At 44.0% G+C, this 64,650-nt stretch overlaps 2 protein-coding genes, 1 non-coding gene and 1 pseudogene across 4 annotated transcripts in view; all 4 read right to left on the bottom strand.

Moving 5' to 3' along the window:
- ETF1 (eukaryotic translation termination factor 1) overlaps positions 1 to 2,492 on the bottom strand; it is a 31,342-nt gene extending 28,850 nt beyond the window's left edge. The window contains exons 1-2 of one of the 2 annotated variants that reach the window (XM_081825725.1): positions 2,335 to 2,492; positions 2,071 to 2,174 (exon numbers count right to left, since the gene is read on the bottom strand). In XM_081825725.1, coding sequence (XP_081681851.1) covers positions 2,071 to 2,156 — 86 coding nt within the window. In that variant the 5' untranslated portion in view covers positions 2,157 to 2,174; positions 2,335 to 2,492. Of the gene's footprint in view, positions 1 to 2,070; positions 2,175 to 2,334 lie in introns of those variants that run through there. The other variant, XM_081825726.1, reaches the window with a different exon arrangement.
- Positions 2,493 to 6,674: 4,182 nt separating this feature from the next.
- On the bottom strand, positions 6,675 to 8,566 carry LOC102737093 (transcription factor BTF3 homolog 4 pseudogene; annotated as a pseudogene).
- A 7,479-nt stretch (positions 8,567 to 16,045) lies between these two features.
- Positions 16,046 to 32,352, bottom strand: HSPA9 (heat shock protein family A (Hsp70) member 9). The gene is made up of 17 exons (XM_006739856.3): positions 32,147 to 32,352; positions 30,775 to 30,833; positions 30,458 to 30,545; positions 29,519 to 29,700; positions 28,217 to 28,341; positions 27,577 to 27,650; positions 27,388 to 27,494; positions 26,773 to 26,935; positions 26,196 to 26,288; positions 22,984 to 23,193; positions 21,259 to 21,486; positions 20,279 to 20,383; positions 19,330 to 19,447; positions 18,810 to 18,904; positions 18,397 to 18,489; positions 17,761 to 17,901; positions 16,046 to 17,439 (listed from the first exon to the last, which is right to left on the bottom strand). The coding sequence occupies exons 1-17, from the start codon at positions 32,225 to 32,227 to the stop codon at positions 17,362 to 17,364; spliced, it is 2,040 nt and encodes a 679-aa protein (XP_006739919.1). The 5' UTR covers positions 32,228 to 32,352; the 3' UTR covers positions 16,046 to 17,361.
- LOC115943117 (small nucleolar RNA SNORD63) lies at positions 22,512 to 22,586 on the bottom strand. Its single transcript, XR_004077726.1, has one exon. It is a non-coding gene; the product is annotated as a small nucleolar RNA SNORD63 (small nucleolar RNA).
- Positions 32,353 to 64,650: the final 32,298 nt, after the last annotated feature.

The following is a 64,650-nucleotide window of genomic DNA, read 5'->3' as shown; positions in this document are numbered from 1 at the left end:
TTAGAAGAAAAGTTGTATATAAGAACCTCAATTTTAGTGTGCTTTAAACTTTACTGAACTTTGCTAATCAAAGGGATAAGGCCTCTAGAAGCTTGAAAGGGGAGCTTGAAAGTTTCAAGTAGCTAGGTAACACGGCTAGGAACAAATCTGAGAATAAGCTTCCTTCATCAAGCACTAGAAGGGAATGCTGTTACTACACGCAGTTATTTTTAACGTTACTACGCTCAGACAATAGGCAAATTATAGTTGTAAATTCACATTTTAGACTTTTTCAGAGTATATAATGTATGCAGATTCTAATGTGTGAAACTGCCCCCAAACTAAAGTGTTAAGAGAACAAATCTACAGATCACATCCAACTTTAAAACACTGCAACAACAATCCATAAAAGTCATACTCAATTGAAAGTAACACAACAGAATATCCTAGTGAAACAAATCTAATTCCTGGTAGTGCATCATACATAATGGGTCATGACCTGTACTACCCCTCCTGTATAATATGCTCACACTTGGGAGAATAATTATTCAATCTACCATGTGGCAAAAACCCATCTGTGTTCAAATTTCTATAAGATTATTAAATAGGTCTGAATATTTTATTAAATTCAAAGAAACAAACTTAAGAAATAAAAAATAAGCTGCCACCTTCAGTTTGTACTAGGGAAAGAGTTAGCAAAAGCCCAAGTCACTGAACTGAGAGTCAAACTTTCAGAAGCTTCATTTCAAGCAGAACTGTCACTAATTTAATAAGAACAAACAAAACACAACGACAAAACCAATCTACTAACTCTAGGCCTTCCATGTTAACTAAGCACACCTTATTTCATATAGTAACAATTAAAAGCCTGATTAATTCTATCACTGCAAATCAACCAATTAAGGACAAACCTGGGCTGGAAATCAGAATGTCCAATTCCTGTGTTGAAAACAAACTTTCAACATGGCCTGGAGCAAGGAACTCTGCTATTCTAAGAATGCTCAGACATACAAATATGTAATGTTCCAAACGCTTTTTTGGGGGGGGGGAGGGGGATCACTTCCTGTAAGCAAAAAGTTCCTGTAACTGGGAAAGGAACAAAACAAATAAACTAAGAAAATGGGAATACCTGTGACACACCTTCTCCAAACGAGTAATTCTTTTTTAACTTAAAAATAAAAAAGCATATACAGCCAGTTTCAATCTAACCTTCCCATAGTGCACATCCATAAAATTTACAAAAGGAGACGCAAAGCCCACCTAATTCAGTTCTAAATTTCAACAAGCATTAGTACATCAGGCACCTCATCCCTGAAAGTTCCAGAGAGATGCCGAAAAGGACCCCATAGTTAACAGTTCACATCAACGGCCCCATAACCCGGTTTCTCCTGTATATACAGATGCGGATTCGTCCACCAAAATCTCCTCTCTACCACACCCCGCACACGTTGGCATTTTCATTTCATAGGTGGATACCTCAACAGCTAACACCAGGAAGCTCCGGGGTAATTGGAGGACTTGGGGGAAGTCATCTCGGAAGAGGTGGAAGACCCAGAGATATCACGGAAAGTCAGAAAGAGGTTGTCCCTGACCACCTCTCCTTCGTGTCCCATCCAAACTTCACCGACCCGGGTCTCAGAAGACCGGGAGGGGGAGGCCATTTTAATGAGACCTGGCTGAGAAACATGAAAGAGAGGAAATCAGGGAAGGGCGTTCGGAAAGGAAGGCCGAGCCCTTTCCCCCAACAGCACCCGAGCAGGGTGGCAGCACCTGGAGCTCGAAGAGGGAGGTGCTGGATTCAAGGGCCTGGAAAGATTCAAAAGTAGCAATGGCCTTCCACGAGGGGGTCAACTGGTCCGAGCCCCGGGAGCGGGGCCCCTTACCCCGAAGCAGGGGAAGGACCCCTTCTCCGGCCAACCGCGCAGACCCTTGCCCCTGAGTCGGGGGCAACTACCCAGAGTTGCCCAGAGATCCAGAAGGCGGGAGTTGACTATTGCCTGGTTCTCCTCATCCGGCCATGCGGCGCGGGGGCGGCCATCCTGAGGGGTCCGGGAACCAAGAGGGCACGGGGGGGCCGGACGCGGCGCTCACCCGCGGGCCGCCTCCAAGCTCTTGATGAGCTTCTTGATCTTCCAGATCTCCACGTTCCTGTCGGCAGCACTGGGGTCGTCCGCCATCTTCTCGCCTCCTCCTCCCTAGAGCGGCCCGGCGGGGCCCGGAGACACCAAGACCACAGAGTTAGCGCCGCCGCTGGGGCAGAGCGGCCCCCTTCCTTGCCACCCCCAAGAGGCCCTCTTCTTCCCGCCCCGCGCGGCCCGCCGCGGCGGTCGCTGGCCTTTTCCTCCCTTGGCTTACCTAAGGGCCCAGTCCTGGGCGGCAGCGGCTGCTCCTCCCCGGCGGCGGCTCCGCGGCGGCGGCTCTGACGTAGGACACCGGTTCCCTCTCTCCAGGCAGCTGCATGTGTTGCAATCCGCTCACATGGGGCCTGTGACATCACTTCCTCCGCCAGAGGCTGAGTGGAAGTCGGCGGGCGGAAGGGAGGGGGCCTGTGCGGAAGAGAGGAAGCTCTGCGCGCGCCGCGACTTGCCATTGGCTGTCCGCGCCGCGGCCTACAATGAGCTCGCTGATTGGCCGCAGCTGGGGCCGCGCTGCCTTGTGAGGTAGGGCCCGGGGCGGGGAAGTACCGCCTTCCTTCCGGTCCGGCTAGCGGAGTGGAGGAAGCGGGCGGAAGCCGGTGGCTCTCGCGAGGATTTTTTCAGCGACCCGCTAGCCTCCCATGGGGGTGTTTTTTAAAGGGCGAGGCGCAGGGGTCGTCTCTTTTCCGTCCCTCTTTGGTGAATGGAATGGGCATCTGAAAATCTACGACTCGCGGCTAAACGATTGGGCCGGAACACACAATTTGAATTGCGCCTGAGGAGTCTTAAAGAAACGCCTGAAGCTTCGCGGCTTCCTACCGGCCAAAGTGCTCCGGCCGACGTGCGTCACTGTTGCGCGGACTAGTGTTCAGGCTCCTAGCCCGAAATTTTCTTCTGGTGGTCCGGGACCCCGCCACCCGCAAGGGCAAAAGAGGCGCGTTACGTCTCGCCTCCGCGCTCACATGGGTTCATTTTGGACCTGGAGTTTTGTGAGGACGGGAGGGGAAAGCAGGGGCTGCGGGAGATTGGAAACCTTGAGGTATTTGAGCCCACGAATGGTTTAGTCTGAGCTTTTGAGAGTGGAGGTGGGGAGAGTGTTGAAGCAAATGGGCAGCTATATAAGTTGGAACTTTATCTTTTTGAGTTAGAATTTTTAGTTGACTCTCTCTTCACCTCAGTTGGATTTGTTCAAATATTTGGGCCCAAACTGTGCTAGATTCGGTTTTCCCGAGGATGCTGAGGTGAACTGGATATAACAGTGCCTACTTAGTGGAGCTCTCAGTTTCGTTGGGTTTATAACCATTTGTGATTGTGTACTTTTGTATAATAATTGCATAAATACGTAGGTACTCTGGAATGCTGTGAGAGTGTAATAAAAGGGCCTAATTTTGGAATGAGACCCAAAGAATGAGTAGGGGTTTTGTCAGAAGAGAGCATAACACATTAAAAAAAAAAAAGTGTGTGCTTAAAAAGCCAGTATGCGGGAACAAGGTCAGGAATGGCTGAAGTAGCTTGAGGAGGAGACAGAGGACAGATCATTTAGAGCCTTGAAAGCCAGGTTTAGGAGTTTGGCTTCTTTTAAGAACAATGGACAGCTTAAAGGGCTTATAGAGGTAGGGAAATGACATGAATGTATTGTTATGTTTTTAAGGAGATGGTTCTGTTTGGATTGGAGAGAGCAAAAGTGGAAGCAGAGAGATCATTTTGGCTGCTGCAGTCATTCATGTGAGAGATAATTATAGCTTAGACTAGGGTGATGATAGTGCAGATGGAAGTCAGTGATATACAGGGGGTTAGAATGAATAGGACTGGATGATGGATTGGATGTGGAGAAAGCAAGAATGTTCCCAGAGCATGGAAATGGTTACATTTACTGAGATGGGAAAAATGAGGAGCAGGTTTTGAGGGATGATTGGAAATTTCCTCTTGGGCCTATTAAGTTTGAGACATGGAAGTGGTGATGTCAGACAGGCAGTTGCATTTACGTGCGCTTTGAGTCCTTTTTGCATGTTATCTCAACTTTGCTCACACCTTTGAGATGGGAGTATTATCCCCATTTCATAAGTAGGGAAACTGAGGCAAAGAAAGGTGAAAGGGACTTGCTCAGAGTCACACAGCTAGTTTATGGCTTCCAGACTCCATGTTCAGTGTCCAGTGCATTTTATCATGCAGCAACCCATTACCTCTGTTACCATAAGGTAAGGACACATTTCCTACAGGGTAAGTCTCTCCCCCAGCAAATGAATTCCCAGGGTGGAATCTCTTCTTTAGTTACCATTTTGTAATTCATGGGATGTGTTCATTCATTACACAGTACTTACTGTACTTCTTTGTGCCATTCACTGTGCTTAGCAATGGACCTTAAAGTAAATAATCATAAACACTTACTGGATGTGTACCATGTCCCAGGCTTTTCCCTACTTCATTTCTCTTGCCCCAATTCCTACTTTCTTTACTTGGTTGCCTTGATCTACATCTCTTCATTTTTATGTTTATAGCATTGCTTCAGGTCCATGTTTCATGGCTTTATAGGCTTTCTGGACCACCTCACAGGCTTGCTTTTATATGTGATTCATCCTGAAGTAAGATGGTGACATCTCAGAATTGCTGTTTGTCAGCATTTGAATCATTCAAACTTGGTAATTACTGAGAAATATAACTTGTTTCTTAGAACATTCTAATCCCAGATAGTTACACTGTAGCTCCCAAAGCTTACTTGCCTAGTTGCTGTAAATTCATCATCTCTTAGAATTGAAAACCAGTGTCTTACATGCAAATCCTGGCATTGATTTCTAGCAGAAGAGATTTGAAAGGAATAGAACAGGGAGATGCTATTTCCTTCAGCAAGGAGGAGGCTTTATAAATGCAACTATGACCGTCAGTTTCCAGGAAGAACCTCCTGTGACATAAGAGTGATACAGATTTTTTTCAAAATGACATATGATGAGTGTAGAATATATAACCTCTCTTGGCACAGCTTGCCCTTTTCTGAAAAATGAAGGATTTGTACTTGACTCAGAACTTCTCCAGGTCTAATGTTAGGTAATAAGGTTAAATATTGGGGGCGCCTGGGTGGCTCAGTCTTAAGTGTCTGCCTTCAGCTCAGGTCATGATCCCAGGGCCCTGGGATCGAGCCCCTCAAGCCCTGCATCAGGCTCCCTGCTCAGCGAGAAGCCTACTTCTTCCTCTCCCACTCCCCCTGCTTGTGTTCCCTCTCTCGCGGTGTTTCTGTCAAATAAATAAAACCTTCAAAACCAATAAAAATAAAGTTAAATATTGGGGTATAGATAACATCCCTAGTTAATGGGTGGAGGTGGGGGAGGGAAGGAGGATTGTTTTGATGTTGAAAATACCAATAGCAACTTGAGAACACAGTGCTGTTAGGTACAGAATGAAATTATTGGTTGCTGATGCGTGGGCCAGTTTTAAGAGTAGCCAAAGTAAAGAAAGCAGGGGAGGAATGGTTGTGGAAAGATTTCCTAAGGGCTGTACCCTTTGACTCTTTGGGAAGTCGATGGGGTTGTTAAAGGAAAGATCTCTGGAGCTAGGCAGCCTTAGGGTTGAACCGTGACTTTGCTCCTTACATTGGGTTGGGCAAGGCACTTAAATCTTGCAGAATTTGTGTTTTTATCATAAAATGGGGATACTGCCTATTTTGTGGGACTATTGTCAGATTAAATAAGTTGTGTAAAGTGCCTGGTACTATTTATAGCACCCATGTCAATAGTGAATGCTAATTCTCTTTTTAGTTTCTCCTAATTTGTTCTGTCCTCTTCCACTGTTTTCGGTACCCATCTGTTGACCTGCTACACTAGTTGTAGCAGAAAATTGAAGGTGAGAGCCTAAAGGTAGAGCAGATCCAAATTACAATTCCTAGGGATTTTTTTCCTGGTGGAAGGAGGGAGCCGGTAAAATGGTCTGTGGGACTTTTACCCTGTTTCAGTGGCTGGTGTGTTAATGTTAGAAATTTGGAACTTTTCACAGCTGGAGTTTAAGAGATTGGGTATTTATGTGGGGAGGGTTGTGTGGGTGCCAAGGAACAATTGTGGTTTAGGCCTAGAAATTGGGCCTTGGGCTGGTCAGCATCTAATAGTCATTGGATAACGCCTGCCTTTACTGTCACTGTGGCCATGAGATCAATTACAAGTGTCTTGTTGCTTGTGGCAGGATTTTTATGTGAATTGTTGTTTTGTTTTGTTTTTTTTTTTAATGTAAAGATTTGTTTTATTTTCTACTGGGGGTAGAAGGAGGATAAATACACTTGATCTTAGCCAAAAGGCCGAGGGGCAATTAGAAGGAAGATAAATAGAACTGTTTTCCAATTTGCTCTCCACTGTATACACACATACCCACACGCATACATACACATACACACACCAAAAATACCCCAACAAAAAAAAACAGAAAACTGAGACTCAAACACCAAAACACCCTCGAACTGCACCAATACTTCGTATTTTGACCAAAAGAATAGATCCTGGGAGGAAGTGCAAAATGCAAAATCAAATGACCGAGAAATGCTGAACAAACAGCATTATTTTTTTTTTAAAGATTTTATTTATTTATTTGAGAGAGAGAGAATGAGAGAGAAAGCACATGAGAGGGGGGAGGGTCAGAGGGAGAAGCAGACTCCCTGCCAAGCAGGGAGCCCGATGCGGGACTTGATCCAGGGACTCCAGGATCATGACCTGAGCTGAAGGCAGCCGCTCAACCAACTGAGCCACCCAGGCGCCCAACAGCATTATTAATAAACAAAATATTTATATTACTGAACTAGTAACAGTTGATGTTCTCCATGTCTGTAAAGCTTTGGAACCACATAGCTGATTTGTTAAATCTAGTCCATGCCAGCTTCCAAACTCCAGAAAAAATTTTAGTTAGCTTCATTCTTTGATACTTCATCAAAATTTTCTACGAGATATGGAACATCATCATCCTCTTCATCAGTGTCTTCTGGTTTTGGTGCTTTGCTCTCCAACACTTGCCGGGGGAACGGTTCAGCTAACTTCCTAAGACTTGTTAAGCTGTCAGCACCAAGCTCACTTAATATTCAAGGAAGCGTTTCTGTGATTAGTTTGGCTTCTGCATGACCAGTAATTGCAAAGGTGTTAGCAGAAAGGGAAGCTTGGACTTTGGGATTGTTGAAATGAATAACTGTTCCATCATCTTTAATCATGTTCACATCTTCAATACCAGCTATATTATTCACAGCCATTTTTTTTAGAGAATTCTGAAGTTTTTTGTCATCAGCTATAGCTGTTCTGTGTACTACCACTTTCTTTCTGCGAGCTGTGCCCTTGCCCCCATCTGGACCTGAGCCTGAAGTTTGGCTAACTTTTCTTGATTCATGCTGTTGGTAAATCTGAAGCAGGGAGGGTCCTCCAACAACAGCATTCGGCAAGAGCAAGATTGTGATTTTTTTTAAATGGAAACTATTCCTGGGCTGCAGTAAACTTTTTGAAGTCTCACCATTGTGTTTGTATTAGCTATCACAAGGGTCTCCAACTAGATACACTTATTCCTCTTTGTTCCTTCTCCCCGTTAGCATTCAACATTCTTGTCAATTTGCCCAGCTTGGAGTTGCCTATTATATACTAGGGTCCCATGGTTATAGATAGAAAAGCAGGAATCTCCTGATGATGTTTAATAGCTTTTTTTTTTTTAAGATTTTATTTATTTTTTGACAGAGACACAGCGAGAGAGGGAATACAAGCGGGGAAGTGGGAGAGGGAGAAGCAGGCTTCCCACTGAGCAGGGAGCCCAATGTGGGGCTCGATCCCAGGACCCTGGGTTCATGATCCAAGCTGAAGGCAGACGCCCAGCGACTGAGCCACCCAGGTGCCCCATGATGTTTAATAGCTTAAGGAGAAGGCCTTTTTTGCTACTGTCTAGGTAGGCAGTCTGGGCATCATTTCTGTGTTTGTGGGTATCCTGGTCAGGTAAGATTGGGACTTAGGTATGATTCCCTTTGGGATATCCTTAATGTATATTAGCTTCTAACTGGTGTTGTAAACGCAATACTAGAATTTGGAGATCTCAGTTCTGTGTTCATGGCTTTTTATTTACCCTAATAAACTTCCTAATAAATCCTTGCCAGACTTAAAAAAAATTATTTATATACACTATATTAGTATAATAAATGATTTTTTTCCTAGGTATCTTAATAGTTGTATGTTTTTCCTGTCTCTGATCCATAAGAGTTCCATATAAGATTTTATTAAAAAAAAACAAAAACCAATGTGCCTAAAAACAGTTACAAATAATCCCTGGGTTAGACTATCTGTGAAGTGGGGCATCTGGGTGGCTCAGTCGGGGTTAAGCATCTGACTCTTGATTTCAGCTCAGGTCGTGATCTCAGGGTTGTGAGATTGAGCCCCACATTGGGCTCCATGCTTAGCATCGAGTCTCCCTTTGCTCCTCCCTCCCCCATTTGCATGCGTGCTCGCTCTCTCCACCCCCCCAAATAAATAAATGTTAAAAAAAAAAAACTGAAGTGCCAATCATTTCATGAAGTAGGTGAAGATCAATAACGGAATGTCTGGTCTGCCCTCAAGTTCCTGGATGTACTTAAGCATAATGAATTTGAAGAATGAAGTTCCATAGATTTCATCCTTAAATACATGAAGAAATCTTACAATAAGTAAAAGCCAATGAAGAAGACCTAAGCTATAGTGGTGTAGTGTAAAACTCAAAAGATTTGTGTAAATTAACATAAGACAGCGTTGCTTAACTGGAGTACAATGTGTGAGAGTGACTTGAAATGGTCAGAGTAAAGTACCATTTACTCCCCTGTAGACACAGGGAGTATAATACAACCCTTTAATGGGAGGGGGGACTACAACTAAGGAATTACAGCAGTTTCTTCTCTAAATGACCAAATATCTGTACATGAATTTGTAATCTTGTTAAATTAAGCAAATATTGACCATTATATGCTTTACCCTATAATGATTTCCAACTGTAAAAAGAAATGCACATAGAGAACACTCATTCTCTTCTAGAATTTTCTTTTTTTTTAGAATCCCTGTTACAAGGAGCGCTCACCAGCTGATGTACATCTTCCCGTAACAAGAAAGAATAATTAGCAAGGTGAGCTTGAGCCATGCCCTTGGATCATTTGGTAAGTGCTTAATGTTCCCAGTGGTGCCTTTTTTTGACTCAGTAGACAATTGTAGAATAGTGAGACAGATGATAATCTTTTAGTTCAATTTCATACATACATACTGGAGACCAGTTTTCTAATACTGGGATATGTGCTGAAACACTTTAGATATAGTGCAGTTCTTAAATTTACAGTTGTTTTTTTTTTTAAGATTTTATTTATTTGACAGAGAGAGAGACACAGAGAGGGAACACAAGCAGGGGGAGTGGGAGAGGGAAAAGCAGGTTTCCTGATGAGCAGGGAGCCCGACGCGGGGCTGGAGCCCGACGCGGGGCTCGATCCCAGGACCCTGGGATCCTGACTTGAGCCGAAGGCAGATGCTTAACGACTGAGCCACCCAGGTGCCCCAAATTTACAGTCTCTTTTAAGGGGAAAAAGAACAAAGGAATGTTAAATACATAACCATATAAAAAGAGAAGTAGCTGTTTATAGGACTGAGGCAGATATGAACAAGATGAACCTGGAACACCTTTTTATATGAGTAAGAAAGGAAATTAACAAAAACTACTGGGGTCTTTTTTTTTCTTGTATAAGTACTTGTAACATCCTAATAGACTTTTCTTTATTGAGGTATAATTGACATATAACATTTTATTTTCAGATGTATAACATAATGATTGAATATTTTTATATATTGTGAAATGATCACCAGAGTAAGTCTAGTTAACATCTGTCAATGTATGTAGTTTCCAGTTTTTTTTCCTTGTGATGAGAACTTTAAGATTTACTCTTAGCAACTTTCAAATATGCAATAATTATTGATTATAGCCACCATGCTGTACATTTCATCCCTAATAGTTACTTTATAATTGGAAGCTTATAAAACTTTTGACCTCCATCACCTATTTCATCCACCCCCATCCTCCCCATCCCCCCATTTCCTCCCCTGCCTCTGGCAACCAACAGGTTGTCCTCTCTATGTATGAGCTTGGGATTTTTGGGGGGTTTTTGTTGTTTTTTAAAATATTTTATTTTTCAGAGAGAGCACAAGCAGGGGGAGCGGCAGACAGAGGGAGAAGGATGTGGGACTTGATCCCAGGACCCTGGGATCATGATCTGAGCTGAAGGCGGACATTTAACCAACTGAGCCACCCAGGCGTCCCTGTTTTTTTAAAGATTTCATATATAAGTGAGATCATACGGTATTTGCCTTTCTCTGACTTATTTCACTTAGCATAATGCCTTCAGGGTCATCCATGTTATCACAAATGGCAAGATTTCATTCTTTTCTATGACCTTTGAGTATTTTTTTATTTATTGGGGTGCCTGGGTGGCTCAGTCATTAAGCGTCTGCCTTCGGCTCAGGTCATGATCCCAGGATCCTGGGATCGAGCCCCGCGTCGGGCTCCCTGCTCACCAGGAAACCTGCTTCTCCCTCTCCCATTCCCCCTGCTTGTGTTCCCTCTCTGTCTTTATTTATTTGATAGAACAAGCAGGCAGAGTGGCAGGCAGAGGGAGAGAGAGAAGCAGGCTCCCCGCTGAGCAGGGAGCCTGAAGCGGGACTCAATCCCAGGATTCTGGGATCGTGACCTGAGCCAAAGGCAGACACTTGAACCAACTGAGCCACCCAGGTGCCCCTGGAGTATTCTGTGTGTGTGTGTGTGTGTGTGTGTACATGCTCATGTATCACATATCTGTTCATCCATCCGTGGACACCTAGGTTGTTTCCATATCTTGGCTATTGTAAACAATGCTGCAGTGAATATGGGGATGCACATACCTTTTTTTTTTTTTTTTTAAGAGTGCATACGCTGGGTGGGGGCTGGGGACAGGGGCAGAGGGAAGGAGAGAGAATGCTTAAGCAGGCTCCTCACCCGTAATGAAGCCTGATACAGGGCTCCATCTTAGAACCCTGAGATCATGACCTGAGTGGAAATCAAGAGTCCGATGCTTAACTGACTGAGCCACGCAGGCATCCCTCTTGTTCTTTTGATATTAGCCATTCTGACAAGTATGAGGTTAATAGCCCATTGTTTTTGATTTGCATTTCCCTGATGAGTGATATTGAACACCTTTTTGTGTACCTGTTGGCCATCTCTTTGTCATTGGAAAAATATTCAGATCCTCTGCCCATTTTTGGATTGGATTGGATTGTGTTTTTTTGCTATTGAGTTTTATGAATTAATATATTTTGGTGGTTGCGCCTGGGTGGCTCAGTCGTTAAGTGTCTGCCTTCGGCTCGGGTCATGATCCCAGAGTCCTGGGATCGAGTCCCACATCGGGCTCCCTGCTCCGTGGGGGGCCTGCTTCTCCCTCTCCCACTCCCCCTGCCTGTGTTCCCTCTCTCGCTGTGTGTCTCTCTCTCAAACAAAATCTTTAAAAATATATATATATATATTTTGGTGGTTTTTTTGAATATATTTTGAATATTAAACCCTTTTCAAATATATTATTTATAAATATTTTATATCATTCAATAGGTTGCCTTTTCATTAGCTTTCCAGTTTAATATAGTTCCACTTGGTTTGTTTTTTGTTGTTGTTGTTGACTTTGTTTTTGGTGTCAAATCCAAAGATCATCACCAAGACAGATGTCAAGGAGCTTATGGCCTTTATTTTCTTTTGGGAATTTTACAGTTTCACGCCTTACATACAAGCTTTTAATCCATTTGGTGTTGATTTTTGTGTATGGTGTAAGATAGTGGCACAGTTTCATTCTTTTGCATTTGGCTGTCCAGTTTTCCCAATACCATTAATTGACGACTGTTCTCGACTACTGGGGTCTTATCAAAAGAACTTAAGAGCCAATAGGAAGAGTTTCCACAGGCCAAAAATAGAACAATTTGAGCATCATTAAGAACTACAGTGAATTGAAACACAAAATTAGTTAAAATCTCTGAGCTCACAGCAACACCTAAGAAACCTCATTGGTCTCATCTTTGAGTACTACAACAAAACCAACTCATTCTTAAAACCAGTACATAATCCTTTTCTGTATGAACTGTACCTCAGGGTAACTAGGTACTTATGAGGGGAAGTTTCTCACTACAGAGGTATTCCAACTAAAAAGTGAAGATAGGATAGTATTACTTTTTATTTTTAAAGATTTTATTAGAAGAGAGAGCCCCTGCATGAGAGCCGGGGGAGGGGCAAGGGAAAGGGAGAGAATCCCAAGCTGACTCGCTAACCATGGAGCCCGATGCAGGGCTTGATCCCATGACCCCAAGATCATGACCTGAGCCAAAACCAAGTTGTACACTTAACTGACTGAGCCACCCAGGTGCTCCAGGATAGTATTACTTTTGATGAAGTCAGAGATCAGGTAATGATCTCATCAGTGGCTGCTAATATCACCTAAGAGCCAACCAGAATTATGTGCCCTCTGATGGAAGTACACACCATCCATTCTTGTCAAGAAACTGAACTTGAATCAGATCAGTTGGGGATGGAAGAATGTGTTAAATGACATCACAGGAATGCAATCAGTGAAATATAGTATGTAGGATATTATAGGATTGGTGGCCCAGTTTCTTTAACAAATAAATTGCAGGGCGCCTGGATGGCTCAGTTGGTTAAGCGTCCGACTGTTGAATGTGGCTCAGGTCATGATTTTGGGGTCATAGGATTGAGCTCTGCATTGCCTCTGTGTTCAGTGGGGAGGCTGCTTGAGATTCCCTCTCCCTCTGCCCCTCTCCCCAACATTCTAAAATATCTTTATAAATAGAAAGCAAAGCAGGGAAATGTATAGTCTGACTCTTAGAGAACATACCAACCAATATAGGATGTGGCCTTTATTTGGTTTCTGGCTCTTTAACATTTGAAAAAGTTGTGAAACGGGTGCTTGACTGGTTTAGTCGGTAGAGCTTCCGAGACTTGATCTCGGGCTTGTAAGTTCAAGCCCCACATTGGGTATAGAGGTTACTTAAATAAGATCTTAAAGTTGTGAAATGGGAAAATTTGGACATTTGTTTGCTATTAAGGAGTTGCTCATGTTTATGTGATCATGATAGTTATATTTTATAGAATAATCCTTTTAGAAATATAGAAATGTTATAGTAAAATAAGAATGAGTGAAACAGGGGCGCCTGGGTGGCTCAGTTGGTTAAGCGACTGCCTTCGGCTCAGGTCATGATCCTGGAGTCCCGGGATCGAGTCCCGCATTGGGCTCCCTGCTTGGCGGGGAGTCTGCTTCTCCCTCTCATGCTGTCTCTCATTAAAAAAAAAAAAGAATGAGTGAAACAGCCAGTGTGGTTAAGGTTTCATGGAGAGTGTAGACCAAGGATGCTTAAGAAATACGAAGGTATGGGCGCCTGGGTGGCTCAGTTGGTTAAGCGACTGCCTTCGGCTCAGGTCATGATGCTGGAGTCCTGGGATCGAGTCCCACACCGGGCTCCCTGCTCAGCAGGGAGTCTGCTTCTCCCTCTGACCTTCCCCCCTCTCATGCTCTCTCTACCTCATTCTCTCTCGCAAATAAATAAAATTAAAAAAGAAAAAAAGAAATATGAAGGTAAAACTGAGCTGGCAAATGGCAAGGGGGACAGGGAGCAGGAGAGTATGACTTGAATTTAAGCTAGACCAATAGAGTGAGTTTCCATTTAGGAAAGCTATGGTCTTAACCCTTTTTTGGTCACAGATTCCTTGAAGAAATTAGTAAAAGTAGTGGACCATTTTTTCAGAAAAACTAATAACTGTCTTGCATTATCTAATTAGTGTTTTATGGACCTCCTGAAATCACTCATGTGGACTCGCTGTTATGTTACTCCAAATCTCCACCTGCTAGGTCAGGGGCTACAAGAACCTGTTTAAGTGCCTGTAATTTAGGTCAGACTTTTTTTTTTTTTTCGCTTTTAAGTAGGCCCTACACCCAGTGTGGGGCACAAACTCATGACCCCCAGATTGAGTTGCATGTTTTACCACTGAGCCAGCCCGATGCACCTAGGTAAAACACATTACTTTCCTTTTTCCTGATTGCAGACTTGAAGCTCAAAGTTATTAAAGGCTGATTCTGCTGCTGTGTTCTCTTCAGGGTCAAGATTTCTGCTCACTGGGGCACCTGGGTGGCCCAGTCCGTTAAAAGTATAACTGATTTTGGCTCAGGTCATGATCTCAGGATTGTGAGATCCAGCCCAGCGTTGGGCTTTGCGCTGGATGTGGAGCCTGCTTAAGATTCTCTCTCCCTCTGCTCCTCCCCCCAAGCTTCTGCTTCGTGACCTGCTGCAGCAGAAATGGGTTTGATGATGGTGCATTGTATTAGGTTTAACCATATCAAATTGCTGACATTGTTTTTAACCTACAGAAATGGCTGTTTCAATGGTTCTTTTTGTAATTGCTAAATTACTTCCATGCTGTACAGATTGAGTAATGTAGGTCACCCTGTAGTTCCTCTATCTAAAGCTTTTACCGATCTCATTGTTCCAATACTAGAGGAAAGGAGACATAGCTCTTAGAAAGCAGCCTTAGGACTGGAGAATGGAGTCACCGTGGTATCTGAAAATAGTGAAGGGCCTTTGCTTGAAGCAGTGCATTTTCAAGGTCAGGTTTGTCTCAACTTCTAATCTCATGTACCTTCTGTAAGAATTTGCTTTTAACTTTACGGTTTCTTCTTGCTATAGAATCTCTAATGTAAATGTTATACTTAAAATTAAGCCACCATAATAGATTACTTATGAAAAGTATCTTCAAAATGAAGTATGGAGCAGAGCATCTTATTCTCCCTGGTAATTGATACATTGATAGAACACCTATCTTGTATTTCTACCAGTAATATGTACCTAACTCTGAACTCAAGGAAATCAGGTGAATCCAAAGGGCCATTCTGTAAATGAAATGGCCTGTACTCTTCAAGAGAAGTCAGTGTCCTATGCCTGAGTCACTCACTCAGGTCATGATCCTAGTGTCTTGGGATCAAGTCCCACATTGGGCTCCTTGCTCAGCGGGGAGCCTGTTTCTCCCTCTGCCTGCTGCTTCTCGTGCTTGTGCTTGCTTTCTGACAAGATTAAAAAAAAAAACTATTCTTACCTAAAAGGACACAAATGCCACGTCATTTTTTTTTTTTAAAGATTTGAAAGGGGGTGTGCATGCCCAAGAGCAGGGGGTGAGTGGGCAGAGGGAAAGATCTCAGACTCCCCACTTAGTGCAGAGCCTGCCAGACTTGGGCCTTGATCCCACAACCCTGAAAGCATGACCTGAGCCTAAAATCAAGAGTCAGGATTCTTAACCGAGCCACCCAGGCACCCTGAAATGCCACATACAGTTTTTGATTGCGCACTACATCACCAGAATGGCAAGGGTGTGATTTTAAGTGGGGAAAACTACTTGGAAAAACCCAATGAGTAAATTATACTTGGTAGTAGGAGTGGAGAAGGTGGTTCTGGATGTACTTTGACAGTGGCTAAGATTTGTTGACTTTTTTTTGTTTAGGCAACTGTTAAGAAGTCTATTTACTCTTAACTGGAAAGACTACTTAGGAAGGGAAACCAGAAGTTCCTTTTGGGCCCTATGAAGCAGTTGTCCACAAAAGGAAGACTGTATCTGAAGAATAAAGAACCTTGTCTTTCAAGGTTCTTTGCACCATTTATCATTTTTACTGGTAGGTACCTTAAATGCTGCTCTGTGTTCACTACAGATGGGGTAGCGTGAGACAGTATCTCTCACTACCTTTCCAAGCAGCTCTTTAACCTGATGCCAACTTTGATAAAAAGCTACTAGTTCTTAATGGGGTGCTTTAGAAGTCCTTGAGGGGCTTATCAATGATTAGGAGACTCTTGAGGCATTCAGTGGGCAAGGGCTGACCAGAGATGCTAAGTACCACAAAATAATCTTTCACAAGATTTACTGCACATCCCACAAGGTTCTCAAGTATTCATGTAGCTGAAAACTTGAGCCTAGAATTTATTTTTCATATGAATCTCCAGAAGTGTTTACATGGGTGTTAAGGAACATTTAATTTTCCAGGAATGTAATTATTGTGTAAACAATCTCCTTCACATTAGAGCAATATATTGACTTAATTATACATCAGTTTCATTTCCAGATCTCACAAAATAAAGGAGGCATTACACTGATGGGGGTATGAGCCCATGTTCCTGACAGATTCCTTTGGGCATGGTATATGACAGTAATCCATGAAAGGGGTTTGGGAATCTATTGGAAAACTTCTGGGAAATAATTCTTCACACTTAATATAGGAAGATATTCACCCTTCTGCTTCTGAAGGTTTCAGCATTTAATTAGAACTACACCAGAGGATATAGGACAAGGCAACTCACTCAGGATTAAACAGGAGAAATGTAGAATCAATTCCTGATGGACTGTCCTTGGTAATGTTTTCATCATACCAGCCCTTAAAAATCCTGAATTTATATTTGAGCCAGTGTTAGAAAATCATGTATTCCACCTGAACAACTTTAGGTCAGGGAATGGGAAGTATGACTCATATCCTATTCCTGAAGCTAAATCTCAGAGCCTCACTCCTCAAAACAAGAGATCAAGATGCTTTTCGTATTTATTTAAAAAAGAAAAAACCCCAGAATGGATCCAAAAAAAAATAACAAGGACACAAGTGCCCCGACACAAGACAGAAGATAGCTAGAAAAATATGCCTTAGGAAAGTTAGGGAGCCCTATTACCTTATTTTAAAGCTGTACCTAACAGCTATTTTTCCATTGATCTAGCTACTCCTGCCCTACCTCCCAACATGGCACAGCAAGGCCTTAGTTGAAGAATCCCTTATACATACAGGCTGGTATAGTAGTTCTCAATTAACTAGAACAGGATCCCATCCCCATATGATCTCATTCCAGGTCTATGGCTGACTACCTTCATTATTATGTTTAGAGACGGTTTCAGCTCTTGAAAATATGGCTACTAAAGCACAAAACATTGTTTTAATAATGATGAATAAATCATCTCCCCCCCCCCCCGCCCTTTACATGCAGCTGAAAAATGACTGACAGAGTACTATGAACTTTGTATGGTTGAAATGCTCATTAAATGATCATTAGCTAACTGTCACTAAATTTACATATTAAAGAAATTATATATAGAATACTGCAAAAACACAGTAAAAGACTGAAATTTGCCCATTTCTGCTCAGGAAGTCCCTTCACTCCCAAGCATCATATTTCGACTCCAAAGTTTATTGTTACTACTGTTTTTCCTCCTTTTGATCTTCCTTTTGTTCCCCAGTGCCAGAACTTCCAGAGCCTTCTCGCTCAGATGCCATCTGTTAAGGAAATATTTGAAAGCAACTCATTTAATGTTAAGACTGACAGTTTGATAAACTATTGAGGAGGCATATCCAGCCTTTTCCACTCTCCCTCCCTCCTTGTACACTATTGGTGGCTTCTGTGCATCCCTCCCTTGACTGCTATCACCCTCCCTCCCAACGCGGAGTCAAGAAGGCAGGAAGAGTATTTCCAACTCCAATACCCCCAGTTCTATAAATGGCCATGTAGAGTGCCATCAGTGATGCAGTAATCAACAATTCTATTAAGATCAAGTTAGGGGTAAATTCATTGAGCAACATGCCCTTCAGCCCTTGTACCTTTTTGTATGCCATTTCGAAGAGCTTCAGTGATGCTTGCTGAAGGGAAGATGCTGCCTGCCTTATGTTTTCTCCTGTTTCACTGTCTTTGCGAGCCAGAAGTTCCCTCATTTTGGAAATCTCTTCTTTTAGCTTGTTGCACTTAAAAACAAAACCAAACTCTTTTTCTGGGTTTCTTATCCCTCATTTTGTGTAGCAGTAATACTCAGAAACATTAAGAAACAAATTCCTATCACTGGCAGAACTCATCAAATTTTATCTCTATTTCCTTATTTATAAAATGGCCCCAAATGAAAGTTTGTGTGAAAAATGGAAATAAAAAGCCTTTGTGAAAAAATACCACTGAATTCCTATCAAGACCCACACCTATCAAGAAAAACTTCAGGGGCACTTGGGTGGCTCAGTCGGTTAAGCATCTGCCTTTGGCTCAGGTTATGGTCCCAGGGTCCTGGGATTCAGCCACACATTGGGGGGGGGGGTCCCTGCTCAGCAGGGAGTCTGCTCCCTCTCCCTCTGATCTTCCCCGCTGCTTGTGCTCTCAAATAAATAAATAAAATCTTAGAAGGAAAAAAAAACCACTTCATTGACATTGGTGACAATGCCTAATTTCATTAACTATTTTAAAAGAGCACTCACCTCATCAGCAGGCAGTTGGTCCTTAAATTCTTCCATTTTTGTTTCTGTGTCATGAATGATTCCTTCAGCCATATTAACAGCTTCAACTCGTTCCTAAAAGAAATTAGTAATTTAGTATGAAGACTTCCCAATCAACCAGTTGGCTGAATGTCCCCATGGAGCTAGACAATATGCTAAGTGATGCATATAGTTAAAAGTTGAAACAAATTACTGTGGTCTGAAATAGTCTAGGAGGTCTATAAGGGATTTCAGCTGGATTGGAGCACGTAAGAATTCTGATATGGAAAGACTGAAAATAAAGGCATTCCACACAAAAGTTATGAGCAAAGAGAGAGGAAGGACGGATTCATGTGTCAATGATACATGTCCAAACTCCCATCACCTCCCAGATGCAAGAGGCAGAAAGTAGTTACCTTCTTTCTCCGGTCTTCTTCAGCATACTTTTCTGCATTTTTAACCATATTTTCAATATCATCTTTGCTTAACCCACCAGAAGACTGGATCACAACTACAGTGAGAAAAAAAGGCATCTTGTTACTGTTATTTGTTACTGTTATAAAATTACCTGCTTCTTATTCTATGGTATTAAGAAAAAGAATACACCTGTTCAGAGTAACCAATTTTGATATGTAATATACAGAAAAATACCCTGTTGTCCTAGAGTAAAAAGAAGGAAACCAAGGGTCTGAAATAACACAGACCAACTGACCTGCCTGTCTACCAAAACTTCAATAATCCAGAAGCCCAGTGCTTGCCCATTTGGGGTAATAAACACCACACCTGTTAATGTGAATCTGCCAACCAAGGAGAAAAGGGACAAAACTCATTCTCCACTAAGACTGGGGGTAACCTAGAAGGTCTACTTCTCAAACAGAGGAACTTCAATGAGGTCCCTCGCCTCACTCTTAAAGTCTGATAAATAAGAGCACTTACTCTGCTGCTCACGTCCTGTACCCTTATCTTTGGCTGAAACATGTACAATCCCATTGGCATCAATGTCAAATGTAACTTCAATCTGAGGGACTCCACGAGGGGCTGGAGGAATTCCAATCTAAAATAAATACACAGAGTTAAAGCTCCTCTCGTAAGAGGTCCAGTGTTCTATTCCAAACCTCTACAGTATTCTGGGTGAACAAGTAACTTGTTCCTGGGAGGAACAAAAAACAATTAAAAATGGGGCGCCTGGGTGGCTCAGTCGTTAAGCGTCTGCCTTTGGCTCAGGTCATGATCCCAGGGTCCTGGGATCGAGTCCCACATCGGGCTCCCTGCTCGGCAGGAAGCCTGCTTCTCCCTCTCCCACTCTCCCTGCCTGTGTTCCTGCTCTCACTATCTCGCTCTGTCAAATAAATAAAATCTTTAAAAAAAACCAAACAATTAAAATGTATAAAAACACAAATCACAAATTTATAGTAAGGGTAGTAATTTCATTGCTACCTGAAATAAAAAGGGCTCATGCCAGTAAAGGTTCACTACAGCAAGTAACCATAATGGCTGTACCTGAGGACCCATTGAATAAGTCTCCATCACTGTTCATCTCACCAAGAACCAATAAACAATGCTGAGTAGGAGCCAATATCAAAGGTCTTAAATAGTAATTGGGAATTTTTCTTAACATTCTTAACATTGTTATGAATTTTTTCCTGGCTCTTGTATTTATCAATTTCTTAATGAAATTCCTAAGGCATCAGGAACAAGCAAGACTTTCAGGTAAAAATTGAAGCCATGGGTATCCAGCTGCAGAATTTGTACACTGAACTAAGGTAACACAGACTAGGTCCCTGTGTTTTAGCAGTTTTTGGTAATATCATTAAGTATTAAAATATAGTCTAACTGCATATTAAAAGGAATGACAAGTACAATATCCAGAATTCCTGATACCTACCAAAGTAAACTGTCCAAGAAGTTTGTTGTCTCCAGCCATCTCTCTCTCACCCTGACACACTTTAATCTCCACTTGAGTCTGACCATCAGCAGCTGTAGAAAACACCTAGGGAGAAAGAAACTCCCCGGGTTGGCAGTCTGATTAGGCTACTTCCCTTTATACAAAGTGCAAGTCAAAGAAAGAAATTCCCATCTCAACACTTCAGAATCCCAACGCACATGGTGTTCAGAACAAAGGCTTATGTCTTTGCAGGGAACAAGAGTAGGATTAGCAGTCAAAGGGTATACAATAGCTATTGTTTCAGCTAAACAAATGCACTATACAAAGATGCAGCATTAGCAAATACAGTGTCAAAAGAAGGAGCTAAAAAACTGAGATCTTGAAACATGCTCATCTGAAGAAACAGGTCAGAGACATGTCATGGGAAGTCACCATAGTTCTCTTCAGAGCGATGTGTTGGCAATACATCACTGAAGAAACAGCAATATCCATTTGGTATTAACAGTTATTCAGAAAAACATCAAAATTGGGAAAGGCAGGAAGTAATTCTTAGACTGAGTGAGCCCCTGTCGAAGTAGCCCTGCTTGGTATCTAAGGAACCCCATCATTCACCCACAAAACAAGTACACTCTCCTAATCTTGGCCAGGTTCTTTTTACTGTCTTTCAGAACAAAAGAGTACAGGGAATTTAGTCCCAAATGATGAGGCTCCTTTTGCGAAGTTATTTTAACCCTGTGAAGGAGACTACTGATACCCTACCTCCAATCATCACTGCTGGGTGACAGGTAAAGAGAACTTTTTCAGGATCAGTAACAAAAAGAGAGAACAAAACACAAGATTCTTAGCACACACATTCAACTAGTATAGACTCCCAAGACAAAAAGCGAAGTTTTCCAGGAAAAGCTCACAAAAAGGGGTGCAATCATGTCCCTCACAGATCCTCGTATCTCTGTGACAACGGAAGAGTAGGTGATTCTTACCTGGCTTTTCTTGGTTGGAATAGTGGTGTTTCTGTTGATGAGTTTGGTAAAAACACCTCCCAGAGTCTCAATACCCAGAGACAGGGGAGTGACATCCAGGAGCAGCACATCTGTGACATCACCAGCTAACACACCTCCCTGAATGGCAGCTCCGATGGCCACAGCCTCATCAGGATTTACAGCTTTGCTTGGGGCTCGGCCAAAGAGATCCTGTACAGTCTGCTGAACCTGAACCATCAAAAAAAAAAGAGAGAGAACCTGTCATTATCTACTAAGGGAAACTACCCAAGAAGGGAAAAGTGTGTTCCAAAATCACAGCAAATCTCAGGACAAGCTGCTTCAGATCCAAGAATATTCAAATTACTATTTCATATCTGAGTTTTCCTTAATGACCTAAATGTGTCAAGTGGGTAATACTCACTTATCATTCATAGCCCCCCTTTTAAGATATGAGAAGAATCTGCCTAAGTTTTGTTACTGGGTTTCCCATACAACACATTAAACTGGAAATAGAGGATAAAGGGGTGCTTGGATGGCACAGTTGGTTGAGCGCCAAACTTCTGATTTCCTCAGACTCTTGGTTTCGGCTCAGGTCATGACCTTAGGGTTCTGGGCTCAGCTGCATTGGGCTCTACACTTGACACAGAGTCTGCTTGTCCCTCTCCCTCTGTTTCTCCCCCAGCTCACATGCTCACTCTCTCAAATAAACAAAATCTTATTTAAAAAAAAAGCAGTAGAGGGTGCATGGGGTGTTCGGGTGGCTCAGTTGGTTAAGCGCCTAACTCTTGATCTCAGCACAGGTCTTGAGCTCAGGATCATGAGTTCAAGCCCCATGCTGGGCTCCACGCTGAGCATGGAGTCTACTTAAAAAACAACCACCACCCCCCACCCAAAAAAAAGAAGAAACAGAGGATGTAAGACACGAGGATTTAAATATAGTCCAACTCCTTCTGATCAACTAAAAACCAACTTAAAAGCAGCAGTGCTTAATTCAATAATTCAACACTGGTGCTAATGTGAGGCATGTTCTTCCTGCTTATTTTACTAATAATGCTAGGAAAAAGTGCTAATTAAATAGCATCTGGGATAATTTGTTAGCCCAAAGATCTCTTCCTTGTCCAAAGCTGCTTTTTTCTCCACATTTATCTGTGCATATTCTCCTAAGCCCAGAAACCCCAAAGGAAAAATTACTATTAAAGCCCAAGAAAATTCTATTCAAGCTATACAACAAGAATTGCATCTTCAACAGGTTCTGTGCTCAGTCATTAGTTTTCCACACACCTGTCTTATCAGAATGATGTGTTGATAAATAAAATGCATCACTGCACAAATCTTTGTTGAAGAGATGCAGTTAGAATCCCCAAACACCATGGTGCAAAGACATTCTTATCCAAAATTGCCTCTAGAGCTAGACAATACCAAGGTTTTAAGCCATCTCTGATCTCAAACTGTTTCATTCCTAAAAATACTCCCAAAAATGAAGTACAGGATCCTTCATGCTACCACCCCAAAGACATTCTGCCCTTCCCAATCCTTTTCCTGATACCTCTTAATTTAAAAAAGGCTAAAAAAGAATTCTAGTGAGGGCACAAACTCATCCCCCTTTCAGGTCAATGTGGCAGGAACGCCACATATTCATGTCTCTACACAAACCATTTGTCCAGAGAAAACATTATGTGCTTGCCCTCTCTACTTTCCCATGCCAAGGATTCGATGGATCCATACCTTGGGCATCCTAGTCATGCCACCAACAAGAATCACTTCTCCTATGTCACTCTTGCTGACCTCTGCATCTTGCATGGCTTTTTGGCATGGGGCGATGGTTCTCCTGATTAGATCAGTGACAATCCCTTCAAACTGAGCCCGGGTCAGCTTCATATTCAAATGCTTGGGTCCAGAAGCATCCATCGTAAGATATGGCAAATTAATGTCAGTCTGCAAAGAAAGCAGGGAGAGCAATAGTGGTGAAGTTTCTTTATTATTTCAATTAAAATAAGACCATACTCCCACCATTAGGAAGACTTCCAAAGTTACAGGGAAAGTGAGACCCACTTTAAATGAACAGCCACCAAAGACCATTCAAGCTGTTCTCTTTCCAAAGGCAAAAAATTTAGAATGTGTTTGTTATTAACAATGAAGAATGTAGAGACGCCTAGGTGGCTCAGTCGGTTAAGTGCCTTTGGCTCAGGTCATGATCCCAGGGTCCTGGATAGAGTCCCGCATCAGGATCCCTGCTCAGCGGAGAGCCTGCTTCTCCCTCTCCCTCTGCTGCTCCCCCTGCTTGTGCTCTCTCACTTTCTCTGTCAAATAAATAAAAATCCTCACATGGACACTGTATTAATGTAATTCTCTATGCTATATGTAGTTAATGACAATTTGGACAACTCCAGGACTCTCAACCCTCTGAAACCAGTTTGTGACCAAGTTTTGTCCCTTCTCTCTCAAATTCAACACAGCACCTCACACTCTAGTCCAAGTCCACAATAGCTTCCCAAGGTTCTCCCACTTTCCACTCAAGCTGCCTCTGCCACAGGACCCCTCCTAACCCATTAATAAATCTCTATTCCACTTCTGACAGAGCACTTTTCATAAGCCCCATCTGACCATATTACTGCCCCTAAATTAAGTTTTCACCGGGGTGCCTGGCTGGCTCAGGAGGCAACATGTGTCTCTTGATCTCAGGGTCATGAGTTGGAGCCCCATGTTGGGTGTAGAGATTACTCATAAAAAGTTTTCATTGGTTTATACTCACACTTTTCAGGACAGACCCAAATCCCAAATCTTTAATGCTTCTATTCTCATATTCCACTTTCCCTGCATGTCTGCTCTCAAACACACCAGCCCTTTCTCAGATCTTCACCCCAGAGCCTTGTATTTACTGGACCCTTTATCTTTCTCTGATCAACTCCTCTTTCAGAAGCTCTCCTTGTTAGGTCAAACACCTTTATCAGTTTTCTCTTACAATTATAAATCTAACTTTGCTCTTTTACCACATTAACAACTTTATTTTTTTAAAGATTTTATTTGCACACACAAGCAGGGGAAAAGGGAGAAGCAGACTCCCCACTGAGCAGGGAGCCGGATGCGGGGCTCGATCCCAGGACCCTGGTTATCATGACCTAAGGCAAAGGCAGACAACCAACTGAGCCACCCATGCACCCCAATAACTTTAGAATACTATGTAAGACATATTCTAACCATGTATCAATTTAGGAATCTTCACAACTCTAAGGGAGAAAGCACTATTATCCTCATTTTAGAGCAACAAACAGAAATGTTAAATAATTTATTAAGGCCACACAGCTATTAAGTGATGAAAAAGGACTTGAATCCCAGCATTCTGTCTACAGGGCCACTCTTAACCTCTCACATTACTTCTGGCTTGACAATTATTAATATGATGTCCTAGTTAATATCTATCTCTTCGGGGTGCGTGGGTGGCTCAGTTGGTTGAGCATCCGACTCTTGATTTCGGCTCATGATCTTAGTCATGGAATGGAGCCCTGCACCGGGCTTTGCGCTCAGCGGGGAATCTGCTTGGGTGGGATTCTCTCTCCCTCTGCCCCTCCACCACGTGCTCTCTAAAATAAATAAATCTTAAAAAAAAAAAAACAAAAAACTCTAAACCACACTGTAAACCCCATGAAGGTGATGCTTCAAGGAATTTATTCTACAGATTTATTTTTTAAAGATTTTATTTATTTATGTGAAAGAGAGAGAGAGAGAGAGATGGTGAGAGAGGGAACAGAAGCAGGGAGATTAGGAGAGGGAGAAGCAGGCTTCCCGCTGAGCAGGGATCCCGATGCGGGGCTCGATCCCAGGACCCTGGGATCATGACCTGAGCCGAAGGCAGATGCGTAACGACTGAGCCACCCAGGCGCCCCTATTCTACAGATTTATAATTATACATGCACAAACATTAATGTGCAAGAATGCTCAACACTTTACCAGCAAAATGCCAGAAAACAATCCAAATGCCTATCAATAAGAACCACACTAAAAACAACCAACCTCACCTTCCAAAGCAGTGTCACGTATTCCAACTCTAATCCTAACCATCATATGTTGCAAAGTTCTGCCACTCTGTAATAGCAGGGACAAAGCAACACCATCATCATAGATGACTATATAACTTTGTCACAGCTACTTTAAAAAACTTTAAAATCCAGGTCTGGGGAAAAAAAAAAAAAAATCCAGGTATTCCCACACTGGATAACCCATTGTGTACGATCAAATTAACAACTAAAGTAGTCACAGGCTCTGGCTTTCCTGCTGCCACCTGAGATCCCAGAGACAGATCTCCGGCCTTCCATCTTGTTGCCTCTCTGACCCAGACTTAACATGCTTTATACAGTTCTATTCTTTGTGGTTAAGGCAAAGTGAAGCTTCACTTCTCGAGAAGAACTGGAACAACACAGGCTGAGCACTTCAACAGGTGCCAAGCAACTCTGATGCTAACAGAGAGAAATGTACACAAGTGTATATACCCCAGCCTTCAGCCAGGTTTCATGCTCACTTTCTGGACTGCTGATCCAAATAATTAAATGAGACAATATGAGACTCACCTGAAGGGCTGTCTGAAGTGAAGAGAGCAGCAGTTCTTAGAGGCTATTATTTCTAGGATAGTGATTCTAATTTTGTACGCTAGTTACTAGTCTAGATCTTAAAATCAGTACCTTTAAATTAAGGCAAATAAAATGTATTCAATGTCATTCAGATCTTATTTTTTGGCTCTGGTATGTAGAACCTCTTATTTGGGTGGTTAACAAATTCCAGCTCATCCTTAAAAAAGTAATGCTCCTTTGTTCATGGAAAGACTTTTACCCCAACCAACAAAGTATAAAAAGATTAGATGGATATCACACCAATTAGAGCATGCTATTCAAATAAACTAAGGCTGAAAACATCAAGGCTGTTGGGATTTGTCCACATCCTACCTGCACAGATGAGGAGAGTTCACACTTAGCCTTCTCAGCAGCTTCCCGAACTCTCTGAAGTGCCATGTTGTCTTTGGTTAAATCAACCCCCGTCTACAAAATGAAAACACACAATACCCACATTAGCAAGGTGATGAATACTATTTCAAAATACAGTGATGATGTTTAACCAACATAAAACAGATCCATACCTTTATAAACAAGCATGAATCACTTACTGCCCTTAAAAATCTGTAAGGAAAAGAAACCTTATTCTGTAAAAGCTAGCTGTGCCTGAAGTCAGAGGGCTGAACCCAATCAGTTCTTTCCAGTTACTGGGTTCTGACTCAAAACAGGAGTTCCCAGAATTCCTTTGCCAATATTATACAGAGTATCATATCCTTTTTAATCTGTTTATTCCCAAGCTGAAGCTACGATAACCAGAATATTTCAGTCCACCTGTGGAACTGAAATGCAATTATTTCAGTGTTCTAGTCAATGTTCTATTAAGGACAAAAAATCATAAAGCAAACAGCCATCTGAACAAAGACATTCTCAACATCCCAATGTCTACATATTAACTATACTGGTAACCAACCTCTCTCTTGAACTCCTTCACAATGTGTCGTAGCAAGGCCTGGTCAAAGTCCTCACCACCTAAGAACGTATCTCCATTGGTGGACTTCACCTCAAATACACCTTTCTGAATTTCCAGAATAGAAATATCAAAAGTTCCACCACCTAAATCATATACAGCAATGCTAGAAAGAAAGAAAAGAAGACCTTAAAGAGTAATACCTGCCGCAAAGGTATAAATTTTAATAACCAAACCAACATAAACTTATGATTCCCCTGAAGTATAAATAATGAAATTGGATCACTGCCTAAGTGGCAAGTGTGTTAATACATAGCCCTAATACTTGTAAATACAGAGTTGAAATACGTTTTTAAAAGCAAAATTGACAGGACTCAATCACTTTTTTTTAAGCAGTCTCCACGACCAACCTGGGCTTGAACTCACAATCCTGAGATCAAGAGTTGCATGGTCTACTGACTCGGCCAGCCAGATGCCCCCAACCACTCTTTTGAATAAATACTTGCCAATATGCATACCAAGGTTAAAAAAAAAAAAAAAAAGACCACAGCCCAGTACTTTCATGGTTCCATGAACTGAGTCTCACAAATCTGGGTGGAGTTTACTGCACAAACTTACATTTTGTCTTCTGATTTGTCTAGACCATAGGCCAGAGCAGCAGCTGTGGGTTCATTAATTACCCGAAGCACATTTAGTCCAGATATCTGGCCAGCATCCTTAGTGGCCTAAAAGAAAAGAAAAAAGCATTTTCCACCCTGTGTCCCAAGTACCATTAATTTCCTGAATGAGAACACCAACCGAACTCACCTGTCTCTGAGAGTCATTGAAATAAGCCGGAACAGTGATCACAGCATTTTTTGCTGTATGCCCCAAGTAATTTTCTAGAAAAGAATTAAAGAATGAAAAATAATCATGCCACTCTGTCAGATGAAATAATTAACAGAATTACTCACGTAGGCTAAGAACATGTGTCATCCTCTTAGAGTCACAGACAACACTCATCAGTTTCTTCGCATGTGACCTAACACAGAGAGACCTTGTAGAAAACACTCCAATTAAAGATAGTGGTTGAAAACCCAAGATCTCACGTTTAACATTATAGTGACGATGCACCAGGTATGACGACCTATTCTTAGACTTAAAACAGCCACTAGTTTCTCCAAATGGGAAGTTTTAAGTTTTACTTAACAGAGCCCAAAGATTAATATGTAGTCTTTCGGCTTCAGTATAGAATACCACCCCTCTATATTGGAAAAGATAAACCATCATTAGGAAAAGTATGAAGATAAATCATTATGTAGGGAATGTGTGAGGAGTAACAGTTTTGCCATTTCTAGGTTTTCTGTATAGGACCCACCACAGACTCATCCGAGGGACACCGGGGTATGTAAGTGAGGAACCATCCAGTTCTTCAAACTTTCCCAGATAGGAACTACAACTTTCTCACCTGCAGTCTCTTTCATCTTCATCAACACGAATGCTCCAATCTGACTTGGAGAATAGAGTTTTCCATGAGCTTCAACCCAGGCATCTCCATTAGAGGCACGGACAATTTTAAAGGGCACATTTTTACTGAAACACACAAAAATTATGTTTGAAAAAATGTGCCCGTGCAACCTACCATACACCACGAATGTCCATCCTCCATCCCAAGAGATACGTGGCCAACAAATGAAAACTTCAGGAATCCATTTAATGAAAAGCTTTAGAAACCGATCACTAACATGTAAAAACATCCTGGTGAAACCTGAACATTCTTTACTTCCTGAACAAAAGATTTATGCCCTTGCTTTGGCAATGCTTAGCAAGTTACCAATGACCTAGCAAGTCCATTACCGGAGAGAAATGAAAACATAGATCCTTATAAAAGCCTGTACACAAGTGTTTATGGCAGTATTCTTTCTTTCAGGTTTATTTTTAGTAATCTCTACACCCAACACAGAGTTTGAACCCAAGACCCTGAGAGATCAAGTCGTATGTTGTTTTGACTGAGCTAGCCAGGCACCCTATGGCAGTACTCTTAACAGCCCCCAGATGCCCATTAACTGACAAATGAATAAACAGAATGTAGTATATGGTTGACCCTAAACATGAGTTCTAAATGCACTGGTTCATTTATACGCAGATATTTTTGGGTAAATACAATGCTACAAAGATATTTCCTGTTCCTTATGACTTTATTGTTTTTACTCTAATGTACTTTATAACATACAAAATGGGTGTTAATTGACTGCATATGTCATCAGTAAGGTTTCTGGTCAACAGTAGGCTATCAGTAGCTAACTTTCTGGGTAGTCAAAATTTATACACAGGTGTTCAACTGAATGAAGCGAGGCTCGGCACCACAATCCCATGTTGTTTAAGGGTCAACAGCATATCCATACAATGAATGTTATCTGGCCATAAAAAGGAATGAAATACTGATAATGTTTTAACACGGACAAACTCTGAAAACCTAGCTGATCAGCACATGATGGGGCCTATGCCACCATCTACCTTGTAAGTTTAACACCAGTTTACATGGTCCATAAAAGACTAGCTAAATCTTCCCGTCATGTCAGTACATAGCAAAGACCTATTATGTGAAGACAGAAGAATGTTTTTTTGAAGGAAATACCCTTTTGGTAGGGGCAGGACATGCCCCCATGGACAACGTATAAAATTACTAAGGTAAGATGCTGTAAGAATCTTGCTGAAAAGATTCTTTTGCGTGGTCTCTGGAAGTAACTATGCTTTTCCTATTACTCACATATCTTTCTGTACTTCAGAGTCATCATATCGCCGGCCAATGAGACGCTTGGTGGCATAGAAGGTGTTGTTTGGGTTGGTGACAGCCTGTCGCTTGGCCGGCATGCCAACAAGTCGCTCACCATCTGCTGTAAAGGCCACAACTGAAGGGGTGGTTCTGGCACCTTCAGCATTCTCTAGCACCTAAAACTCCCAAAGTAAAACAGAGAATGAGGTTCCAGTCACCACCACCAGTCTTTTTTATCAATCATTTTAAGACACAAAACAGCCGCCGTTATCACAAAACAAATGCTCAAGAACAGTGCTAATGGGCATGCTTTTCTGCTCTGTGAATGCTGACATAGTAACTACTATTTGAGGTACACGTTTCAAGTATTTTTATTACTTTTTGAAAAAGATTTTATTTATTTGAGAGAGAGATACACACACACACAGCTGACGGCAGAACCGACGTGCGGCTCGATCTCACAACCCTGACACCATGACCTGAGCTGAAATCAAGAGTTGGACACTTAACCAACTGAGTCACCCAGGCGCCCCTAAAGTATTTTTAGTCCTTCACTTTGAAACAAGTTATAACTAAAAACAAAACAAAAAAATGGAAAAATAAATATAAATCCGATCTTTCATACTAAGATACTGGAACAAGGTACTCTTTCCACCGGAATGGGAAATTAAGTCTACTTCTAGGGGCACCTGGGTGGCTCAGTTGGTTAAGTGTCTGCCTTCTGCTCAGGTCATGATCCCAGGGTCCTGGGATTGAGTCCCGCATCGGGCTCCTTGCTCAGCGGGAGCCTGCTTATCCCCCTGCTGCTCCCCCTGCTTGTGCTCTAAAAAAAAAAAAAAAAAAAAAAAGTCCTTTATCTAAGCCAAAGGGCACAGAATTCCAGATTGGGTACTAACTACTACTATATGATCCAGAGCTTCCAAACACGCTCACCTTTGCTTGTTTACCTTCCATAACTGCCACACAGGAGTTCGTAGTACCCAAATCAATACCAACAACTGCTCCCTTGATTGCTTCTGAGCTGAAAGACATTTAAAATAATGCTATAGTTAATGTTACCTTAATGGTCTCCAGAACCGTTGCAGGAATACATAAGAATACTTATGCGTAAGTAGTTGTGCATTAAATAACCTATAAATTAAAAGAATGTGTCCCTTTCTCCTTCATGGAAGAGTTAATCACAAGTTTAGAGACCACTACTCTAGGGTTTAATATTTATTCTCTCTCAAAGGAAACGAAGTTACACTTACGCATAGTCCCGTCTTGAAACAATTCTAAAAGCCTCATGACTAAGGCCATTCCACCCATCCTAAAAAAAAAAAAAAAAAAAAAAGTGCATCAACAAACATGAAAACTTGAGCTCGTTCCCAGCATTCTTCTGAAGAACACAAAGTCTGAACTTTCATTCTGGTAACCATATACTGAAAAAATGGAAGTCTTATATATCAGACGTATTGTGGTACTTAAATAGAAGACAAATTTAACTGAATACGAATTTTCGAAAACGGAAAAAAAAACATTTAAAAGTGTCTTTGATTACATCATGACAGAGTTTCTCAACCTTAGCACTACTGATTTTTGAACCAAATCTTTGTTGTGGGAGACTGTTCTGAGCATTGCAGGATGTTTAACAGCGTCCTCAGCCTCCAGTGTCAGAAGCCAGTAGGCCCCCCAAATTGTAACAAATTATCTCCAGACATTACCAGATATCCCCCTGGGAGGCAAAATTGTTCCCAGTTGAGAATCACTGCCTTACAAAATACTACTTGGACACTTCTTAATTTCATACTCAGCAGCAGTGTACAGGTATCTAAACCTTACTAGGCTGTGCTCGCAGCTGCAAATCTAAATCGTTCAGAGACAATTCCCAACCTAGCCAAGCTAACACCTTAAGGGAACCAGGAATGGAAATCTTGGGCAGTTTAGAAAAAAAATTTTGGGAGTGGCCTCAAACCAGGACTAAACCTAATCTCAGAATACTTCCAAGCCTTCTTTTTAACCCCATGTTGAGTGCAGAGGGACACCAGGTTCTGTTCTCCAAAGACATGTTCGGTCTTACACGATAATGAGCAACTAACTCCATGGCCATTTTCTGATCTGCTTATTTTTTCTGAAATAACAAGAAAGGACAATCTTACGCGAAAGATTCCTGGGGAACTACAGACAAATGTTCTTGGCTTTCACTTTACGAAGATACTTTCCTTCTTTCTTTTCATCATAATAACGAGGTCTTCGCGCACCCACTATTTTAGAGGAGAACAATCGCCCTACGACTTGTAGATTTAAGTGAAACCTACAATAGCGGTTCCCTCCCAACTAAAACTGCGTTCCTCGCCCCCCAAGGCCAAAACCGTGCCATCAGCCACGGAACAGACTATCAGGACCACTATCCGCTACTTCCTAGAATAAAACTATACGCTCTTAAGAGGTGTGACTCAGCAGAGTCCGAGATATGGACGCAAAACCCTGAGTTAGGCCTTGCAACGGCAGCTCTGATTAATGAAGGCTAGTTATCCTCTTCCCATCCTGATCTGTGCCGGCGAATTCTGTGTCTGAAGGGCGAGGCCCGCCGCACGAGGTCAAGGCCGTGAGCCCCTCGGAAAAGACCCAGCCGTTCCTTACCTTGTGGCGGGCGGCTGTGGGGCCCCGGGAGGTTGCGGCGCCGACAAGACGAGCTGCCGCGGCTCGGCTAGCACTTATCATGGCGGTTAGATGGTAGAACTACGAAGCGGCAAACGCGCTCGGCGGCCAGGAGCTGCGCAGCGCGGCTGTAGTAGCGCTTCTGGAAACCTCCAACCACGTGGGGTGGCGGGCGGGGGTTAGTTGCTGCGACCTGGAGGACCACTCTTCCGCTGAGGCGCCGCCCGCGCTGCCTGACCAGAGACTACCTGACAGCCACTCCCGGAGTTAGGACATATAGCTAATAGGCATCGCAGCATGATGGCCGGAAAAAGCGTGTCCTTTCGTTCCGGCTGCAACAAGACTGGACTCAGTGAGTGGAGACGGGGCTAAGAGAGGTATAAAGGCATCACTTACGACAGCCCCGGTCCTCGGAGGCAGGAAAGACTCAAGGTCACACGGATAAATCACGAACCGATTACAGTGTCCTTGCGTCAGGTGCGTGAGAGGAGGGGCCTGCTGCGCCTGCGCAGCTGGCATCCTGTTGCGCGCCTAAGGCGCATGTGCGCAGGGAGCGGCGGAAACCGGGGGTGGACTCTAACTACAGCACTCATTGGATGCCCCAGCTCACGTGAGTTCGGCCCGTGTTGTAGCCCGGGGCGCGCCCCGGCGCGTGCACCATCCACGAGCGTTGACGTTTTCCTCGCTCCAATTTCTGGAGAAGGGCGCCATCTTACTCTGGGCCTTTGTTCAATGAAAATTCCTGGCTCAGAATGTTTGTTGCTCTGCTCTGTCTGTTGTTCGTCATTTGGTTGCCTTTTGCGGTAATTTGAACTGCACCTGGATGTGCAGACCTCAGACTAATTCATGCTGTTTACCACAGGGATCTCTGGGTTCTAACTACAAGAGCAGCCTTTCCTTCATACAGTGTGTTGGGTTGAGTTAGGCTAATTATCGTGCAGACCCTCAAGAGAAAGAGATACTTGAGGCTTTTAGCCACCCCCGCCGCCGCTGTGCTGGGCCTCACTGAAGCTCCTCCGGCCCATCTCAAACCTTGTGTCGCTTTCCGGGGGCGGAGGCTGTGTGACCACTTTCGGTTTTTCAAAGAGAATTTGCTGATGAAACAAATATGTACTGGAGTGCCTACCATGTGTCAGACACGATTTTAAGTGTTGGGAATATAGTGAAAGCAAAGCGTGAATTCACTGATGAGATGACAGTGAGATTGTGCTTGATTTTGAAGGTGAAGCAACTTGTCCTTAAAGTGCTGTTTTGAAAGAGATGCTCCCCTCTTCAGTGATCACGACTGTGTGAAGAATTCTGAAGGAAATGTCGGGGGAAGTTTGGGAGGGAAAGAAGGTAACTAAAGAGTTTACATTGTGAGGGGGATGGAAGTGGGAGTAAGAAAATAAACAAATGTTAAACATAACATTGGTTGTAGGTGAAACAGTCTAAAAAAATGTCACCCCACGCTCTTACCTAAGTAAGTCTTATCTCTTATGTTATTATTCTTACTAGTTTGCATAATACTCTTTCGTTTCTCTTGTTTTTTAATTCCCTCAGAGGTAGACTTTAATGAGGCCATCAAAGTTATAGGTTAATGACCCCTATTTGTAGAGATTTATATTTTAAAACAATATACTGATGGAAAAGAACACAGAGAGGAACGACAAATAGTATTAAACGTTGAAGCAAAATAGAAATGGATAATTTTACTTTTTTTTTTTGAGGAACGAGAATTTAATGTCGGGGAAGGAGGATGCCTAGGGTGCAGCCTCTGGCAGGGGGACCCCCTGGCCCTGGTCTTGGACCAGCAGACGCAGAAGCAGGGAGTGCAGGGCCCGACAGAAAGGTGTGTAGCCCAGGCGGCTCAGATGCAGGTAATCATACATGTCATGGTGACTTATGGTACCGTCTGAGTGCACAAAGCCGGGGTCGGCATCCAGGAAGTGGGCCCGTGAGTGGCCAGCCAGTGCTGTTCGGACCAGCTCGTTCACCCGTCGGTTTTTCTCACGAAGTGGGTTAGGGTGCTGGCCCCTCGGAAGCAGGCCCTTGTGTTGTGTATGACAGGGAGGGAGGAGTTGGAGTGGAATAATTGGTGTACCTATTGTCTCCTCAGTTCCTTCTTAACTGGTTCTCTTAAGAGGTTGGTTTTTTTTTTTCCTTGTTGTATACACCTGAAATCCACAAAGTATTAGTCAAAAGAAACCTGGAATCAAATCGTGTTAGCTACAGGGTGTCTGAGACCATTATTCTGTGGATGATAGAGGTTCCTGGTTGTTTTCCCCAAGAGCCTGGCAAATACTCGCCATGACCACAAGGGGGATGTGGTGAGCTCCAGATAATTCAAAGCTGGAGCCTGAGAATGGGGCTGTATTGTGTTTGCCAGTGTGAAGGACAGGTTTCTGGCTGCTTTGCAAATTAACATGGCCTACAGCCTGAAGGCTTGAAGAAATGAGCCTGAGTCTAAAAAGAAATAGGGTGCAAATGAATAAGAATGGACAGTTAGATCCACAGCCAGGTGGTTTGATTCTTCACCATACGGCACAGTACTGTATTTCATTTCTCTGTTGTCATCTCAGTATCACACTGGAAAGGAAAAGGAGCCGGTACATAATTTACATGTGGGTAAATGTTTACCAGACAGAATAGGCAGCTATCCAATATCTGTGCATACTATATCTTAAATTATATTCTAATTGGTATGTTAGTATATTTGAAGACTGGAAACTAGTTTCAATTTTTATTTATTTTTGTATTTTTAAATTTAAATTCAATTAACACATGATGTATTATTTATTTCAGGGGTACAGGTCTGTGACTAGTTTCAATTTTTAAATATTTAACTCCCAGCAATTAATAGGAATTGTTATCAGATAGTAATCACTAATGCTTGTTAAATGTTTACTTAAATGCCACATACTATCCTAAATGCTTTATATACATTGTGTAATGCACCCTTCCCACAGTGGTTTCAAGTAAAATACTATCAATATTCCCATTTTGCAGATGGGGAAACTGAGGTTTAGAGTGGCTGATGTGTTATATGGCTCACATAAAAATTGAATGGTAAAGCCAGAATTTGGAGCTTTGCTGTGAACCAGTAGGCCCAGCTGCCAAAATGGGTCTCATGTTTTACCTCCACGTGTATAGAGAAGTTGAGTTTTATAGTACTGGCCTAATTCATTATTAACAGCAGTTATTTTAAGCAGTGGAATAAAAGAGGAATACTTAAAGAAATTTTTATGTTTAGTTTGCAGTTTATTGATTGAACTATAAAGTTCAATCTGTAATAGAACTCATAGAAGCAAGTTTATATTTTAAAGCAAAGTGTCTTTAAACTGGTGACTCAGATGATGTTTTATTCACTTTTCCCAAAGATGAATATCCTGCTGTGACACCTTCCATCTTCATGAAATAAAAATGTGGCATACTTTTGTCACTTTTGTTCTCCTTGTCACTTTTGTCACTTTTGTTCTCCTTAGAATTTTTTGTTCACTTTTGTTCTCCTTAGAATTTTTTTTTCACTTTTGTTCTCCTTGGAATTTTTCATGTACCTGCAGATTTCAGGCGCCAGTTCCCACTTTTCCATGTTGGCATTAGCTACACTATTTTGGAGTATATTACATGTTGTCACTCCACTCAAGTTTGATTCAACAGAGCCTGCCCCAGTGAAGTGTAGGAAGTATTATGTCAGGTAATGTCTCTGTCCCCACGGGTGGTGACAATTCGTAGGTTTCGTTTTATTTCGAATGCCTGGGTAACCTACCAACCTGCCCTCCTTCCAAAAAGAGAAGAGAGAAACAGAGGATGACCCTGAAAGAAAAGTAAGGCAGCAGTAAATCAAAATCAGATGTACTTTCATTAGATAGGACATTTACATTCCATTGATACTGAAGTCTCATTGCACAGGGTAAAAATCAGTCAACCTCACTCTGGATTTTCATTCAGCTTTGGAAAACAGTTGGCTTTTGGATAGATGAAGGACCAATGTATGAAGTCCCTATCTGGGGTGGGGGTGGGGGAAAGAGCCAACAGAAGCAGAAATTTGCCCTTCATGAAGATCAATTTAATAGTTAATTTTTAAGGAAATAGGAGCCTTTTCTGAATTTTCTAGTTTAAAGGGCCAGAATTTTAATTTATTCTTAATTATCATGGTATAGTAGAAGGAACCCTGAGCTAGAAGTTGAATCTGAACATGGGTTCTAGAAACACAGAAAGGACCTTAAGATACCATTTAAAGTCTAACCTTTCATTTAATAGATGAAGAACAGAAAGAATAAGTGAGTTGCCTGAAATCACAGGGACAATGTTAGCTTTGGCTCTATAGCCTTCCTTTTTACTTGGTATGCTTTTTAGAAATCACCCACATGAAGGGCACCTAGGTGGCTCAGTCGGTTAAACATCTAGCTTTTGGTTTCAGCTCATATCATGATCTCATGGTTGTGAGATCCGACTCTGTGCTGGGCATGGAACCTGCTTAAGATTCTCTCTATCCCTCTGTCCCTCTCCCCCCACCAGTCACCCCTATGATTTCAAATTAAATGTTCAATCAGTACAGGCCCTTTTTCAAATGCTCGCAGACAACTCTGGCTCATACATTCTCATATCTCATCCTCAATTCCTTGAAGTACATAATTAGTGAAATTACGTCCACTATTTTTTCCTTTTGCCTGGATTACAGGCTCTCTATGTGAGGGGCTATTGGTTCCCTACCCCTGCTCCCCAGCCATCAGGAGACGAGGTGCTCAGGTTTCCTTAGGTGATGAAGGTTTCACTGAAAGCTAGTTGGGGGGAGTATAGGCATTGTTTCAATATCCATAGAGCCAGACTTCTGGAAGAACAAGGAGGGTGTCCTCCTTTGGTCAGGCCCCAGCAGGACCTAACCTATAGCAAACATTTATTGGTCTTCACTTCAGAAACGGGCTTCTGATGTTCCCATCTGCACTGATTCTGCCCTTTCCGTAGCTCAGCTTCTTTATGCCTGCTTTTTCCATTGTGCTAGTTCCCAAACTTCAGAAGGCATCAGACTGGGAAGCTGTAAGCATTCCACTCCTAGAGATTCAGGTCCTGTAGGTCTGAGGTAGCTCCTGGAATCTGCGTGTTTAGGTTCCACAGGAGATTCTGATGGCGGTAGGGTGGGGTTTAAGGACCACACCCCAGGCACCATGGTGTCCTCTGGTCTCCAAACTTTTGTGTCACACATTCCTATTAGAAAAATATTTGAGGGGCAACTGGGTGGCTCAGTCAGCTAAGCGTCTGCCCTTCGGCTCAGGTCGTGATCCCAGGGTTCTGCTCAGCGGGGAGCCTGCTTCTTCCTCTTCCTCTCCCTGCTGCTCCCCCTGCTTGTGCTCTGCCAGATTAACAAATAAAATCTTTAAAAAATATATTTGAGCACACGCTTCCATTATGTATATATTTATGTCTTTGTAAATGTACACGTCTATAATACTATTATGTTAAACATATATCAAATAGAAAATAAAAGTAGAAAAGAAAAAAAATATAAATACATGTGAATTTTTTCTTCCTGTACCCCAATGAATCCCTGGGGCTGCTTGCACCACCCCGGCTACCTTTCCACGTGGCTTGAACTACACCATTTGTAGAGAGTACCTTTGTTGTGCAAAGGCACGGAAAAGTGCCCAATTGTCTCAGGGGTCACTGGGTCTGTTCATAGACCTTTGATTTAGGTGCCAATTCTTTCTTTTATTTCATCAGCAGTTGAGGTGGGGTGGGGGTGGTGGATGTATGTGTGACATGATGTGAAACAAGCTGGTTTACCTGGGAGGAGCCCTGTGACCTTTCTTTGGGGGAAAGGGGAATCTGTGAACATGGTAGCTGCTATGAACTGTTTCTGAGCCTGGCAAAGTGCAAAGCTAACTTTCAGAGGCTGTGGATGCTGCTGCTGTGGGTATATGCTCTCTGCATCTTTGTGTGGCTTCCTAGAAGGAAGTTGGCTCTGCCCTGGGCTGTTGTGTATGTGTGTTTGTGTGTATGGTGCTTGCCCACTTCTCTCTTGTTCCATTTATAGCATGACTCCCTGGCTTGAGCTTGGGAGGTGGCTTTCAGGATTACAGGCAGCCACCAGAACACCAGTGCCTCAAGCTCTTGGAGAACGGCACCTGGGTTTGAGTAGTCAAGCATCTACAGGCAGCTTAATGAAGAGTATTAACTGAGTCTCTGAGCTCAAATGTAGTTGTTCGGTGTGCATCTCCTCTGCTCTTGGATACACTCCCAGTGGCCAAAGAGACTTTACTTTAATTGATATATTTATGGTTCTTTGATACTGATCTCTTACCCTAGGGCACCATTTTGTGTGAAGAGCATCATTTCCATGAGTTAGAACAACTGCATTGGGACGAACAGACATAAGGTGGTATTAGACCTGGACAAATCCAAAGTTAGAACTGGACAAATCCCAGACACATTTCAACAATGAAGTAGCTTAATAACTATTAAAGTTGGGGGCACCTGGGTGGCTTAGTGGTCAGGCATCTGCCTTTGGCTCAGGTCATGGTCCCAGGGTCCTGGGATCGAGCCCCACATCGGGCTCCCTGCTCCACGGGAAGCCTGCTTCTCCCTCTCCCACTCCCCCTGCTTGTGTTCCCTCTCTCGCTGGTCTCTCTCTGTCAAATAAATAAATAAAATCTTAAAAAAACCCCAAAAACTATTAAAGTTGGAAATGGGTTCCCCACATTCCTTTTTTCCAAGTAATTTTCTTACCCCTTCTTGGAGACTCTTCACGTTTTCAGCTTGCTTCTGTTGCCTCAGGGATTTGAGTGCTGGTGTTCTCTACTCTCAAGAGGCCAGGAAGGGTGGAACACTGTTGAGAGATCTCTGCAGAGGAGAGAGGGACGGGGTACTTCTTGCATTCAGGGCAGTTAGCAGCCATTTATATGTCTCTATTTCCCGCTGATGGGGATCTTTGTTTAGAATTTCATTGTTTTTCACTCACTTTATACTATAGAAAATCCTCAAGCTAGAAACACCATTTTCCCCTTCACTTTGCCTTTTTCCTGTCAGCATGTATGCTTACCATTTTTTTATTTTCTGCTCTTTTTGCTTATCTTGTCTAAAGATACCTGCTTGTCAACCTGGTCCCATATACTTGTCATTTTTAATGGGTATCTATATAATCTTATTCTTTCTTGAGATTCATAAGTTTATTCCACTGAATCCTTTGTGCTCCCACTTTTTTGCAGGGTGTGGGGGGAGATTTGCTACACTTCTAAAATACCTCTGAGAACAAGCTGCGTTTCAGAACCTGCACCAACATTTGCTTTTTTTCACTTTGAGAGTGCAGGCAGATAGCCACTGGGCACACCAAGGTGTTGAATTCTCTTCTCTGAAGTCCATGGCTGTAGGTCTGGCTGGGCTATTGAGACTTCTCACCAAATCTCAGCAAGTGATCTCAGACACCAAACTGGGGGAAAATTAGGCTGACAGACTGCTTGATATTTCCAAAGAGTCATTTAGGTTCTGTCTATTACTGCAGTGTTCAAAATGTAGACATAGTTCAGTGCTGTGATTAAAGTGACTTTCACCGTTAGCCTCTTTGTTCCTGTAAGATATAGTGGTGAGCTATGGCCAGTTCATCATTTGGGGGTGTGATGGTTAGCTAAAGCTATTTTTCTCCAAAGGGCTGGTTATTTTTTTTAGTTTCTCTTCAAAACTTCAGCTTTAGTAGGAAGGAGCCATAAATTCTGTGACATAGCTGCCTCCTTATCTGTCTTGGGAGTTATAGACTGCACACATAAGACAATTCATGTACCTCTGCATAATGAGGTAAGTTTTATAAATCATAAATCTTCACTTAACATGCAGGTGGTGTTGGGTGCCAGGTTTAGAAAAACTGATATAGTTGCCAAGTTCATGAATGTCCTAAATCATTCATGCTAAGGTAGCCCAGAATCATGCTGTTCTCTGAGGGAGACCAATTTCAAGGTGGTTGTTAAACACAAAAATGTGAGGCTCGACGATTGTATATTTCAAAATCAAATGCACTTTTTATTGGAAGGGTAAAACCAGATTACCTTTCTTTTTTTAGTTGAAGTCAGTTTTCTAAGATCCTCCCTTCACTCTCAAAAAATCTGTCAATAATAATATCTTTTCTTCCCTGATTCCTGAATTCTATCAGAAAAACATCGCAAAAACATTCCCTGTTGATTTGCAATCCAGATCTTTAATGTGCTGAAAATGAGATTCAGATGTTTCAATAAATCTTCAGACACATTATTAGGAACAAACTCTCTGAAGTTCTGTGGGGGTGTTTTCTTCTTGTGCTGTGTTTCACATGAAGTTACCATGGATGGTAGGCAAGCATAGCCCTCTTTCACACTGGCTTTGTCTTCAGGGCCAAAGATGGGGAAGGAGTAGGGCCTAAAGAGAGAGGAGCGCCTGGGTGGCTCAGCCGGTTAAGCGTCTCCCTTCGGCTCAGGTCATGATCCCAGCGTCCTGGGATCGAGCCCTGAGTCAAACTCCTTGCTCAGCGGGGAGTCTGCTTCTCCCTCTCCCTCTGCTGCTCCCCCTGGTTGTGCTCTTTCTCTCTCTCTCTGTCAAATAAATAAATGGAAACTTAAAAAAAAAAAGATGTCTTCAAAGAGAAAAATGAAGTTTGGTCTCAGGTTATAAGGTTCTCTACAGGTAGTTAAGTGTCCATATCCCTTTATGTCGTATCCAGCCCAGGGCCGTACACCAGATGATATGTGACTCTCTTTGGTGTATCTCACAAGTCTTTTGGGGATGAATATGTTAATAGTACCCCTCCTGTCCATCATGTGGGTCACCTGCCGTTGGTTAAAGATTGTAGGGTCCAGTTCCAGGCAGAACATCATTTTCACTTAATGCAATTGAATTTTCTTCTTTTGATGTAATAATCCCACTTGGCCTGTGAGTCTCAATTCTGAGGCTTAGAAATAGGTCCTAACCTAGCAATGAATTTTCAGAATCACGTATGTGATCTTTGTAATTGGATTAATCTTGTGAAAATACTGGGGGGCTTATTCTTCCGAGTTCTTTTTCATCCCCTTCTCACTGGCCCCCACTGCAAGCTCTCTCTTTATGCCTCCACGCCTTGTGTATACCTTTCTACTACCTGGAGTGCTTTTCTTTTCCTTATCAAAATGTTGAGCTCCTACTCATCCTGTAAAACCCACTTAAATCTCACCTCTCTGTAGAGCCTTCTCTGGCTTCCTGAAGCAGAGCTTGTCACTTAAGCCTTCTAGAACATTTAGCCAGTTCTCCTATGACATGCACAATGGGCAGCATGTCCATCTCTTATGCTAGATTGTGAGCATCTCAAAGACAGGAACAGAGTTATATTAATCTACATGTTGCTGGCACCCACCATATCTGACACAAAGTAGAAACTCAGTGACTAAATCTCATATTTTTTTTTTAAATATTTTATTTATTTGAGAGAGAGAATGAGATAGAGAGAGGGGGGAGGGTCAGAGGGAGAAGCAGACGCCCCGCCAAGCAGGGAGCCCAACGCGGGACTCGATCCCGGGACTCCAGGACCATGACCTGAGCCGAAGGCAGTCGCTCAACCAACTGAGCCCCAAATCTCATATTTTTTTTATTACCGGAGCTAACATACAGCCTTGGGAGAGCACAAAGCTTTTTTAAGTTGCATTTCATCATAATTTATGGATGCTAAGACTAACTCATAAAGCATTTACTTGAGTCCCCTATAGGAATGCCTAAGGGTAGAGAGTGACAGAGGCAAGGAGAAACTTCTTGCATTCTCAATGTGCCCTGGGATTTTCTGTAGATTCTAGGCAGATCAAGTCCTTTTCTTTATTCTTGCATAATTATCTCTAGGACTTTTATGTCTTTGTCTTTTCATTGCAATCATTCTATTCTAGGTGTCATCCCTTCACACTTGAACTGCAGCGCTTAGAGCAGGTATGACTCTCAGTTTACAAATTCATGTGTGGGGGAAGTATCACATTTATTTATAATCTTAAAAAAGGATACACTCCAATTATATGCTCCTATCCCATCTGACTGGTGGGAAATTTAATATCACCTATTTCTCGTCTTCACGTTTGAATTGTGGTTCCAGGATCTTATATTTTGCCATGAGATTAGAGAGGGCTTTGAGTTGCTGGTTACCGCTAGATACCCACTGTCCTGTCATTTGGAGTGTCCCTTCAGGTCCAGGGACTGTATCTGTTCTTCATGCTTGACTCACATGATTCTTGTGAGGCTCTGAATCCTGCAGCCTCGGGTCCTGTCTCCTAGTTGCATCCTGTGGCCAGTCTTCTCTAGGGTCGTTCCCTCCTCAGATGCTTCCAGGGAGGAAGGCTTAGGTCTCCTTGTTCCAGGTCCTACAAACCCATCTTCATCTGCAACCCAAGGGAATCTCTTTCTAGTCTGCCCAGAGTACTTCCCTGCATCACGCTGCTCTCTGGCCAGTCTCTTCAAGCTCTTGCTTTTATCTTACTGATATACGGTAATCTTAATGGTTTTATAAATCCCAAGTCCCTATCGCTGCAATCAAACTTTTATCTCTTTTTCTTTAAATTTCAATGAGAGGTTAAGGGAAATGTCTGTAATCCAGTTCTTTTAGGAAAAAAAAAATGGAGAGAAGAAAAACTAAAAGTTATCAAATCCTGCCATATGCTGATCTGAAACTGGCTTCCTTGCCTTCTTTTTCCTTTTCTCCATTCAAATTATTTTGCATATTCCAATCACAAGAGTTATTCTAAAGCTCTTGCCCAAAAACTCTCAGTGTCTTCCCACTATCTGCAGAATAAAATCAAAGCCTCAAGCTCTTTCTTCTACCATTAGGGCTTTCCATGATTTTCTTCACCTTTCAAATCTGACTTCCCATTACTCCTTTGTCAAAAGTCCCTGGCCTAACCCTGTCCTTCTAACCCCATGCCTCCCATCCCTCCCTCAACACACCACACACGCTTTCCCACCTCCTCACCACACCTGACTTTGATGTGACACCCAGATTGAGTGTCAGCTCCTTTTTTTTTTTTTAAAGATTTTATTTATTTATTTGACAGAGACACAGCGAGAGAGGGAACACAAGCAGGGGGAGTGGGAGTGGGAGAGGGAGAAGCAGGCTTCCCGCAGAGTGGGGAGCCTGATGCGGGGCTCGATCCCAGGATCCTGGGATCATAACCTGAGCCGAAGGCAGATGCTTAACGACTGAGCCACCCAGGCACCCCTAGTGTCAACTCCTTCAGAGGGCTTGGGGGTAAGCTCGTGATCGAGTTCCACAGTGATTCTGCAGTGATCTATTTTTCCATAATGCCTAGGTTTTTTTTCTGTCTATCCATTTGGTACCTGAGGTTATGGTTTATCTTCTGGGGCATGTTTTTACCTTCCTCATCTAGATTTATGAGCCTCTCAAGTACAGAAAGCTCCACTTTCCTATATCCTGAGCCACCACGGGGCTCTTCATAGTGTGGAGAGCTTACTAAATGCTGATTAGTGATGATGATGGCAAGGCACGGGACCCCTCCTGAGCACACCCAGCCCTGCCATATAGTGAGAAGCAGGAAAATGAAGGGAAAAGGGGGGGCCAAGTTTCACTCCTGCCATAGAAGCATGAAGGTTTCATTGCTTTGTACCACCTAGGAGAGCCTCCACGTCCTGCGTCTGGCACAAGAAGAATCATTCACGCTAACAGTGATGAACAAATTCCAGTATTAGAGTGAATGGGCCAGAGCTCCTCCGGGTGGTGGACACTCTGGCTTTGCCGTCCTTTGGCTTCTCTCCAGGCTGCCTTGCCTGGCCCTCCACAATAGGTTTCTCTGTCGTGAATGCAAACTAGCCAAACTCTCTTGAACAAACCAACCTCCCTGACACCTGCTCAAAGTAATTCTCCACCCACCAAGCTGTGGTTAATAAACATGAATGGTTGCCATCCGGTTCACTTTGGCTGATGCTGTGAGGGTGTCTTCACACAAATAGGCAGGCTGATGGACCTGGCAGCTCCACCTCATTCTTTGGGGACAGAGAAATGGAGCCAAGAACACTCCTGCCTTAACCCTTGGGGCTCCATGGGTATTTCACTCGCTCCCTTATATCAGTCTCCGGCAACCCCCATGCCAAGCCCTTTCTGGCCTCCATTCATTCATATTGATCCAGGGGTAGGGAAGGGGCAGACAGGATTCTAGCATCATCTGGTTGGTTAGACTAGATAACCTTTAAATTTCCTCCAATCCTCCAAATCTTTGATTCTATAATTCTCACTTGTTTTGTTCTGAATCAACATCTAAAATCCCCAGGTTCCTGCTCATCCCTTCAATCTCCTCACCTTGGCCTCTTCCCTGCTTCATAGATAGTCACTCTAGCCACACAGGCCTTCTTTCAGTTCCTTGGATGTATTGCTTCTGCCTTCCCATTTGCCCTTTCTTCTCACTAGGTTTTTCTTCTCCCCACCAGCCGTCTCTCTAACCCTACTTAGTTTTTTGAGCCCACTTGAAATGTTATTGGTGTAGGCAAGCTTCTCAAACCCCCACTAGATGAGGTTCCTAATGCCCAGACCTGTCCTGTGTATTATTATCTCCTTTTTAATAAGGACTTGTTTAGTGTTTATTTTCTCCGGCATTTTGAAAGCTCAGTGTGTGTGCAAGCAATGTGTCTTTTTTGTTCAAAATTTTATTACCAGAAGTTAGCCCAATGCCTGACATCTAGTAACTGTTCAGTAAACACTCATTGACTGGCCAGTTCTGCTTCCCATCTCAATCACGTATCTCCCCTGCTGTTCATTCATGTACTCGTTTCTGTTATTTACATATTTATGCTTGTCTTTTTTTTTTTTTAAAGAGTTTATTTATTTGACAGAGAGAGACACAGCGAGAGAGGGAACACAAGCAGGGAGAGGGGGAGAGGGAGAAGCAGGCTTCCTGTGGAGCAGAGAGCCCAATGCGGGGCTCGATCCCAGGACCCTGGGATCATGACCTGAGCCGAAGGCAGACGCTTAACGACTGAGCCACCCAGGCGCCCCGCTTGTCTGTTTAATGTTAGCTGTTTTAAGTTGTACTTTCCTGGAGGGCAGAGAATCCATGTATGTATAATTTTCTTTGTATGTGGGTGTATGTATCTCATCCACCTGGGACTCTAGGGGAAAATTGAGAAGATAAATGTTACCATGGAAGAGACTGTGAAACTGTCCAGATGACTTCTGACCCCCTGTATTATCCCTGAGGATGGGCAGGGTGTGGGGTGGGACTGCGGGACAGCACAGGAAATTTTAGGACACTGTTAAAAATAGTTTCCCTCAGGGGTGCCTGGCTGGCTCACTCAGGAGAGCATGTGACTCTTGATCTCAGGGCTGTGAGTTCAAGACCTTGTTAAAAACAAAACAAAGGAAAGTAGCTTCCCTCAGAACTGTGGTATATCCTGCAGGGTGGAGGAAAGGAATAGGGGATGCTTTGGGAAATTAGGAGGAAATGGAGAAGTGAGCAGAACTTGAACCCATAGGTCTCATTTTCCACAAGGACATTGGAGTGCCGTTAAGCCAAAGAGAACTATTAGTCCTGACAATAGCTCCTCTTGTTATGACCCCCTTGGTGGTGTTTTCATTACTTTTAAAAATAGAGGTTGAAGAACAACTTTTACAGTTGTGACTGGAACAATGACAAGCAGGACTCATGAGGTGTAATCATAAAAGAAACTTTGTTTTTGGCTCCCACTGTTACTTCAAATCTGCTCGATAGTGATGGTCCAAACTCTGCTCCTGGACAAATGCTTTTCTTGCAGGTTCAGGAAGACCTACAGTGATTTTATGTAGTAAAACATATCTCAGTTAGGTACTTAACATGTTCAGCTCAGGTATTATCCGTGTTTCCATATTTCTTGAAGATTAATCGATTTGTCCTTCCCTATCTGGGGCTTGCAGCAAGTGAAGAGAGGGGGTGTGGTCCTTGTTTCTTTCCGGAAATGTCTGACCCATCAGGACTAGAGCAAGGAAGTAAGAGGTGGCAGAAAATATTGTCCTTAGCTAATGTTGTGGAAGCGGGCTTTTTTTTAAAGCCAGGAGGAGCCGAGGTTTACATCTGGCTTTTTTTCTGGGGCATTCTTGTGGGTTCTTCAAAGATCTGAACTCCCCTCCATACACATGCACCCACACTTGACCTGGGCAAATACATTCTCCTCTGTCAGCTGCTTTCTTCCTCTAGAGCCTAATAATTCAACAGTGCATTTTCGGTTTCTCCATGAGAAATAGGTTCTTTGCTCACCCAAGCCCTGAGACTTTGGGCAGATCCCAACACTCCCGAGCAGCTTCTAGCATATACAGTGGTCCCTGTATTTCTTGGGCTGGAGTCAGAAATAAGTCCACTCTGCCCTTTTAACTGTAGAAGGCACCTATCACGTTCTCTGAGGGGTCTCCCCTTGAAGCCCTTCTCATTCAGCTTGTGGTGAAATGCAAGTACCCTCTTTCTTTGGAGGGGGTACCCACAGCACACCAAGACTTCACACCAAATAAATCCTTTTCAAAGACTCTATCTTGATATCCAACAACTTTTTTACTCAAAATAGGGGTGAAGGTTTTAGAGTTTCATAACTTTTTCAACTGTTTTCTGTGAACATTTTGCTGGCGCCTCACTTTCCTATGATGTGGATGCTACAAGTCTCTGTTGAAACTTCCAAATACATAACACCGTGTAGGCATTTCAAGAACCAAGTAATTAACTTCTGAGTAATGGTAGGTAATATCATTTTCTCTTTCTCTCTTCTATTGAGGAAGTTTAGTTGCCCCTCATCTATAAAATGGACCCCCATCTTTTCCCTGCCTCACAGTAAGGATAGATGAATTAGAAATTGTGAGGACAGAGGTGATTCTGGATGGACCACAGGCCATGGGGGATAGTCAAATAATCTGCAGAAGCAACATTTTTCATACACAAGGCAAGTAGAGATGAAGGGCTTGATGGAAAGAAGAAAAGAAAATGCCCAATTTCATCAGTGTTTTTCTAAACTCCATCCTAACCCCTCCCACCCCTGCCTTGGTTTGGAGCTGTCTTCTTGTTATATGCAGGTCCCTGTTACAGCCCCAAAGCAATGCTTGCTCCAAGCAGAGCCAGCTCCTGTTAGATCAGTAGTCCTTGGCTCTGTGTTTTCCAGCTGCATTTGTGTCTCTTTCTGTGGGTTTAAGTTTGGAAGGGTAGATGTCATCACTTTTGACAAAATGGCTGAATATCTTTACTCCATCATGATGAAAAGACATCTTGGTCTCCTGGTTCAGAGCCAGAGCCTGCCTTGCAGGAAATTCAAAGGCTGCAATCCAGAGCTGCTGTCAAGCCAGCAGATGGAGTTGCGGTCCTTTTCTGTGCGCCTCTGGGCCCCCCTGGGCTGGTATGCCCAGTGAGGCTGGACCCAGCTCTGTGGCCAGGAGGGACAGGGAAATGAACACAAATAATGGCACCCCATTGCCATAACTGTTTGTCTGCAGAGGAGTTTGGTAATATATGATCCTGGGAAAGTTGCTTTCATGCGCCTCTCTGGAATTACTGCAGAAGCAGTTGTAAGAAGTGAGTGCTTGTGTGCCTGAGATAACTGTAGGGCATAAGAGAAGGGAAGATGTAGAGATGTCGGAATGAAGTCCCTGGCAGTAGGAGAGTATGGCACAGTCCTCTCATCCTGGAACACCTTGGGGAGGAGCCATGAATACAACCAGTGGTTCTTGGTAGGAAAGGGCAGCCTTCAAAGGAGAGTTTAAACAATGAAGCTGAATTACTGTCTGCCAAACTCTTCTGTCTGAACCTCAAGCACTGGCGTCCGTCTTACTAGAATCTGCAGATTGCTAAAGGAATTTACTTTGGAGCCAGTAGTAGAATCTGAGCTTCCCTGAGATTAGTTTTTCCTATTTTCTAAGAACCCACCACACAGCTGTATGTATGGCAGCTCTTAATAAATAATGGAGGCATGAATGGCGTGCTCTCCTTGAGATCTCTTTTCTGCCCTCTAGGACTCCTTCTGTGAAATGGAGAGTCCTCCCCACCTCCTCCCATGAATGGAAAAGGGCTCCAAAATGGAAGATGGGCAGTGGATGGATTCCTGCTCTCCAGGGCAAGGCCTGGGATGCTCCCTGCTGACTTCCTCTATTTAAGTAATCCAAATCCAGAAGTAGGAGTGGATTGGGGAACTAAACAGGATAGCCTCCATAACCCAAGGCCTAATCGCTGCAGACTGCCCAGAGGAAAAGCAGCTTCCTAGCTGGTTCTTTGAGCAATCCTGAAGTGAGGGCAATCGGAGGTGCTTGGGTTCTTAGCCGTGGAGTAGGTGGCAGTCTGTTCTTCGTTGGGAATCCAGAGGTGTCTGGCAAGTTTCTTGGCCACAGACCTCCCTGGAGCCCAGAGCTCTTTGAAGGGAAGAAAAGGTTCTAGAAGAAGGAAGCTGATGCTCTTGATGAGAAAGTCAGAAGGGAAGAAAATGAGACTAAGGAGGGCTGAAGAGAACTGTCTGTGACTGAAGAGAATGTTAATGGCTCTGCTTGGAAGCTTCAAAGCCTAAACTGGATAGGATGGCACACAGATGCCTCTGCTGTCACCTACAGAATACTTACCAAGGACTGAGGCTTGCAAACAGCCACAGACTGACTTTCCCAGGACAGGAAGCAGCAGAGACCTAGAAAAGAAGCTGTTGGGAGATTAGCCCGTCAAGGCTCAGCCCATCAGGGTTTAACTTTTCTGCATCAGTCCATTGATTGATGGGGTTCTGGAAGAACTTGGGTACAAGGGAAATGGCTCTTCTGGAACAAATCTGGCTAACAGTTGTCTCTTTTCCCTGTTTACAAAGTGGTAGCTGCTATGGACTGAATTGTGTCCCCCTGAAATTCAGGTGATTAAAGCCCTAACCCCCAATGTGATGGCATTTGGAGAAGGGCCTGTGGGAGATATTTAGGTTTAGATGAGGTTACGAGTCTGGGACCCTCATAATGGAAATGGTGCCCTTATAAGAGGAGACATCAGAGGGCTTGCCTTGTGAGCACACAGCAAGAAGGTGGCCACGTGCAAGCTGGGAAGAAAGCCCTTGTAAGAACTCAGCCACTCTGGTACCCTGACCTCAGACTTCCAGCCTCCAGAACTGTGAGAAAATAAATTTAAGCCACCCAGTCCATGGTAATTTGTTATGTCAGCCAGAGCTGATTAATACAGTGGCCCTAGTGGGCTGTTGGTATCTTGCCCAAATCCCCTTTACCACGTCAATGTATCCATGTCTCCAACTGCTGTATTGGGTTCCAGTAGGTCACAGAAAATTGCTCTTGGTGGATGGGAGACCCCATCTGTACCCCCTCTAGCTTTCAGCCAAGGAGGTAGGAAGTCCAGCCCCTTTACCTCAAGGAAAGATCAATTCTTTGGTGCTATTCATGCTCCTGAGCTCCCCTGTGGGATCAGGCTGAGGCCAAACACAAAGCTGCAGCTACATTCTTCTTTCCTGCCATCTCCTGCTTCCTTCATTCTCTTTCTCCTGAGGGCACACCTCAATACATCATATGACCTGAATCCTGTCTCAGGCTCTGCTTCCAACTTAAGACAGCACCTCTCCCAAGTGGTGGAGTACTGAGTAACCCAAATGACTGTGAGGATAGTGATAATGATTAATGCCCCATGATTATGAGCACTGGGAACAACACCCCCTATTCCTCTGTCCAAAAAGTCTAGATGAATAAAGGTCCACGAGAGAGGATGAGGATGTGTTCTAGCAATCAATAGACAGCTTCTTCAACAGGCATCTGGCAGACGGTGGCACTTTCCTTGCCATCAAGGGTTTAAATAGCCTTGTTAACATACAACCACAGGCTGAGGTTTCATGGGTTTAACCAATTATGGAAGCATCTTGACTGCAGGAACCCTTGAGCCGTGACTAGACAGTGTGGTCAGTTGGGCAGGTCCGTGCTCTGTTTGGGAGCGAGCCCGCCTCCGCACCCCCCCGGGCAGGGTCCCAAGTTGTCTGAGAGGAGAAAGTCAGCACCTGCCCAGGGAACTGCCTACTGTGATGGGGGTGCTTCAGGCGCTCAGGTCCTGCTATGTTCTGCTCAATCTGCTGGCTTCTTCATGTTGCTGTTTTTGTGCTTGGGAGATTCTTTTTCACTCTTTTGATAATAGTTCTCTTTGGTTTCCCTCTTTCTTCCTTTTCTACTCCCTGCTTTCTTCTCTGAGTCCAGGTTTCATCATGGACTCAGAGATGTGGAACTGGCTCCATCTTGGGAGGATGAGGGTGGATTCTTACATTCTTCCAAGGAAGCCTCTGTGAGACAACTCCTTAACTGCTTTCGGTTACCTCTTAGAGCTTAACCTCCTTCACAGTGATGGTGAGGATAGAAAGGGACGGAGTAGGCAAAGGAGCAGAGAACTCTCTCTGACATGTCACTGGGTCCTGGCATGCCACTGACATATCTTGGCCCATCTATTTTGATAGTGGCCACAGGAAAATGTGAGAGCACAGTAAATCCTCCAGCTATTCTCAATGATTTAGGAACATGCCTCAAATACTTAGTTGACTCACTATTTTTATTTATTTTATTTATTTGACAGAGAGAGAGCACAAGCAGGGAGAGCAGCAGGCAGAGGGAGAGGGAGAAGCAGGCTCCCCGTGGAGCAGGGAGCCTGATGGGATCATGGGATCATGACCTGAGCCGAAGGCAGACGCTTAACTCACTGAGCCACCCAGGTGCCCCTTGACTCACTATTTTTAGAATGAGAGTGGTTCCTGGGGGCACCTGTGTGGCTCAGTCGGTGGGGCGGCTTTGACAGAGATGTCAAATAAATAAATAAACAAACAAAATCTTTAAAAAAACTTTTTTTTTAAAGATTTTGTTTGTTTATTTGTCAGAGAAAGAGAGCACAAGCAGGGGGAGTAGCAGGCAGAGGGAGAGGGAGAAGCAGGCTCCCCACTGAGCAAGGAGCCCAATGCGGGTCTCGATCCCAAGATCCTGGGATCATGACCTGAGCCAAAGGCAGACGCTTAACCAACTGAGCCACCCAGGTGTCCCCCCCAAAAAAACCTTTAAGATTCATTCATTTTTTTTAAAAGATTTTATTTATTTATTTGACAGAGAGAGACATAGCAAAAGAGGAAACACAAGCAGGGGGAGTGGGAGAGGGAGAAGCAGGCTTCCCGCGGAGCAGGGAGCCCGATGTGGGGCTCGATCCCAGAACTCTGGGATCATGACCTGAGCCGAAGGCAGACGCTTAATGACTGAGCCACCCAGGCGCCCCTTATTTATTTATTTTTGGGAGACAGCATGAGCACGTGCGTGTGTTTGGGCACAAGAAGAGGGGGTGGGGCGGCAGAGGGAGAAGCAGACTCCCCGCTGAGCAGGGAGCCAGAGATGTGGGACTCCATCCCAGGACTCTTGGTTATGACCTGAGCTGAAGACAGATGTTTAACCGAATGAGCCACCCAGGCTCCCAAAAAAAGAAAACAAAAACTTTAGAATGAGAGTGGTTCCTGATTCTTGTTCTCAAGAGATCTGGGATCTTGTGTTTAGATCTCGAGGTGAAAAGGGGAATTTTGGACAACTCTTACCCATTTCCATAACTTTTCTCCTGATGTATTTTGTGGGAGGTAGTTATAAAACTGAGGTAGTTTAAGGACCTTATATCAGACCACTGAAAGGCAACTGTTTTCTTCCCAAACATCTCCAGGGAAGAGTAGACTTGCTTCAGGAAAACTAAATCCATGAGTTCAAATGATGCATCAAGGTGTAGACTACTTCCTGGGGCGCCTGGGTGGCTCAGTTGGTTAAGCGTCTGCCTTCGGCTCAGGTCATGATCCCAGGGTCCTGGGATCGAGCCCCACGTCGGGCTCCCTGCTCAGCGGGGAGTCTGCTTCTCCTTCTCCTTCTGCCTGCCTCTCTGCCTACTTGTGCTCTATCTCTCTGTCAAATAAATAAAATATATATATATTTTAAAGATTTTATTTATTTATTTGAGAGAGAGAGAATGAAAGAGAGTGAGCATGAGAGGGGGGAGGGTCAGAGGGAGAAGCAGACTCCCTGCCGAGCAGGGAGCCCGACGCAGGACTCGATCCCGGGACTCCAGGATCACGACCTGAGCCGAAGGCAGTCGCTTAACCAACTGAGCCACCCAGGTGCCCTCAAATAAATAAAATATTAAAAAAAAAAAAAGGTGTAGACTACTTTCATCATTTAGCTTTGCTTGCTGCTGCATTGCTTCATTCTTAGGCAGGCTCTCTACACGTGGCAGCCAGATGGCCACCAATAGCCCCAAACCAGTAGAACCCACCATTCCAGAGGGAGAAAGCATGTATCTTTTCCCATTGCTCCTGCAAAAACACAGAGAAAACTGTGATTGGTATGGTTTGAGTCATATGTCCTTCTCTGAACCAGTTGCTGCAAAGTAATCTAATGGGCTATAAGTCTGGCTCGTGTCCTTACCTCTGAAGTTGTAGGGAGCATCTTGTCCCTCCAGAACCATGTGGTCTTAGAATAACTAGGGAATGGGAGAAACTGATTCCCTAAGGACGTGTCCATTATAGTGTGCATAGTCTATTCTCCTCTTTAACTTTAGAGTACATCTAGCTCATTCAAATGAAATTTCTTACAAAACACAGATTATAGGTTCAGCAGTTAATTGTGAATGGCACTTTCTAGACCCAGGTGTGAAGAAAGGCAAGCTCAGCTCAAGAAAGGCTCAAATCAGTCTAGCTGCTTTGAGGAGCCTCTGGTCACAGTGACCGGGGAATCAGGTGGGGATGTCAGAGAACCACAAGGAAGAGGCAGTCTTGCCATGAATCCAAGCGCTATGCCAGGAGGAGCAGCCTGGCACATGGTGGCACTGAGTTAATATTTGTGGAATGGATGCTCTGAGAATTGTAGGTCAAGGATAAAGCTGGGAGAAGCAGGAAGAACCAAGAGCTGAAGCAGACTCTTGTGGGAAGCAAGGGTTCGACCCTTGACCAAGTTGTGTTCCCATAATTTGCCAGATTGTACATAGCTGATATTCTAGGATTTTGCCCTACTCTAATTAAAGTTGTTTTGTTGTCTTTACTCTAAACAACTGATAAAATGTATGACTTTCTAATAACTGAAGATGGAGGACAAGGCAGGTACCAGGTAGCACTGACAGTGGGTGCTGGTCTCAGGTCCAAAGTCTTCAGAAACAGGCAGTGTTTTCTTGAGAGTGGCTTTTAGACTTTTCGACATTGTAGTAAATTGTCACAATTGTAGACAAATGTCAAAGAAAGTTTCCACAATTGGGGCTTTTTAAGCAACATTTTCTTGGATATGAGTGGACTTTGGGAGATGTGTGCTGACTTACCCCCTTCTCTCCGTCCTCCCTCCCACATCTCCATGCACTACTTGAGGAGCCTCTGGTCACAGTGTCCGGGGAATCAGGTGGGGATGCCAACTCCCGGTGGCTGGTAGACAGGAAGGCATCAGGGTATAGTCCAGGGAAATGTGTGGGCTCTCAGACCGGGAGTTGGCATTCAGTGACCTGGCTGAGGCACAATGTGGAAATTAAAAGATAAAAACCTGAGATATGTGATGGGGGCTATAGTTTGGAATAAATGTGTTCAGGCCCTCTGCCCAGTCAGCCTAACATTCTGGCAGCTGCTGCATTTAATAGACGACTCCATTACACCTCCTTGTATGGAGGGAGAGAGAGAGGGAGAGTTGAGTGTGAATGTGTGTTGGGAGAAATGTAAAAAGCTCGGAGCCTTCCTCCAGGTCCCTTGGGGGAACTTTGTATGGTTGCCTTAGTCTGTGTGCCATCATGGGCTTTGACAGCTGAGGTGGAGCTGGGAAGGGTAGTAATTGGGGTAGGGTAGAATGAGGGCTCACACTACTTACCTTCGCATCCCCACAGCACAGGGAGGATGAGAAGGAATATATCCTGCTCTCCCCCTACTGTAATGAAGAGGTCCTGGGATTAAGAGGATGGAAACATAAGGGATTTGGGGGTGGGTGCCCTCTGAGAGATTCTGTGATAAAGCTGGTAGATGAAGAAAAGTGAGGGCAGAGATGAAGTGAGTCCCAGGTTTCAGAAGCTGGTTCCTGAGTGAGAAGAAAATGGTTCCCACTATAGGAGGAGAGGAGGGACAGATCTAAAAAGGAAAACAAAGGAAGCAGAAAGCCGTCTTCTCCCTGACGGTGCTTAGGTTGGCCTCTCTGGAGGCTAGAGAAGGGTGATATGCCTCTTACCATGGCTAACGAATAAGACGCAGAATCTATCAGATAATCGAAGTGTCTGACTTCCTGAGTCCCTGGTATACAGAACACAAAGAGTAGTAACAAGAAACCATGTTTCCACGGAGGGATTTTCAGCCTTAGGATCTTGCTACTCCAGCCTTTTAGCTGCTGTCAGACCACATCAGGGCAGAATATTAAACCCAACCATATCACAGCTGCTGGAGAGTTCCCCAGAGGAGAGTGTGCGATAAGAGGGAGCAGAGCAGCTCTGATCCAAGACTCTACTTCTGGCATCCCTGAATGCCATCACCAGCTCACCTGCTCTCAAAAATCATTTCCAGAGCCAGAGCTAGGTATTTTGGGGTCCTGCCTACCCACAAATCCACAGAACCAAGTGTGACCTGCCCAGAGACAAATTCTCTGTCAGATCAAAGCCATGCTTCTTGAGTATGTGAGCCTGACCTTGAATCTTGGATTGGGGTGGAGGCCAGATTAGAGGGTATAGTGAACAGGCCCCTAGCTTAGAGGTCAAAAGTGCTGGGTACAGGGCCTGATTCTACTCCACATAGCTGTGTGAGCTTGGGCTATTATTTCACTTTTTTAAACTTTAGGGTTTTTTTGTAATCTCTAAAATGGGAATAGTAATACCTTCTTCAAAGGCTATTATCAAAATCAAGTAATGTGCATAAAAGCACTTTGTAAAATGCTGTGTTGGTGGAAGGAATTATTTCCCCATTCCTTCATTCTGCCTTCCAAATCCAAAGGCCTCTCCTTGGAATGTGTGAAAGCTTTTGAGTTCAAGGTAAGCCCTGGAAAGATATGTGTGTGGTGAGGACAAGGAGAGGTGAAGGGAGAGTAAAAGATGCAGTGGTGTCTCCTGAGTCACAGAGGATGTGACATGAGATTCTTACCCGTACAGTAAGAGTCTATAAACACCTATTGAGTTGGTACCTGGGGCATAATAAGAAATACGTATTTGATCGTTGTCCCCATTTCCTGACAAAAGCTCCTAAAACCCTTATAATTTCCTGACTGATGAGGGTTATGGCAGCATCTTTTGTTTCTGACAAAAGAGCTCCTAAATCCATTTGAATTTTCAGGGTGACCGGAGCCTCCTTTGTTCTAATGAGGCAATTCTTTTTTTTTTTTTAAAGATTTTATTTATTTATTTGACAGAGAAAGATACAGCGAGAGAGGGAACACAAACGGGGAGTGGGAGAGGGAGAAGCAGACTCCCTGCCGAGCAGGGAGCCCGATGCGGGACTCGATCCAGGGACTCCAGGATCATGACCTGAGCCGAAGGCAGTCGCTTAACCAACTGAGCCACCCAGGCGCCCCTAATGAGGTAATTCTTGGTGGGACTTTAGATAGCTTCAGGATGGCGCTGGTCACCAGAAGGACTAGGCCTTAATTAGAGGCCTAGAACTTTGTTTTTGTGGGGTTTTTTTTGTTTTTTAAGATTTTATTTTACTTATTTGAGAGAGAGCATGAGCATGGGGAGGGGCGGAGGTTGAGAGACAAGCAGGGTCCCCACTGAGCAGGGAGCCTGATGCAGGGCTCAATCCCAGGACCCCAGGATCATGACCTGAGCAGAAGGCAGACGCTTAACCGACTGAGCCACCCAGGTACCCAGAGGCCTAGAACTCTCATCCCACTCCACCCACCCTCTGAAGAGGGGAGAGAGACTGGAGATTGAGTAAATAATCGATCATGCCTATGTGGTGAGACCTCCATAAAAGTTCCTAAATGACAATGTTCAGAGAGCTTCCACTTCAGTGAATACATCCATGGTGCCAGGAGGGTGAGGTACCCCAAATCCATGGAGACAGAAGGTTCTATGCTCAGGACCCTTCTGGACCTCACCCTGTATACCTCTTCATTTGCCTATTCATTATATCCTTTATAATGTCCTTTATAAATAAACCAGTGAATGTAAGTAAAGTGTTTTCCTTAGTTCTGTGAGCTGTTCTAGCAAATTATTGCATCTGGAGTAGAAGTTGTAAGAACCCCTAACTTATAACTGGTTGGTCAGAAGTAGAGGTAGCCAGGGATTTGTGATTGGCATTTGAAGTGGGGGCAGTCTTAGGAGACTGAGCCCTTAACCTGTGAGATCTGAGGCTAACTCCAGGTAGTGTCAGAATTGAATGAAGTTGTAGGACACCAGCTGGTGTCCAAAGAGTTGGAGAACTGGTTGTTGCAAGGAAAAACCCTGCTCATTTGATGTTGGAAATTTTCCATAGGTAGAAACAGATCTTAGTAATAGTACTCCAGCCAGGAAGCCACTGGCTTGAAATACCTGAAGGCCCGATGCTTCTCTGATAAAGGAAGGGCACAAACAGGGACCCGGGAAGATGAGCATCTTGGCATGGAGAGGGAGGGGCAGATGGTGGACCGATCGCTTGCTGTGATCTTCAGGCCCAGCTACCTACCCTGGTTCTTCTATGATCTTGTCAGCTTTCACTCCCCTGTTCATCATATAGCCCCATGTTCCATTCCTGCGTTCCCAGAGAGAGAATTTGACCCCCTCACTTCTTTGTACCAGGCCTTGCTAGGTTGCCTCACTTCAGAGCTATGGTTGGAGGCTTGGGCTCTCATCATAGAATATTTGGCTGTGTAAGATTAAAAAAAAAAAAAAAAAGCACCGCACATGGAGGGATTACTCTCCATCAACCACAGTGCTACGTGCTCTTCAGGGCTTATCTCACTAATATAATCCTCCAAACACCCACTGAAGTTGGTTCTATTTTCCCCATTGTGTAGATAAGGAAACTGCAGCACAGAGAGGCTGGATAACTATTAAGCGGTAGAGCTAGTATTTGAATCCAGGCCGACTGGCCTCACAGCCAGGGCTTGTAAGCAGCTTCCTGCTTCCGAGGGGGGGCGGTAGGTGAAGTGTCTCCTCTCAGCAAGGGTGGTGGGCGTGCGGGCAGTGTGCTCCACATGTATAGTCCACAAGTGTCCTGCCGGAGGCAAGGCAAACAGATTTGATCCCAGAGTCTTCTGCGAGTGCTCCTTTAGGAGATGCGAATGGGTGCGGCATGAAGAGGACTCTATTGCCATTTAAGCTGATAAACACGGGGTGGAAGAGGAGGCATGTGGCTCCCTTGAGATACTACAGTAAAGAAACAGCTTTGCCCTTGGTTGAATCTGGAGTCTCCCGACATTATCTGAGCAGAGAACTCCATAGTTTCCTTTGCAGGATGCCTAGACTATGCGGTGGACCACTGTTCCAGGATTACTGGGTTAGAAAATGCTCTCCTGGACTTTGCCTCCCCCCCCACTACCACTGAGCCGCCTTGAAGTTACAGCAGCACTCAGGATGGCAGCTGAGATTTCTGCAGAGAGCTGAGTGCTCAGTGGCCAGTCTGTTCGGATGGCAACCACATGATGCCAATTAACCAAGGTCAGGCAGCTGCTGGCCTTCCCAGGCAGTGTGAAGAAGCCGTCCATTAGTGCTGGGAGGCCTATTTCTTGCTTGCATTTCCCCTGTCACTGCTCCTGTCTAGACCCTTCCCATGTCAGGTCTGGACTGTCAAAACAGCCTCCTGGCCAGTCTCCCTGCCAGCTGGCTCTCGCCTAAGGTCCACCCTGCACACCTGGCCAGATACGTCTTCCTAAAATGCTGCTTTGACCTTGCCCCTCTCCTTTCCCAAATGTTTAGTTCAGCTTTTGAGACTGTCCTGCATGGCCCTGGCCTGCCTGCCTTGTTCTCTTCTCATGCCCTACCTTCTAGAGGAAGCGAAATCATTCCTGAGCCCCTCTGTGCTCTGTGTGTCACCCGCCCACCTCCCCTGTTTGCTTTTGTCAGAATTTTGTGTTCGCAGTCATTCATTTTTCCATTCAAAAGGCACGTATTTTGAACCTCCTGCATGCCAGGCCCTATGCTAGAATAAGACACAGTCCTTGATCTCAAGGAGCTAATAATAACAACAGATAAATACATGCAGGGTAATGGGTGCTACGGTAGAGTGATGCTCTGGCTTTCATGGGCAGGGCCACCTATCCCTGCCTGGGGCACAGGAGGCAAGTCAAGGTAGGCTTCCTGGAGAAAGGGTGAAACGGTGTTAGTCACTTGAGGGCATGTGGTGTGTCAGGAACTGGCCAAAAAAGTGTTGAGTGCCTGGATCTCTGTGCAGGGCAAACCAGACATGTTCAAATGAACCTCCCTGTCCTCAGGGAGAATCTCAGGCTGATCCTGTTGACCTGGGGAAGACAGGTGCCGGGACAGCACTTGTACTCATCACGGCAGTGGGATCTGGGACTAGGAGGAGGAAAAGAGGACAGTGACTGGTATATTCTCTGCATCCTATGGGTTAGTGACCTCCTCCAGCTCCCAGGTCTCCTCTAAGAAATGAACGCCTCTGGAGCAGCTTGGTTGCCAGGAGCAACCCCGGAAGGCAGCCTCATTCCAAAGGCAGTCACTGAAGCCCCTTGCCCCAGGCCTCATAGCCTGACTCTGATAGACAACAGGTAGGTAGTTCATCTCAACCAGTGCCCTCTGGGAAGTGGTAGGAATAGGCTAAGTGCTCAGGTGGGGCTGAGCGAAGGGTGTGCAAGGTAGCCCTTCCAGCCACTCAGCAGGATCCTGAGAAAAGACTCACAAAACAGGACATGACATTTTAATCTGCACAAATACTTAATATGAGTAACATAACCTGTTTTTCTGAGACATGGCCTAATTTACTTCAGGCCTCGGGCTTAGTAACTTGCCATTGACAACCTGCAGGTCTGATGCATGTGTGTAGGTCTGCAGTGCTAACAAGATTGTAGAAGTGGTGAATTTCTTTTGCTCAGTGTTCCTACTCTGTTGAGGTTGTCCTCCAATAAGTCCTCCTTTTCCTGAGCTGGGACTTGTGATCTGGGAATAGGGGGCCTATCTAGGGGAGAAGGCAGAGCCTGTAGGCTCCTATGAAGAGAGTGCGTGCCCGCCGGCCTGGTACAACTGACACATAATGCAGTTTAGCTATGCTCCCTGCTTCTTTCTCTGGGTTCCTGCTGTTCTTCCTGCATGAATTTCCTGCTGCTCTTTCCACAATAAAGAGAGCCTGCGTTATTAAACTCAAAGCACCTTTCAGTTTCTGTTCTGTGACTTGGGCAGTGTATTTAATCATCCTGAGCCTCAGTTTCCTCAGCTGTAAAATGGAAACAGTAATACCTACCCTACCCATTCACAGTGTTATTGTAAATATTAAATGAAGTGATTTATTAGGAAGTGTTTTGTAAACTATAAGTAGCAATAATAAGAAAAGAGGAAAAGGAAGCTGCAACTGCTTCTAGTTATTGAGCATTACTATACCAATTGCTGGCTCTTTATTCACATTATCTTCTTTTAATCAAGATAGAATTATTTTTATTCATATCTTCTCTGTCCCTCCTTTTTAAAAATTTTATTTATTGACATAATCTCTAGACCCAATGTGGGGCTCGAACTCACGACCCCAAGATCAATCACAGGCTCTTCCACCTAAACGAGCCAGGCACCCCATATCCTCTCTGTCCTTTAAGACTCAGCTCTCAATTCATCTTCCCGTAAGTTTCTTTGACAGCTCTTGTTCACGTTGGTTTCTAGCTTCTCTGAACTAGTAAGCACCATCTAGGTTAACCTACCATTATTTCTCAAGTTTAAGTTCTCTTTTCCCAGCTGGATTATAAACTCCTTCAGCATAGGGACTAGCTGCTCTACCTCACTTGCTTTTCCTAAGATACCAAAACACATGGCAGGTGCTCTAGAAAACCTGAGGTTGAAACTTTATAGCCATGTAACTGTTGCATAAGTTGAGAATTCCGTACATTTTGCAAAGCAAAGCTTTGGGTGGAAAGTTATTACTCTCTGTCTTTGCCACCAGGAAAGGACCCATCTGCTCAATTCAGATTGATAATCATCATCTTTACAAAACCTTACCAAGCTCCTGGACTGAGAATTCTGATGGCAGGACCTGCTTTTAGAGACACTAATCATGGTAGCCCCCACACCCCTTTCCATACCCTTGTCCTGCTCCATACCTTTCTCCATGCTCATATAAATGTATGCAGCAGATACAGATGAATTCTATTATTAAAAGACAGAGTGCCCCCTTTTAAGACTCAAGAGGATGCAAAGAAGGCTAGAGTTAGATGTTAGGAGTGACTTCCCTCTCACCCCATTGTGGAAACTCAGGAGCAGGGGTATAAGGACACTAAAGAGTCCTTAGAAGGAGAATCTTCCTGCTTCCTAATTTCTCTCCAACTTATCTCCAGTCACTGCCCTCTGGCCCAGTGTGCCCCAGACACATTAGCCGCCTTTCTCACCGTCAGACCTGCCTGGTCCATTCTAGCATCAGGGCCTTTGTGTTAGCTATTCCAAAACCCTGGAAGCTGCTGTTCTGAGATCTTCGCCTGGCTGCCACCTTCATATCATTTGAGTCTTAGCCTAAATTATAAGTCTTTTCTGATCTCCCAATTTAAAATAGCTTCCTCGGGGTGAAAATATAGACTATACACATGTATTTGCTTTTTATATGAAAAATTCCTCTGGAAGGATGCACAAGAAATTAACATTTGTTGTTTATAGGGAGGGAAACTGGAGAGCTAGGAAACAGAGCTGGTGAAGAGGCTTCTCTGCATATCCTTTTCTATTTTTTCGTTTAAATTTAAACTCATTGAATACATTATTCAGAAATTAATTTAAAAATACAAAGAAAAAGAGAGAAAATAAAGTAGGTCCCTGCTGAGTGTTCTTTATTTACTTTATAAATTTTATTTACACAACTGGAAGTGGGCCATAGTTTGCTGATCCAATCCCTGCTCTATAATATCCTCTTATTTGATATTCATCCTAGCACTGATTATCGGTTTACTTGTTTCTTATCTGCCTTCTCCCACTAGAATGCAAGTGCAATGAAAGTACAGTGCTTTTCTGTCTTTTACCAGCATATCCCTGCACAGAACAGTTTCTGATTCATAGTAGGTGCTCAATAAATACTTGTTGACTAACTGAGTAGTTGAATGAATCATATTTGTCTGGGGTGAAGGGAAAAGCATGCCTATTTGGAAGGAGATAAAATGAGATAAGCTTGGGATGACTGGGTGGCTCGGTTGGTTAAGTGTCCCACTCTTGATTTCGGCTCAGGTCATGATCTCAGTCAGGGTCATGAGATCAAGTCCCACATCGGGCTCTGTGCTGGGTGTGGAGCCTGCTTAAGATTCTCTTTCTTTCTCCCTCTGCCCCTCCTCCTATCTAAAGAAAAAAAAGAGATAAACTTTTTTGGTACCTGGCTGGCTCAGTCAGGGGAGCGTGCAACTCTTGATCTTGAGGTTGTGAGTTCAAGCCCCATGTTGGGTGTAGAGATTACTTTTTTTTAAAGATTTTATTTATTGGGGGGGCGCCTGGGTGGCTCAGATGTTTGGGCATCTGCCTTTGGCTTGGGTCATGATCTCAGGGTCCTGGGGTCGAGCCCCGCATCGGGCTCCCTGCTTGGCAGGAGGCCTGCTTCTCCCTCTCCCTCTACTGTTCCCCCTGCTTGTGCTCTCTCGCTCTCTCTGTCAAATAATTAAATAAAATCTTTAAAAAAAAAAAGATTTTATTTATTGGGGATGCCTGGGTGGCTCAGTTGGTTAAGTGTCTGCCTTCGGCTCAGGTCATGATCCCGGGGTCCTGGGATCAAGCCCCGCATCGGGCTCCCTACTTCTCCCTCTCCCTCTGTCTGCCGCTCCCCCTGCTTGTGCTCTCTCTCTGACAAATAAATAAATAAAACCTTTTTTTTAAAGAGTTTTTTAAAAAGATTTTATTTATTTATTTGAGAGAGAAAATGAGCATGAGCGGGGGTGGGGATGGGTGGTGGGTGGAGGGGAGGAAAGGCAGAGGGAGAGGGAGAAGCAGACACCCTGCTGGGCATGGAGCCCGTCGTGGGGCTCTGTCCCAGGACCTTGGGATCATGACCTCAGCCAAAGGCAGATGCTTAACTGACTGAGCCACCCAGGCACCCCGGGTGTAGAGATTACTTAAAAAAAAAAATAAATCTTTTTTAAAAATGAGATGAACTTTTGGTGGCAGCCCCTCCAGGAGGAATAATCTCTAGTTTGGTCATCTTCAACAAAGCCCGATCTGTAGTTCTTGCCTCAAGGATTGCTGCTCATGTCTGCTTCCTGAAAGCAGATGCAAAACTGAGTCCCTGTCCTCCTAAGACCTGTTCCATAGCTTGTGAAACAAATGGATTCACCACTTGTCTGTTCAGGAAGAAGAAACACACACACACAAACACACCTACCCCTACCTGAGGAACCTGCTGAGTTGGCAGGTTGAGGTTTGCAAATAGTCACCCCTGAGGGAATGAGGGAACAGGACTCTCACTGCCAGAAAGCCATGGGTAACAGCCAGGACCTGGGGAGGAGGAGGAGCTGGGGAAAGGGGAAGGAGGGAGTTTGGCACATGGCAACTTAGGCGGCCCGTTGCCCTGAACAAACAGCCTGCATCACCATGTGCTGATTAATTTTTCAAATGTTTCTGAATCAACACATTATTTGCATGACCGGGGCTGGGCTTTTTGCAGCCATGCAGCACCCTGGCCAAGAAAGTGTGGGGTCCTGAAGGAGAAATAGCTCCAGATGAACCACCCGTGCCACTGGATACTACTGCCTACCCAGTGAGGATGAGCGGGGCCCATCCTACGGTGTTTAGAGGTCAAGCAGAGGGTCAGCAGATCCAGGCTGTTCTACTTTTTTTCTTCTTTGAAAGAAGGTCAACAGGCAGGTTCCTCTTCTGCCTACCCCAACACTATTATCTTCACCACTAGACATGGCCTCATGCTAACTCAGAGGCAGATGAGAAGGTTCCCAGTGGACTGCTCTTGGAGAAGCAATAGAAAGGGCAAAGGTTTGGAGTAACCCAGGCATGGGGTGAATACTGGCTCCTTCACTGTATAGCCATTTAATCTCCAGCAAGTCTTGTAAAATCCCTGAGCCTCAAGCTTTCTTACCTTTCTCTACAATAGCACCTTGTAGAGTTATTTAAATTGAAATAAAATAATGGGGTCCCTGGCTGGTTCAGTCAGTAGAGCATACTGACTCTTGATCTCAGGGTCGTGAGTTCAGGCCCCATGTTGGGCATAGATTACTTTAAAAAATAATAAGCATAGGGGAGCCTGGGTGGCTCAGTCGTTGGGCGTCTGCCTTTGGCTCAGGTCATGATCCCAGAGTCCTGGGATCGAGCCCCGCATCTGGCTCCCTGCTCAGCCAGGAGCCTGCTTCTCCCTCTTCCGCTCCCCCTGCTTGTGTTCCCTCACTAGCTGTCTCTCTGTGTCAAGTAAAAAATCTTAAAAATAAATAATAAATAAGCATATAGTACAAGAAATAGTGCAGATGCCTAATAAAGAGAAGGTTTTAGGGAGGGGGGAAGGCAGTCTGCTTTCCCAGCACTGTCTAGGAAGGAGGATTGAGTCCATCTTGGACTGACAACTAGCAGCAGAGCTCATAAAGCCTCCTTTCAAACAGTGGAGAATGTCATTTTGACTTTCCTGATCAGGATCAAGCCTGGCAATGTTGGGTCCTTTCTACTTCAGCCTAGAGTTCAGATGTATCAGCTGGCTTTCATTGCCTGGTTCTTCTGGAGCTTGGAGAGAGCTTTGAAAGGTGCTTGAATCCTTTGTCCTTTGTTCATACTGAGGGGCCTCTCCCTCAGACAAGCTCTGGACATGAGCTGAGCCTGAGGGAGAGTGAGGAGGCCCAGCACGTGGGCTGTAGCCCACACTGCCTCTGCCCCCTACCTGGGACTTGTGTCTGTGTTTTCCAGGGTGTGTTTCTGGAGCCCTGGGAAGGAGCCCTTGGGTGCCCTGTGTGGAGCTTCCTGAGGAGAGGTTTGAGCAAGTGTTACTGAATGTGTGCCATGCCGGCTGAGTTCTAGCCCTGTGGGGGGTGGGGGAGGGCTTGGGGGGTTGGTTCACAGCTTTGTGTGTATACAGATGCTCTGGGTATGTGTGAGGTTCAGCGCTAGGGGGGCTTCTAGGATTTGTCTGTAGCTGAATCCCCCCTCTCCTGTTCCTGGAGGGGGAGCTGTAACTCAGCCCTCAGGCTACCTACTGCATTCCCCTTCCCCCAACCCACCAGCCTCTCATTCTGTCACAACAAGGAGGTTTGGCAGAAAGGGAGGCAGCGTGGGTGCTGCAGAGTAAAAAACACCCCAAAGTTTCAGTAAGATGGCAAGAGAGATGCCAGCACACAGGGAGAAGGAGCCTTCTGTTTCTCACAGCCTGCACTGCTGGGCTGGGGTACATATTCCATGATTTCCTTTCCTTCCTTCCTCCTGCTTTCTCTTCCTTCCCTGTATGATATTCAGGAAATGGAGACCTACAGAGAAGGGGGAAAAGGAACAAAGATGCTTTTCCCAAGAATCAACATCTTCTGTAAC

The sequence above is a fragment of the Leptonychotes weddellii genome, chromosome 7 (assembly GCF_054177405.1).
Source record: "Leptonychotes weddellii isolate Sample4059 chromosome 7, ASM5417740v2, whole genome shotgun sequence".
NCBI classification, from domain to species: domain Eukaryota; kingdom Metazoa; phylum Chordata; class Mammalia; order Carnivora; family Phocidae; genus Leptonychotes; species Leptonychotes weddellii.
The sequence above is the reverse complement of the archived record's forward strand: the minus strand, read 5'-3'. Positions and strand labels throughout refer to the sequence as shown.

Bases quoted from the DNA above. Each gene is read 5' to 3' on its own strand.
- HSPA9 (XM_006739856.3), bottom strand. From the start codon at position 32,227: ATGATAAGTGCTAGCCGAGCCGCGGCAGCTCGTCTTGTCGGCGCCGCA. The intron at 28,342-29,518 runs GTGAGTAATAGG...TGTGTGTTTCAG, and splicing joins TCTGAAGTACAGAAAGATAT to TAAAAATGTGCCCTTTAAAA. The intron at 17,902-18,396 runs GTGAGTGCTCTT...TTTGTTTTTAAG, and splicing joins ACCAACTGCCTGCTGATGAG to TGCAACAAGCTAAAAGAAGA.